This window comes from Aegilops tauschii, chromosome 6 (genome assembly GCF_002575655.3).
Source record: "Aegilops tauschii subsp. strangulata cultivar AL8/78 chromosome 6, Aet v6.0, whole genome shotgun sequence".
Lineage (NCBI taxonomy): Eukaryota > Viridiplantae > Streptophyta > Magnoliopsida > Poales > Poaceae > Aegilops > Aegilops tauschii.
In genome coordinates this window covers 134,064,921-134,137,009 of record NC_053040.3, presented here as the reverse complement: position 1 = coordinate 134,137,009, position 72,089 = coordinate 134,064,921, and the positions used below count along the sequence as shown (strand labels likewise).

Sequence of the window (72,089 nt, the reverse complement as noted above, 5' to 3'; positions counted from 1 at the left end):
ATCCTGACAAAAAAATGATGACCAGTTTTATTACATGCATGGTTGCATATTTAGAACAAGATGCATGGTTGCATATAGAACAAGATGCATGGCTGAGTGTAAGACTGTAAATGATGTCAAGCTCTCAAGTTCCTGATATCTACTTTCAAATCTATTTATTGGTCCGTAATAACAAAGCAACAAGAATCAATGAAGGCTCATAAAGGTGGTCATGGCAAGTCTTCTATTCTCTTTTTGGAGAGGGAAACAAGTTCTTCCGTATCGAGAATTCAGAAATAATTTGTACTATTATTGTTCAAGCCATGAATTAGTGAGTTTCGTGATTATAGAAGGGGCAAAGCGTATACCTCTGCTGCCAAGAAAAGCTATCCATGCATAAGATAAATCACACGCCACATTATCCTCATAAGCAAATTCTACCACAAGAGTTGCTCTTTAATGCCCAGAACTACACTGATAAGAACAGAACAGGCTTACAACAAACTGATTGGATCAAACTTGTTTCCTAGGTTTGGAGTTGGGCCCATGTTTTAGAAACTCATTTTCATCTGGAGCTCTTGACATCACTATCCTATAATTGTCCCACAAGAGCATCACATCACATCAAAGCTTATTCCCTTTGGATCAAACTTGTTTCCTAGGTTTGTAGTTAAGCAAATACTTGACATTGCCAATTGTGATGCATATGAGCATTGACGATTCATTCGTTACTACTCCCCATACTATCGTACGCATCACAATTAACAATTGGCACCACGAGCAACTTGGATGAACTACACAATACTGAGATGAAAATAGATAAAGAAGTTGACATTGCAAAGTTCTCCTTAAGGAGAAACTTGTTTTATGCATCGTCTCCCTGCCTCTCGCTTTACAACAGCAGAAAGATCCACACAAAGCAGGCTAGACTACAGAGCAAAGCGGGGAGGCTTTTCGTCGAACAGCTGACGGAAACCGAACCTTTACAGCCCTGGCGCGGCGCAACTTCTTGATGCCGTCCCATGCCGGTAGCTCGCGATCAGCTGACGGGGACGGACACCGTGGCGCGGCAGACGGGGCACCCCGGCGACAAGAGGAGCCACCGGTCGACGCAGGCGGCGTGGAACGCGTGGCCACAGGCGGGCAGCGCGCGCCACCGCTCCCCGGCGCGTGCAGCGTCGAGGCAGACGGGGCAGATCCGCGGCGAGGAAGGGTCGCCGTCGCCGCCGCCGCCGCCATCGCACGGGCAGGGCACGAAGCTGGGCAGGAGGCGGATTTTGGCGGACGGGAGGCCGACGGCGGGGGGCGGCGGCGGAGCGGAGGAGTCGGGCGGGGCGCGGTGCCGGCGGCGGCCCTGCTGGCGGAAGGCGCGCGCGGCGACGAGGAGCGCAAGCATGAGGATGACCGCGGCGGCGGCGAAGAGTAGGAAGAGCACGAGCGCGGCGACCATCACGGCGCCCCGCACGCCCAAGGAGAGGATGCGCGCCCAAGCGCCGGCGCACGCGGGGGCGCGTCGGCGCTTGGCGGCCTCCCGCAGGGGAGGCTCCGGCGCGGCGGAGGCCGAGGGCCTGCCGGCGGCAGGCGGAGCCATTCGCTGCGGCGCCTTTGCCTCGGCTTGGCTTCCGGGACGGGGTGGAATATCCGGTGGCGGTGGCGGTGGGGAGGATATTTTTGGGAACGGGAATTGGGGAGGCACGGCACGGCACGGCACGGTCCCGTTTTTAGCGCCACCGTTGGGCGTTCTGGTGGCTTTTGTACGCGCACGCGCACGGTGCTTCTTCTGTTTCACATGCCCACACGGCAAAACTGGGCAAGCGAACATGTGAATAAAAAGAAGGAATACGGCCGAGCGCAGCCGACTGATTCCACGCGCAGACCATGAGTCGAACAGAATGTTAGGTTATTATAAACAGTTTTGGGTCAAGCTTAATCTAGATTATCATCATCGCAAATTTACTAGCATGATAAATCACATACGACAGACAAGAAACATCAGCATGTTTGCACACGGACAAAAAAGCACATAACAAGAGAGAGAGGTGTTTAGAACATAAGGAGTAAGGGGCTGTTTGGTTCTATGCCTAGGAATGCCACATTTTGCCACACATTTCTTGCCACACTTGTCTAAGGTTAGTTCTTCAAAATGAGAGCCACAAGTTGGCAAGCCTAAGGGAATCTTGCCATACTTTTTGAGTGTATGTCATATGAGGCCCTAGTGTGGCAAAAAGTATATTGCCTAAGGTAAGGCTTGAACCAAACACCCTCCTAAGTTGGTCAAAGTTGACTAACCTTAGATGTGGCAACATGTGGCAACCATAGTCACAAACCAAACAGCCCCTAAGTACCAGTTTGCCGAAAATTTTGGCACGGCAGTGTCGTCGTTTATGGTGGTGAAGATGAGGTGGTGCTCCACTGTAGAGGAAGCAGACGAGGCGTGGTTAAGGATGTAGTTGACCTTGAGCGAACAGTCGCACCTACGCGCTCCCTTAAAACATTATCGCCTCACACAATGCAGGTTCTCACAAGACAACGGTTTCAAAGACATGGTCTCCCGGCGGTGCACACGGATGGGGTCGCCGTGGAGGCGTCACAACAGAAAAAATTGGTCGGTATGTGTGTTGGTCTGCTACCGTGTGTATTCTGTGTAGCTTCATCTTCACCACCATGCCTAATGATGTGAGTGAGAGAGGAGATAAAACTGACACGTGGTGCAAGAAATCTCTAGAACTAGAAAACGCACCTAAAACGAGATCGAGTGTGTTAAGCCTACACCCAAAGCTGTGTCGTGCACTGCCAAGCAAAAATTACTCCCTCCCTTCCAGTTTAAGACATCTTCCCAATGAATGGGTGCTTAGATGAGGTGTTAAGCGCATTAAAGAGTTTAGCAACAAAAGTTCTCAATGCATAGGTGCTTAAACTTATTGTAGCTAAGTTCTTTTTCACTTAACTAGTATTTAGCAACTAAACTCTTTCATGCATTTTGGGGTCACCAAAGTGTTGCGAACCAACATGTGGTTGGATGGTTAGGTGGACAGTGGTATCCTCAGTCCACTAGGGTTCAAGTCCTGGTACTCGCATTTATTCTGGATTTATTTCAGAATTTCCGACGATGCGCGTTCAGTGGGAGGAGATGTTCCCGTCAACTACGAGGCGCTTACGGTGACTTCGTAAAATCTCAAGATGATATGCCGGTTGAGTCTATCAGAGGTGCTCATAGGGGTAGGGTGTGCGTGTGTGCGTTCATAGGGGTGAGTGTATGCGTGTATCTATGAGCGCTTGCGTGTGTAATGTGTTAAAAAAAGTGCTCCTCTCACCCAGCAAAAAAAAGTAATATATCTCCTCCTTAATTGTTTTGTCATGTCATTTTTTGCTTATACACCATGATTAGCACATGTACATCATCGAACACTAACTAGAGGGGACTAAAGGGCCCAGTTTTAAATCTCCCCAACCAAGGCAAATAGTAAGTGGTGGAATAAATTTTATAGTTTGGGGAAGTACTAAATTAATGCACTTGTTTTAATAAAAAACATGTTTACCAACGCATTAATTGCAGTACATGCACAAGAACTTTTAAATGCATTTGTGAATTTTTTTCTCAGAGCAAGTACAATAAAGTGATGCAGGCAGACTATAAGGTTTAAATATTATATCCTTGCTGATCCGGAAGAGAAAAGATGAGAAAAAAGATAAGAGCAAGTATAATAAGGTGATGTAAGTGAGCTATAAGGATTTAAATAACATATTTTTGCTGAGCTGAAGGAGAAAGAAAAGATAAACATACTATAGATTAATAGTCAAGTGGAGCAGGTACTCCTAAAACTTCATGAGAGTGTAAGGTTGGCCATAGTAATATGTAAATCACTTTTCCCCCATTCCGCCCTTTCCATTGTGCTATGTATCCGCTCCGTTGGTGACCAACGCCCCGTTGTACCACCCTGTTCGTGTCTTCCCGCCTTCGACTACGCCGTTGTTCCACCTCGGATCTGATCGCAGCCCAAGTATCCTCTACTATGTGTCGACGCCATCCATGATGGACACCACACTTGACAAGTGTTCAGTCAAAATTGGCGTTCTTGTTGTTTACTTTGAAGCAAACATGAGGGAGTTCATTGAATCATTTTCATTGGATGAGGAGGAATATTAGAATGAAACGACGATGATGAGGTCGATTCTTGCAAACACAGTGCATGCGGAGGAGCTTGTTATCATCAACAAGGGTCCAATAAAGGGACATCGAGTGTTGAACCGGAATAGGGCACGGGGGCATCTGATGTTGGTCGACAACTACATTGCCCTCGATGCACCCTCTGAGCCCTATTTTCGTGGTCATTTTCGGATGCGGTGGCAAGTGTTTGATCGCCTTTACCATGGTGTCCGGGCCTATGATGATTACTTCACCCTAAAGAAGGATGCCATTAGAACCATTGGGTTCTCTGGTTACCAGAAGTACATCTCTGCAATGAGGATGTTTGCCTATAGTACGACCGCAGATTCACAGGACGAGCACCTCCGGATGTCTGAAAACACATGCCTTGAAGTCATTGTCAAATTTGCTACTGCAGAGGTGAAGGTGTTTGGACTGGAGTACTTGAGAGAACTAACTCCTGCAGACCTGGAGTGCACGCAATGGAAATGGGAGAAGTTTCCATATGCATAAGCAAGGGATTTGGCACAAGGTCATTTCAAACAAATAACATAATTCTTGAAGCAGTTTCATCACATTACCGCTGGATTTGACACTCTTTCTTTGGCATGTTTGAGCCTCATAATGACATAAACATGCTGCAACGCTCACGCTCTACATTGTTTGCAAGATTGTGTGCAGTCCAAGATCCTGAGTGCAGCTATACCATCAATGGTCATAAATACAACATGGGGTATTATCTTTGTGATGATATTTGTCCTTCATGCGCGACTTTTGTCAAGACCATCTCCAAATCAAGGGGTAACAAAAAATTGTCACTTTGCGAAAAAAACAACAAACTGGTAGAAAGGATGTGGAGAGGGCATATGGAGTGCTCCAAGCCCACTTTGCAGTTGCTCACGGACCAGCTAAACTATGGGATCCAGAGACATTATGGGAGGTGATGATAGGTTGTGTGATCATGCACAACATGATTGTGGAGGATGAGAGTGATAGTTCGCCATGATCTGAATTTTCAAAATGTGGGTGATCCTATCCAGCTTCTAGAGCAGAATCTAGTGACATTTGAGAATTTTATCCAAATTCATTATCAAACTCGACATCGAGAAACTCATGAGCAACTTCATGATGATCTGGTTGAGCATCTTTAAACTTTCATAAGGACAAGTAAAACAGTAGAGTGCAAAAGATTAGCAGCTATATATGGTGTTAACATACTAAAGGATGAGCTGGTCGTTCAATAGTATTATACTCATCCAGACTACTATAATTTGTAACCGCGTGATATGGTCGTGGCAAATGCAGAGCATGGATGTAATGAGAGGAGAACACACTCAGAGGACGTAATTATCCTTGGTTCTTGGTAATGAGATGAAGAAAGCAATTATCTTTGAGAGCCTACCCAGTGTACATGTATCTGACTAAGTTGAATTCAAACTTGAATAATTTTATTTCAAAACTTTATGTATGAATTGTAATATGTTGCATTGGAATATTTATCTTACAGTTGCTTAAGAATTGTGCTATTTTATTTTTGATAGTTTTGAGTAGCCCGGATATAGAAAAAAAACTGAAAGTGAACATTTTTTGACTCCAATTAAACGGAGGCCACCCTTGTTTCTGTCCGCGAACACGTCCAAATATTTGGTAATGCCTATTTTGATGGACTGCGTTAAAGTTGCCCTTAGGTGTTCTTGTCCGGTTCTTCTTTTGCTGTCTATCAATGATGTCATGTCTGCTTGCTTGCTGGTTTGGTGGTGCAACGACTTCTTAATAGTACCTGCAAGAACAAAACACGGTGGTGGAAAGAAAAGGACAATCATTCTGTTGACAGAATGCGTTCTTCCGTCTTGCATGTGATTCTCTTCTTCTTGCCTTCTCATGATCCCCCTTCTGATGATCCATCGTGCTATAGCCAGGCTACCCAACACGGAGCTCCGAATCCAGGAATAAAATCAATCAGGCTCCGCTTGGATTATCGCTTGGCCTCTCAATACCCCCGTAAAAACGATACGGACCTCTAGGCGTCATTTTTTCTCCAGGCGGAACTCACGCTGCGGGCGGTATAATACATGTATACTAAATCCGGATGTAATATCTTACACCGATTCCAAGCGGGCCGTGTGAACCGACCTGTGATCGGATGGTTAGAGGTTCTGTAGTATCCCTAGCCCATCAGGGTTCAAATCCTGATGCTCGCATTTATTCCTGAATTTATTTCAAGATTTTCGGCGATGTGCATTCAGTGGGAGGTGATATGCTGGCTCAGAGCAAGTATAATAAGCTTATGTAAGCAGGCTGTAAGGATTAAAATATAATTTTTTACTGACGTGGAGGGAAGAGAAGAGGAGCCGGCTACAGAATAAGAGCCAGCTGCAGCACGTGCTCCTAGGCACTATGTGAGAGTGACAGGTGGGCCATGTTTAATGGAGTAGCACATTTTTGTATCTTACTATTATACTTGAAGGCTACAAGGTTGGCTATAGATGACATGGCAATGTCATATAGCCATGAGCTGGCTGTACTATTAACCATGCTCTCAGTCTTTCAAAGGTGCTCATAGGTGTGCATGTGTGCATTCATAGGGGTGACTGTATGCGCGTGTATATCAGCGCTTGCGTCTGTACTATGTTTAAAAAAAATTCCAAGCGGGCCCTCGGTGGCCACATCCAGCGTGTTGGTCGGATACAATACGCTGGGAGACAGATATATACGTATGTGCATCCAATCGGCAGAGGGATACGTAGGCGCATGCAAATCTACAGAGAGACACGTTTCTCTTACTGGAGTACTCCGTATTATTTTCCTAACGACAAAAAATTGGGGGAAACTGATTTTTTTGTGAGAGATAGCCACGTATTGGAGGGTGCACATGCGAAGAACTGGTGAAAGGGAGAATACACCCTTTTTTAAACGGAGGTAAAAGATTTGCCTCATCTATTAAATAAGAAGAGAATAGAGTTTGTTACAAGGGCACACTTTTACACGGCATAGAAGATTACTCACACAAAATAATGTTCCCTAATTTTTTAGCTCCGGCGGTGATCCAAAGGTTTGCCTCGCAGATGATGTTGTTTATCAAGATTGGTGGTGGAGCACTCTTGTTTCGGAAAACACGGGCATTCCGCTCGTTCCAAATGGTCCATGACACGAGCATGATTAGAGAGGCCATGGCCTTCCTATTGGGGACTCCGGCGCCGGTCCTATTTGTCCACCAGTCCTTGACCGAACTCTCAAGATGCCACATAGAGGTGTCCATATGATGAAGCCCAAATTTTGCAATGACCAAGTTCCATAGCCTAATAGTGAAGCAGCATTTGAAGAAAAGATGTGGTCCACTTTTTTGCTCTCGCTTGCAAAGGGTGCAAAGATCACAATTTGGCCATCCACGTTTTTGTAGTCTATCCGCAGTCCAAATTCTGTCTTGAATAGCCAACCAAGCGAAGAATTTAGCCTTTGGTGGCGTCCAAGTTTTCCAAACCATTTGGTCCATGGGAGAGAGAACCAAGCCAATGAATTGGGCCTTGTGGGCGGAGGCCCCAGTGTAGTGCCTGCTTGGCGTATGCTTCCACACAATAGTATCTTCAGAGAGTTCATCCAGATGCACATCATTCACAAGTGCCCATAGGGTGAAGAATTGTCTGATGTGCTCAACGGAGACAACCGTGGAGGTGTTGATCTTGAGGATCCATGCATTATTTTGTAGGGCCTCCCGCACCTTCCAATTCTTCCTTGAGGAGGCAGCAAAGACGAGCGGGGCAACATCCTTAGGCTTGCACCCATGGAGCCAGGGAGAATCCCAAAAAGGCGTTTTAGCGTTGTTCCCCATGGTGATGGTCGTGGACGCATAGAAGAAGTCATGGTCCTCCTCATTACATGGATTTCCCAAGCCCACCCACAACTTTTGTGGTGCCGTCCATTCAAACCATGGCCATCTCAAGCGTAAGGCCCGCGCGAATTTATCGGTGTTGAGAACCCCCATGCCGCCATATTCGCATGGGCGGCAAACCATCTCCCAGTTTACCTTGCACTTGGCGCCCGTCATCTTATCCAATCCCGACCAAAGGAAAGCCCGCTCAAGTTTGTTGATATTGTGAAGAATGTCCGGCGGTATGACCAATGATGTGATGAAATAGACCGCTTGCGAGGTGGCGACAGACTTAACAAGGGTCGTTCGTCCAATGGTGGTGATGTTTTTCCCCTCATAGGTGACCAACTTGCCCGCATTCTTGTCCTCAAGAAATTGCAAATCCACCTTCTTAAGCTGCCAGACGGACAATGGGAGACCCAAGTATCTTATGGGGAAGGACTCACTGTTAGCCGGCAATCCTTGCAGAATGTGCTCCAGGTTGAGGTGATTGCATCGAATGGGCACAACCGAGCTCTTTTGAAAATTGGTGCATAGTCCGGTGACCTCCCCGAATCCGTGCAAAATGGCTGAGAGGTTCTCAATATCTTTTTTGATTGGAGCCATGAAAACAGTCGCATCGTCTGCATAGAGTGAAGTTCGCACCATATCCCTCTCGCACGAATTTTGTGGAGTAGTCCTTTTCGGGTTGCCAGCTCCAATAGTTATTGAGTGTGTCAATTGCAATGGCAAAAAGGAGCGGGGTTAGGGGGTCCCCCTGCCGAAGGCCCCTACCGTGCTTGGTGGGGTTGCCAGCCACCCCATTCAACAGAATCCTAGAAGATGATGTGCAAAGAAGAGCCGCGATCCAATCCCGAAACTTGGGGGGGGGGCCTCCGCCGAAGGAGGTCGGGGATGTATTCCCATCTAATCGAGTCGAAGGCTTTGCGTATATCTAGTTTGAACAGGAGAGACGGAGTCCTGCATTTGTGTAGCCTACGGGCCAAGTTCCGGACACACATGAAATTATCGTGGATGCTTCTGCTCTTGATGAATGCACTTTGGGCGTTGAAGACCAAGTTTTTCATGTGCGTGGCGAGACGGATGGAAAGAATTTTTGCGATAATCTTGGCGACGGCATGAATGAGACTAATGGGCCTGTAGTCGGCAATCCCCTCCGCGCCCTCTTTCTTGGGCAACAGCGCTACATTTGCGGAGTTGAGCCAATGGAGACTAGATGTATGAACGGAGTCAAACTGGTGTATCACCCTCATCAGGTCGAACTTAATGACATCCCAACACTTCTTAAAAAAAGCTCCCGTGAAGCCATCCGGCCCGGGCGCCTTGTCACTTGGCATGCCATTGATTGCCTCACGTACCTCCTCCACGGTGATGGGTGAGTCGAGGCCGTGCAAGTCATGTACCTCTAAGTTGAGCTCCTCCCAATTTAGATCCTTATTGCATGTGTTCCCTTTTTTCATCACTTCAGAAAAGTGGTCCAAAATGAGCTTCTCCTTAGTGTCATGCTCGGTGATCCACCCTTGGTCATGCTTTAGCCTATGAATGTGATTTTTCCTCCTTCTAGCATTAATCCAGCGATGGAAGAACTTGGTGTTGGCATCATCCTCCTTGAGGTTAGCAATTCTCGCACTTTGCTTTTTCCGAGCTCTCTCAAGCACGGCCAAGCTAATGACCCTCCTTTTAAACCTCGCCCAAAGGTCTCTCTCCTCGGGGGAGAGTTGTCGGGTCTCTTGAGCGATGTCGAGGCGTAGGATCACCAATAGGGCGGCATGTAGGTGAACCTTTGCCTTGGAGAAAAGGCCCCTACTCCATTCGGAAAGGCGGAGAGCCACCTTCTTGAACTTATGGAACAGGACTTGATATGGCTCAACATGCTCGAGCGGCTCGTTTTTTTTAGAAAAGGAGGATGACCCCCGGCCTCTGCATCTGGGCGATGCATACGGCCACTTTATTAATTATTCTCACAAGACCTTACAAAGCCATACAACAGTAAGACTAAAGCCATCGTCTAAGCAACAACGGTCGCTACACCTATCCAATTGATGAAGGGGCGCAGATAGTCTGGGCCTAATACCAAACAGACATCGCAGCCAAACCTAAACATCTAAGACCTGAGGTCCCAACCAGGACGCCTGCCGGGTATGGGGCACCTACCAGTCCGGCGCACTCCTCAACCAGGACGTCTGCCGGGTATGAGGCCGCCGCAGCCACCTGCCACCAATCGATCTTCAGAGCTGTACTGTTGCATGTACCGTGTCAGGTCTCTCTGCCATCGACGCCACCATGACGCCCGACAGCGTCGTCCTCCTGCGCGAGTCCATCCTCCCATAGCGAACTCCGGATCTGCACCGCGCCACGCCGTCAAGATCCGTCGCCATTGTTGGAAATATGCCCTAGAGGCAATAATAAATGGTTATTATTATATTTCTTTGTTCATGGTAATTGTCTATTATTCATGCTATAATTGTATTGTCCGGAAATCGTGATACATGTGTGAATACATAGACCACAACCTGTCCCTAGTAAGCCTCTAGTTGACTAGCTCATTGATCAACAGATAGTCATGGTTTCCTGACTATGGACATTGGATGTCATTGATAACGGGATCACATCATTAGGAGAATGATGTGATGGACAAGACCCAATCCTAAGCATAGCATAAAAGATCGTGTAGTTTCGTTTGCTAGAGCTTTTCCAATGTCAAGTATCTTTTCCTTAGACCATGAGATCGTGCAACTCCCGGATACCGTAGGAGTGCTTTGGGTGTGCCAAACGTCACAACGTAACTGGGTGACTATAAAGGTGCACTACGGGTATCTCCGAAAGTGTCTGTTGGGTTGGCACGGATCGAGACTGGGATTTGTCACTCCGTATGACGGAGAGGTATCTCTGGGCCCACTCGGTAATGCATCATCATAATGAGCTCAATGTGACTAAGGCGTTAGTCACGGGATCATGCATTGCGGTACGAGTAAAGAGACTTGCCGGTAACGAGATTGAACAAGGTATTGGGATACCGACGATCGAATCTCGGGCAAGTAACATACCGATTGACAAAGGGAATTGTATACGGGATTGATTGAATCCTCGACACCGTGGTTCATCCGATGAGATCATCGTGGAACATGTGGGAGCCAACATGGGTATCCAGATCCCGCTGTTGGTTATTGACCGGAGAGGTGTCTCGGTCATGTCTGCATGTCTCCCGAACCCGTAGGGTCTACACACTTAAGGTCCGGTGACGCTAGGGTTGTAGAGATATATGTATGCGGAAACCCGAAAGTTGTTCGGAGTCCCGGATGAGATCCCGGACGTCACGAGAGGTTCCGGAATGGTCCGGAGGTGAAGAATTATATATAGGAAGTCCAGTTTCGGCCACCGGGAAAGTTTCGGGGGTTATCGGTATTGTAACGGGACCACCGGAAGGGTCACGGGGGTCCACCGGGTGGGGCCACCTGTCCCGGAGGGCCCCGTGGGCTGAAAGTGGAAGGGAACCAGCCCCTAGTGGGCTGGGGCGCCCCCCTTGGGCCTCCCCCCATGCGCCTAGGGTTGGGAACCCTAGGGGGAGTTCCCCCTTGCCTTGGGGGGCAAGGCAACCCCTTCCCCCCCTTGTGGCCGCCGCCCCCCTTGAGATCCCATCTCTTGGGGCTGGCGCACCCCCCTAGGGGCCTATATAAAGGGGGGGAGGGCAGCAAACACAACAGCCTTGGGCGCCTCCCTCCTCCCCTGCAACACCTCTCTCTCTCTCGCAGAAGCTCGGCGTAGCCCTGCGGAGACCCGCTACATCCACCACCACGCCGTCGTGCTGCTGGATCTCCATCAACCTCTCCTTCCCCCTTGCTGGATCAAGAAGGAGGAGACGTCGCTGCACCGTACGTGTGTTGAACGCGGAGGTGCCGTCCGTTCGGCACTCGGTCATCGGTGATTTGGATCACGGCGAGTACGACTCCGTCATCCACGTTCATTGGAACGCTTCCGCTCGCGATCTACAAGGGTATGTAGATGCACTCCCTTCCCCTCGTTGCTAGTATACTCCATAGATGCATCTTGGTGAACGTAGGAAAAATTTAAAATTATGCTACGATTCCCAACAGTGGCATCATGAGCCAGGTCTATGCGTAGTTACTATGCACGAGTAGAACACAAAGCAGTTGTGGGCGTTGAGTTTGCCAATTCTTCTTGCCGCTACTAGTCGTTTCTTGTTTCGGCGGCATTGTAGGATGAAGCGGCCCGGACCGACCTTACACGTACGCTTACGTGAGACTGGTTCCACCGACTGACATGCACAAGTTGCATAAGGTGGCTAGCGGGTGTCTGTCTCTCCTACTTTAGTCGGAACGGATTCGATGAAAAGGGTCCTTATGAAGGGTAAATAGAAATTGGCAAATCACGTTGTGGTCATACGTAGGTAAGAAACGTTCTTGCTAGAAACCTACAAACCACGTAAAAACTTGCAACAACAATTAGAGGACGTCTAACTTGTTTTTGCAGCAAGTGCTGTGTGATGTGATATGGCCAGAAGATGTGATGAATGATATATGTGATGTATGAGATTGATCATATTCTTGTAATAGGAATCACGACTTGCATGTCGATGAGTATGACAACCGGCAGGAGCCATAGGAGTTGTCTTTATTATTTTGTATGACCTGCGTGTCATTAAATAAACGCCATGTAAATTACTTTACTTTATTGCTAAACGCGTTAGCCATAGAAGTAGAAGTAATCGTTGGCGTGACGACTTCATGAAGACACAATGATGGAGATCATGATGATGGAGATCATGGTGTCATGCCGGTGACAAAGATGGTCATGGTGCCCCGAAGATGGAGATCAAAGGAGCATGATGATATTGGCCATATCATGTCACTATTTGATTGCATGTGATGTTTATCATGTTTTTGCATCTTATTTGCTTAGAACGACGGTAGCAAGTAGGATGATCCCTTATAATAATTTCAAGAAAGTGTTCACCCTAACTGTGCACCGTTGCGAAGGTTCGTTGTTTCGAAGCACCACGTGATGATCGGGTGTGATAGATTCTAACGTTCGAATACAACGGGTGTTGACGAGCCTAGCATGTACAGACATGGCCTCGGAACACACGCAATACACTTAGGTTCACTTGACGAGCCTAGCATGTACAGATATGGCCTCGGAACACGGAGGACCGAAAGGTCGAGCATGAGTCGTATAGAAGATACGATCAACATGGAGATGTTCACCGATCTTGACTAGTCCGTCTCACGTGATGATCGGACACGGCCTAGTCGAATTTGGATCATGTTTCACTTAGATGACTAGAGGGATGTCTATCTGAGTGGGAGTTCATTAAATAATTTGATTATATGAACTTAATTATCATGAACTTAGTCTAAATCTTTACACTATGTATTGTAGATCAAATGGCCCACGTTGTCCTCAATTTCAACGCGTTCCTAGAGAAAACCAAGCTGAAAGATGATGGCAGCAACTATACGGACTGGGTCCGGAACCTGAGGATCATCCTCATAGCAGCCAAGAAAGATTATGTCTTAGAAGCACCGCTAGGTGAAGCACCAATCCCTGAGAACCAAGACGTTATGAACGCTTGGCAGCAGCGTGCTGATGATTACTCCCTCGTTCAGTGCGGCATGCTTTACAGCTTAGAACCGGGTCTCCAAAAGCGTTTTGAGAAACATGGAGCATATGAGATGTTCGAGGAGCTGAAACTGGTTTTTCAAGCTCATGCCCGGGTCGAGAGATATGATGTCTCCGACAAGTTCTTCAGCTGTAAAATGGAGGAGAACAGTTCTGTTAGTGAGCACATACTCAGAATGTCTGGGTTGCACAACCGCTTGTCTCAGCTGGGAGTTAATCTCCCGGATGACGCGGTCATTGACAGAATCCTCCAGTCGCTTCCACCAAGCTACAAGAGCTTTGTGATGAACTACAATATGCAGGGGATGGAAAAGACCATTCCCGAGGTATATTCAATGCTGAAATCAGCTGAGGTAGAGATCAGAAAAGAACATCAAGTGTTGATGGTGAATAAAACCACTAAGTTCAAGAAGGGCAAGGGTAAGAAGAACTTCAAGAAGGACGGCAAGGGAGTTGCCGCGCCCGGTAAGCCAGTTACCGGGAAGAAGTCAAAGAATGGACCCAAGCCCGAGACTGAGTGCTTTTATTGCAAGGAAAGTGGTCACTGGAAGCGGAACTGCCCCAAATACTTAGCGGACAAGAAGAAGGCCGGCAACACCCAAGGTATATGTGATATACTAGTAATTGATGTGTACCTTACCAGTACTCGTAGTAGCTCCTGGGTATTTGATACCGGTGCGGTTGCTCATATTTGTAACTCAAAACAGGAACTACGGAATAAACGGAGACTGGCGAAGGACGAGGTGACGATGCGCGTCGGGAATGGTTCCAAGGTCGATGTGATCGCCGTCGGCACGCTACCTCTGCATCTCCCTACGGGATTAGTTTTAAACCTCAATAATTGTTATTTAGTGTCAGCTTTGAGCATGAACATTGTATCTGGATCTCGTTTAATTCGAGATGGCTACTCATTTAAATCCGAGAATAATGGTTGTTCTATTTATTTGAGAGATATGTTTTATGGTCATGCCGCGCTGGTCAATGGTTTATTTTTGATGAATCTCGAACGTGATGTTACACATGTTCATAGTGTGAATACCAAAAGATGTAAAGTTGATGACGATAGTCCCACATACTTGTGGCACTACCGCCTTGGTCACATTGGTGTCAAGCGCATGAAGAAGCTCCATGCAGATGGACTTTTGGAGTCTCTTGATTACGAATCATTTGACACGTGCGAACCATGCCTCATGGGTAAGATGACCAAGACTCCGTTCTCCGGAACAATGGAGCGAGCAACCAACTTATTGGAAATCATACATACCGATGTGTGCGGTCCAATGAGTGTTGAGGCTCGCGGAGGATATCGTTATGTTCTCACTCTCACTGATGATTTAAGTAGATATGGATATGTCTACCTAATGAAACACAAGTCTGAAACCTTTGAAAAGTTCAAGGAATTTCAGAGTGAAGTCGAGAATCAACGTCACAGGAAAATAAAATTCTTACGATCAGATCGTGGTGGAGAATATTTAAGTCACGAGTTTGGTGCACACTTAAGGAAATGTGGAATAGTTTCACAACTCACGCCGCCTGGAACACCTCAGAGAAATGGTGTGTCCGAACGTCGTAATCGCACTCTATTGGATATGGTGCGATCTATGATGTCTCTTACCGATTTACCGCTCTCATTTTGGGGCTATGCTTTAGAGACTGCCGCATTCACTTTAAATAGGGCACCGTCTAAATCCGTTGAGACGACACCGTATGAATTATGGTTTGGGAAGAAACCTAAGCTGTCGTTTCTAAAAGTTTGGGGATGCGATGCTTATGTCAAGAAACTTCAACCTGAAAAGCTCGAACCCAAATCGGAAAAATGCGTCTTCATAGGATACCCTAAGGAAACTATTGGGTATACCTTCTACCTCAGATCCGAAGGCAAGATCTTCGTTGCCAAGAACGGGTCCTTTCTAGAGAAGGAGTTTCTCTCGAAAGAATTGAGTGGGAGGAAAGTGGAACTTGATGAGGTGATAGTCACCCCTTCCGAACCGGAAAGTAGCGCAGCGCGGGAAAATGTTCCTGTGGTGCCTACACCGACTGGGGAGGAAGTTAATGATGATGATCATGAAGCTTCAGATCAAGTTGCTGAACTTCGTAGGTCCACAAGGACACGTTCCGCACCAGAGTGGTACGGCAACCCTGTCCTGGAAATCATGTTGTTAGACAACGGTGAACCTTCGAACTATGAAGAAGCGATGGCGGGCCCGGATTCCGACAAATGGCTAGAAGCCATGAAATCCGAGATAGAATCCATGTATGAAAACAAAGTATGGACTTTGACTGACTTGCCCGATGAGCGGCGAGCCATAGAAAACAAATGGATCTTTAAGAAGAAGACGGACGCAGATGGTAATGTGACCATCTACAAAGCTTGACTTGTCGCTAAGGGTTATCGACAAGTTCAAGGGGTTGACTACGATGAGACTTTCTCACCCGTAGCGAAGCTGAAGTCCGTCCGAATCATGTTAGCAATTGCCGCATACTATGATTATGAGATATGGCAGATGGACGTCAAAACGGCATTCCTTAACGGCTTCCTTAAGGAAGAGTTGTATATGATGCAGCCGGAAGGTTTTGTCGATCCTAAGAATGCTAACAAAGTATGCAAGCTCCAACGCTCAATCTATGGGCTGGTGCAAGCATCTCGGAGTTGGAACATTCGCTTTGATGAGATGATCAAAGCGTTTGGGTTCACACAGACTTATGGAGAAGCCTGTGTTTACAAGAAAGTGAGTGGGAGCTCTGTAGCATTTCTCATATTATATGTGGATGACATATTGTTGATGGGAAATGATATAGAATTCTTGGAGAGTATAAAGGCCTATTTGAATAAGTGTTTTTCAATGAAGGACCTTGGAGAAGCTGCTTATATATTAGGCATCAAGATCTATAGAGATAGATCAAGACGCCTCATTGGTCTTTCACAGAGTATATACCTTGACAAGATATTGAAGAAGTTCAGTATGGATCAGTCCAAGAAGGGGTTCTTGCCTGTATTGCAAGGTGTGCAATTGAGCACGGCTCAATGCCCGACCACGGCAGAAGATATAGAACAGATGAGTGTCATCCCCTATGCCTCGGCCATAGGGTCTATTATGTATGCCATGTTGTGTACCAGACCTGATATAAACCTTGCCGTAAGTTTGGTAGGAAGGTACCAAAGTAATCCCGGCAAGGAACACTGGACAGCGGTCAAGAATATCCTGAAGTACCTGAAGAGGACTAAGGATATGTTTCTCGTTTATGGAGGTGACGAAGAGCTCGTCGTAAAGGGTTACGTCGACGCTAGCTTCGACACAGATCTGGATGACTCGAAGTCACAGACCGGATACGTGTATATTTTGAATAGAGGAGCAGTAAGCTGGTGCAGTTGCAAGCAAAGCGTCGTGGCGGGATCTACATGTGAAGCGGAGTACATGGCAGCCTCAGAGTCAGCACAGGAAGCAGTCTGGATGAAGGAGTTCATTACCGACCTAGGGGTGATTCCCAATGCGTCGGGCCCAATGACTCTCTTCTGTGACAACACTGGAGCTATTGCCCTTGCGAAAGAGCCCAGGATTCACATGAAGACCAGGCATATCAAGCGTCGCTTCAACTCCATTCGTGAAAGTGTTCAAAATGGAGACATAGATATTTGTAAAGTACATACGGACCTGAATGTAGCAGATCCGTTGACTAAACCTCTCCCTAGGGCAAAACATGATCAACACCAGGACGCAATGGGTGTTCGATTCATCACAATGTAACTAGATTATTGACTCTAGTGCAAGTGGGAGACTGTTGGAAATATGCCCTAGAGGCAATAATAAATGGTTATTATTATATTTCTTTGTTCATGGTAATTGTTTATTATTCATGCTATAATTGTATTGTCCGGAAATCGTGATACATGTGTGAATACATAGACCACAACCTGTCCCTAGTAAGCCTCTAGTTGACTAGCTCGTTGATCAACAGATAGTCATGGTTTCCTGACTATGGACATTGGATGTCATTGATAACGGGATCACATCATTAGGAGAATGATGTGATGGACAAGACCCAATCCTAAGCATAGCATAAAAGATCGTGTAGTTTCGTTTGCTAGAGCTTTTCCAATGTCAAGTATCTTTTCCTTAGACCATGAGATCGTGCAACTCCCGGATACCGTAGGAGTGCTTTGGGTGTGCCAAACGTCACAACGTAACTGGGTGACTATAAAGGTGCACTACGGGTATCTCCGAAAGTGTCTGTTGGGTTGGCACGGATCGAGACTGGGATTTGTCACTCCGTATGACGGAGAGGTATCTCTGGGCCCACTCGGTAATGCATCATCATAATGAGCTCAATGTGACTAAGGCGTTAGTCACGCGATCATGCATTGCGGTACGAGTAAAGAGACTTGCCGGTAACGAGATTGAACAAGGTATTGGGATACCGACGATCGAATCTCGGGCAAGTAACATACCGATTGACAAAGGGAATTGTATACGGGATTGATTGAATCCTCGACACCGTGGTTCATCCGATGAGATCATCGTGGAACATGTGGGAGCCAACATGGGTATCCAGATCCCGCTGTTGGTTATTGACCGGAGAGGCGTCTCGGTCATGTCTGCATGTCTCCCGAACCCGTAGGGTCTACACACTTAAGGTCCGGTGACGCTAGGGTTGTAGAGATATATGTATGCGGAAACCCGAAAGTTGTTCGGAGTCCCGGATGAGATCCCGGACGTCACGAGAGGTTCCGGAATGGTCCGGAGGTGAAGAATTATATATAGGAAGTCCAGTTTCGGCCACCGGGAAAGTTTCGGGGGTTATCGGTATTGTAACGGGACCACCGGAAGGGTCACGGGGGTCCACCGGGTGGGGCCACCTGTCCCGGAGGGCCCCGTGGGCTGAAAGTGGAAGGGAACCAGCCCCTAGTGGGCTGGGGCGCCCCCCTTGGGCCTCCCCCCATGCGCCTAGGGTTGGGAACCCTAGGGGGGAGTTCCCCCTTGCCTTGGGGGGCAAGGCAACCCCTTCCCCCCTTGTGGCCGCCGCCCCCCTTGAGATCCCATCTCTTGGGGCTGGCGCACCCCCCCCAGGGGCCTATATAAAGGGGGGAGGGCAGCAAACACAACAGCCTTGGGCGCCTCCCTCCTCCCCTGCAACACCTCTCTCTCTCTCTCTCTCTCGTAGAAGCTCGGCGTAGCCCTGCGGAGACCCGCTACATCCACCACCACGCCGTCGTGCTGCTCGATCTCCATCAACCTCTCCTTCCCCCTTGCTGGATCAAGAAGGAGGAGACGTCGCTGCACCGTACGTGTGTTGAACGCGGAGGTGCCGTCCGTTCGGCACTCGGTCATCGGTGATTTGGATCACGGCGAGTACGACTCCGTCATCCACGTTCATTGGAACGCTTCCGCTCGCGATCTACAAGGGTATGTAGATGCACTCCCTTCCCCTCGTTGCTAGTATACTCCATAGATGCATCTTGGTGAACGTAGGAAAATTTTAAAATTATGCTACGATTCCCAACAGCCATCAGTGTGTAGGATGAATCACCGCTCCACCAAAGAATCTGTCCTCTGGTCCCTTGATCACGTGTGTACCTTCAAGAATGACGCCCCCAAGGGAGGAACGACACCAGAGCGTCGCCGTCATCCGATCATCCGATCTAGGGTTTCCCCTCGAGTGGCTTGTTCCAAGCCTTATTGACCACCTCCATAAAGCCGGGCATAGCAATCCAAAAAAATTCAAACTTGAAGGTTCTAGGCCTCCGAGGCCCCTTGTCATCGGCGAGGAGAAGCGGGCAGTGATCGGATAGTGAGGACGAAAGGGCGTGAAGCAGATGACTGCTAAAAGTGGTGTCCCACTCAGCATTGCAGAAAAACGAGTCCAGTTTGCACAGTCGGATTTTCCCTCTCGTTGCTCCAAGTGAACCTCCTATTTTGCAAGTGTATGTCTTTAAGCTCACAACTTTGCAGTGTTGAACCTCCTATACAAGGGAGAATACACCTTGTATAAAAGGAACCGGCTGAGTATTACTTCCTTCGTCTCATAATATAAAAGCGTTTTTTACACTAATGTATTATAAGACGGAGGGAGTATTATGTAAAATGAGGGTGTACATCAAAGATCCCCAGAAACTAACGTCGTCATGGCGATTTTGGTAAGGACAGTCAAAACTTCGATGCAAAAAAAAAAAGGACAGTCAAAACAGTATTTATCCATTTGAAATATTATCTTAACCACGATAGCCGCCGGAGAATTCCTTCCGTTTGAAATATTGGTACGTTGGCTAGACGGCTTGAGACCTTTGAAACGACTAGGATAACACAGAGATATACATCAAAGCGTCGACATCAAATGACCTCACACGACGAATATGTATACCGGTCGGTCAGTCAACACTACCGTTCGTGTCGCCATCGTGAGAAGCACGCGGATCAGAAGAGCATATCCTCTTTCTACACCGAATAGACTGCTATCGCACTGGCTACTCCCACAGAACTATCCTTTCATGCACAGGAATCAAAACTCATCAGATGCGCACCCAAAAACACAACATATACAAATGTTCCAACTATTATTTCACGACTCCTCTGAATCTCTGATCATCTCAGGGCAACAAAAACTACTCTTTTTTCTTTTTTTGAGGAAACAAAACCTACTCTCATATATCTCTTCTATGCAGAAACTATGCCGAGAGCCTGAGATCGATCTATAATAAATCCATAAAAACACACTCGGCCTTGCATCCTTGTAACAATCTCCCCATGCCGATGCTGCTGTCGTCCACAGGTTGCAGCACGACGAGGCGGCCGCGTTGCTGCTACAGTTCTGCCAGGAAAATGGAGATTGATTCGTCTCCCGCGGTCCTAGCGGTCCTAACATCGGGGCATAGCTTTGTCGAATTCTGCATTTATCCTTCTGTCAGGGTCAAGCGTGGGACGACGTTCATCGACTGCAGCTCCTGAAAAGAGCACCAAACAGTACAGGGGGAACCAGGTTAGCCGTGTTGCGCAGGGACAGCCAGCGCTGCTAGTACTTTGACAATACACAGTACCTGAAACAAAAGCTTGCAAGCGTACGGCATCCTCATCTTGGCCATGTTTTCTCCGTTTTTGCACATCGAGCAGAAGGAAGTCTTCAGCTTGTAATTGTAGTAGCCTAACAGACCGCATTTCCTGCAAACCTGTCGAACATGAACAGTGAATAAGAAGGGGCCTCCATGAATTACCAGGACATAAAATGACTAATGGGCCCATGGTAGAGTTCAACTGGACACCTTAGTTCTTTACAGTTCAACTAGATGCGATATCTAGCTAAGTGGGATGTTTAACCATTGAACCATGAGCATGAATTGTGTAATGAAGGCTGACAGGTTTCCATCACACTACTGATGAAAGAATCAACAACATGCGTACTTATGTTCCATGCATGATTGCAACCGCTGAAAGAATCACAAGCTACTTGAAAATTACCTGGACTTGATATGGATCACTGGATAGTAGGAGACGTTCAAAGATTAGCATGCTGGCACCGTATGCAATTAAACAATCACGCTCCATCTCACCAAGACGCAGACCTACCAAAGAACATATTAAAGATGAAGAACAAGGAGCCAACAAGAGAAAGGGCTAGCCTCCAAAGCCACATATTATATGAGATGTAAACCTCCATCACGACTTCGCCCTTCAGTAGGTTGCCTAGTCAGTAGTACTCGTGGTCCACTAGCCCGAGCATGCATCTTATCAAGAACCTGGGGAATCCATAAGCAAATATTTTACAAAATTATACAACAAAAGACTAGAATGACACCTGAAGCAAGCTGAGAAGAAGACATCATAGGAGCCCAGTTAATTTGGATAAACCAATAAGCAACAAGTATGTACTTGCCAAAATATTTCAGAACTTTCTATGTACAGCTTTTAGTTTGAAAAAGCATTGGTCAGTCCTGTCAACATTCATCACCCATCGTACAGAAAACAAAGCCCCAAAAAGACCAAATAAAAGATAACCAGACAAGCAAAACATGCCTACCATGTGCTTTAGTTTCTGGTAATAGATTGGCCCCATGAAGACATATGCCTGCAGAGGATGGCCTAAAATGCCTGAAATGGGGAAAAACATCAGCTTTCAAGACCCACCCCATGAAGAAAGAACATCTCACAAATAAGACAATACTAAATTTGCATTATCAAAATCTAAAACGACATATCTGGTGCCACATAAATCTGGATTACTAGAAGATAAGAACAGAATGTGTAGTCAAGAAATTGGAAGATTGCACAGAATATCTATATTTCTTAACTTTCTATGTGATTAAGAGTGATAATAGTTAACTATTTGTGTTTGTATTTGTATTCAGTTTATAAACACTCTTACCAGCATGCTGTAATCACAGACAAGCGGGGAACGGGTGACAGGGCACAATGTGGATGATAAACTTCATTTGTGGTTATGACTTAGGAGGGTCCACAAATATGTTTTCCACACAAAAAACATTACTTAGCCCGATTTATCACGACTGGAGAAAAAAAAGCAGCTTGTTTTCAATCAATCATCTTGTAAAACAGTAAATATCATTTGAAGCTTCGGACACATCTAATAGGTAATAATATAGGGTTTTAGGAAGCTGATGGTTGTTAGAGAGATGTATTGTACTATGAATCTTAGGTACATAGCATGTACACATTTTCAGGAGACTGGTGATTGTTATAGAAATGTATTGTACTAGGAGCCCTATGTATTTGCTTCCGTATTTGGATCCCTACTTTATCTCCATACCAGTACTTGTACATATATTGGCCTAAGGTTCTTGGAATAGATCTTGCCTCGATCAGAACAATGGTGACCAGTTTGACCACAACGGGCAAAAACTGCCAGATAAAAGTTGCTTGTACCAAGACATCCCTATCCTATTGTCATCTTTACTGAGATTGAACTTACAGTCTGCACTTCTATAAATTACACTGAAAATATTCATGGAGCAGTTGACATCAACTGAACGAGATTGAATCAAGTCCTCGTATGTTTACGAAAAATTGGATTGGATTTTGCAGTTCTTTTTTCTGCAGTGCCTCAACGTGACATGAGCATGATAATTAAGGTGTCCATAAGGCGATGTTTAAGCAGTAAGATGCCCTGGCACTTCTTCACCTTTGGTGCCTAACCGTCCATTAGGTGGTAAGGCAGGGATTGATCTCCTTTAAACGCCTTACCGCCTTAAAACCTTGGACATGAGAGTGAAAGAGGTTCAAGAATCTGTTTTCTTAGTTTATTAGGATATTAGCTGTGGCACTACTACTTTCAGATTCAGTGAATTCAGTCAATACTCAATACTGACTTGTAATAACATAATCAAAGTTTTGTGCCAAAGCAACTTCATACTGAAAACACACCTGAGTATAAGAAATCTTTTCCACTATAGCTGAAGCCGTGCTTGACAAGCGTATGGCTGGTATGCAAAAGAAAAGCAATGTTGATGAATCATTGTAAATGTGTAATTATGATTTGTTGTCAGCAAACTATGGTATTACATGGTATCAGCATACCTTATGTCTTCAACTTTATCAGCATTACCACTTGGTTCACCAAATATACTGCCATAATGGAATCGGCCACAAGAAACACCAGCCTTTCCCCCAAGAAGTTCAATCATTTTACCGATTGTCATACGACTGGTGAGCAGAATAAGAGTCAGTCAGGCTGAAGAAACACCATGAAACAAAATAGTACTCCCTCTGTCACGATACATGTTTCAAAAACATTAACACGTTCGTAAAGGTTACATTTTGATCATGAAAATGTCTCTTCAAATAAAAATAAGCATTACATAATTTCAGTATATTCCAAGATGGACCTAGTCTACATTAACGGTGAAACTTTGAAATGCTTGACCGGTGCAGATTCTAGACATGTACTGGGAATTTGTGACACGGAGGAAGTACCAACTTCAAACAATCAGTATATAACACTGTAGTTGCTATTTAGTACGCACATGACCATCATAAAACCCGGGTTGGTATAGATGAGGTGGACTGGATCACAGGAATCACCCTCTAGTTTAAGTGTCACAATCACAACTTCAATGATGGAGTAATTATCCAATCTATTTATTTTATTAGTTATCACAATAACAAATCACAAGTTGTGATGGTAACCCAGTTTCACTTTTTCATCCTAAATTTTGAATCTAAGCACAATACCCAAAGCAAAACATATGTCGAGTACAGCATGTTTTTTTTTTGAACTGGAGGGGAAGCGATAACAAATTATTCAAATTAAACCTCTAGATATGGATTCCTTGAGACGGCTTAGCATGTGTGTGTGTGTTGAAGCAGAGTTTAAGAGTATAAGACATGAATTAGAATTTCCCAGTTAAGTGGTTCAGTCAGAGACATGCCAAAGATAGAAGCCCGTAGACAGATTATATGAGATCCTAGGTTAAGGAAAACAGCAACAGAGACAAAACAAGTGTAGAATATAACCAAAGCCAATACAAAACCTTGGAAATCCATGGGGATTCATAATTAAATCAGGGCATATTCCTTTCTCAGAGAAGGGGAAGTCTTCCTGCTGAACAATGGTGCCACAAACACCTTTTTGTCCATGTCTGCTACTAAACTTGTCACCAACCTGAGTCACAAACATGAATAGCAAATATAAGTACATATTTCTACAACTGAATTCAAGAGAATTTACCGAATAAACCTACCTCCGGCCTCCTAGTGTGACGGATAATACACTTAATGGTCAATTTGTCATTTGTATCCGAACAAAGCATTACACGATCTACAACGGTAGTCTCACCATCGACACCTTTGTAAACAGCTGGTGAGTCCCTATAGTCCCTGGATAAGTAATATTAAACAATGAAGCACATTTATCATTCTTCAAAAGCAAATACGTGCAGGATGGAACGTATAACAGAATAAATCACGAACATAACAATACTCACCTGTCTGTTAATGCAGTACCAGGAGTTCTATTGGTAACCTTGGGTGTTTGCTTGTTCACATAGATATCATGATTGCGGATTATTTGACCAGGCGCAACAAATCCATCTTCATCCAATGCCTTAAAAAAATGTTTCTTGTTTTAGGAGCTATATTAAAATGTTTGTGAATAACTAAATACACAGATTATAAGATACAAAAAGATGTAGACAGTTCGGGTTTTGGAACTGATGAACCCCTTTTGATCCTACAACTCATAACAACCACACTAAACACGAACAATAAACTGCGGACACCACTGTGGCTCTGTTATACATTCTCTATGCAGTTCTTAGTAAACGCTCGAAGAAAAATGAAATTTGACACTAAAAAGTCAAAAATATCAAGGCTGCAACACAACAACAATATCATCTCGACGAAAGCTCATGAAATTAAATTTGATAAATATATTTAAGCGGATGGGACTGCGATACAACAGACTGAATAAAACATCCTCTATATATCTCTAAATGTGGACAATAGGAGACTTCTGTTTATTTCTATTCCAAAAATCCAAATAGCTCAATAGGAATGGGTTGGACATTCACTGCCTACACAATTCTTACTTTATCCTAGATTTTCAAAATGACTTTTTGTACTGCTCACTTTAAATTTGCTTAATAAGCCATCCTACTGAGAGAAGTGAAGGGTTTAATAGTTCAGGATAAATAGCAATGATCAGTCATTTTTATACCCGCATATTCTGCTTTATCAAGACACCATCTCTATCTCTCTGGGGTTTAGCAATCCTGTCTGATATACCATCTCCATATTTCTCCGATGTTACGGTGTACCTGTAGGATGAGAACCAAAAATAAAATTATAAAAACAAAAACAACAGCATTAAAGAAATGCTCCCCAAGCCCTTCAGTCAGAGCAAATGAAACAGCATCTTTATTTGAAGTGTATCATACTTTTTCATTGCTATGCAACGACCAAAACCACGATCAAGAGATGATTTGTTCATCACAATTGCATCTTCAATATCATATCCACTATAACTCATTACAGCAACAGTCGCATTCTGCCCAGCACCAAGTTTATCGTATCCCACCTGAAAGATTTGCCATGAAGTATTTGTCACGTAAACTATGAGAGGGTGTGCGCGTGTGTGTCTGCACAGGGATAAGAGAGGGGGGGGGGGGGGGGGGACAAACCAACTCAATCGTTTTTGTTGTAAGCAGGGGACGTTGCGCGTACACTAGTAAATAAAGTAGAGAATCTGCTCGAAACAACTACAGAAAATTCCAAATACACATTAGTGCACACCAAGAGGAAAGGAAGAATTGAGCAAGGAAGAACCACAGGATCATAACATAATAGTCAAATATGGTGCAAATGAAACTAATTTTATCCAGGGATGTGATTAGATGCTTTTGACTGATCTAGATGCATGTACTGTCGGCAACAAGACCGCTTTATTTAGCATTCATGGAAAGCAAGAAAATGCAGGATTAAACTGAGAAAAAGGAACTCCAGCTGCTTCTTACCTGATTATATGCAATATTTCCCATCGCTTGCTTACCCATTGCACACTGCAGACAAGAAAACATCAAGTAAGAATATTCCAAAAATAATAGAGATGTATATCAATAATCCACATCCTTGCCTGATAAGTGTTACGTGGAGATTGGTTATGGTGTGGATATGGAATAAGTCCAGCTACAACACCTAATATGGTCATTGGCTCTATTTCAATGTGAGTGATGCTGCTTCTTTGAACACCATCTTGATCCACATGCTCATACAATGCAATCTGTTTGAATCATCTTAATCACTTGATCAGAATATAAATGAACCATGCACGAAAACACAAAAGAATCAAGATATACCAATGCATTATTCTCTTCATTGACGTCAAGATATTCAATCAATCCATCACGCAGAAAATCATCAAATGAACGAATACCATCCTACAGTGAAATCAGTTGTGAGATAAAGATCAAACAAATGACAATAGATCAAGAAGAACAAGTTGCTAACCCTCAGTTCTTTCATATGATGCTCTTTAACCCTTGATCTGCCCTTGTCAGCAATTATAAGTGGACGACAAACGCGGCCACCATCAGAGGCAATATGAATGCAATGCTATAATGACAAACAAGGTTAGTATCTCAAACGCATTCTATTATAAATAAAAGAAAGAAAAGGCAGATCGATGAGTGTTTGTTACACAGTGCAACTACATAAGGTGCATCCACGGAAAGAGAGCAATACATCCTGAATACTGCATAGGCTTTCGGCTCAAATCTTAAAGACTACTAATTGTTTGGCCTCCAAGCCTTATGGCATTGAAACTAAGCTTGCCATAGCAATTGATTAACTGGTAGTTGGTACATAAACCCGCATTGACAGCAAATGCGAATATTATGCTATAGCTTCGAAAAAGCAGAACTGCACAGCAAAACCCTACTTCTGGCTGGCATGTCGCAATATGGTCCTAGCAAAGATTTACTGAACTGGCTGCATTAGACTGAAATCTTTACACCAGCTTGCATTGCAAAATTCAGGTACGATATGAGGATGCTGAAACACAACAGTTATCATACAGTTGGATACAGGACACAATCTGGGGGTATCACCTTTACATAATCAGTCTGGCAGATTTAGTTAGTTGCAGGTGTAAGCAGTGATGGCAGCAGGAACTAATACCTATTGGGTCAATCCTTCATACATAACTAGATTAATATTATATGTAAAATCAGCTAATACAAACTCTAAAGCTATTTCCGAAAAGCTCTGGGTCAGTTGATGCCGCCAAGAGCCCACGGCGACCATTAATCCAGCAGTGAAAGCTTTGAGTAACAAAATTTCGATTAGTACCATCCTACGTAGAGTTTTGAGGTTCTCAAAAACCTTTTTTTGTTATCAGCAGATAGGACCAAAATATTTATTAGCATGGCGTTAAGATCCATTTTAAGCTAGTAGTAATCAAGAGAAGAAACGATACCTGCTTCTCATTTACAAAAACGCTTACAAACTCGCCAATTTTGCCTGATCGGCGGAATGTTCTCATATTATTAGCAAATCTCTGGAAAGCATCATATATAACTTTATGAGAATAAATAAGGGAAATAATTTGAGATGTATGTACTGTTTATAAGAAACTAGACCTGAGGCTGCCTGTGCTTCCCTAGTATTAATCCATTGAACATGACCAGAAATGAACCCGGTGCATGGATTTCTTCTCCGGACAGAAGTGACAGATCTTCCACACCTAGGCTAAAACACTACAACAAAGAATGAACAAAACATAGAATTATATGTCAATGGGTGCAAGACAAGCGAGAGAAAAGTAATAAACAAAATATTGCAACGCATATATTGACTCAAAACATTCAAAGTCTCGAACCACAAGGCTGTGGCAAATGTAACTTTTGATCAGTTCAACTCACTCTCTGGTACGGCAGAGCAACAGGAATTCCCACTTAACCTAGACTTTCTAGGTGCACGCGTAGAAGACTAAGTGAACCTTGACACCCCATTTGGTGTGGAGATGTGAGATGCTGTGAAGTAAAGCACCTGGACCATACAGATTCACAGATGAGCTGGGTACCATTAAGAGCAATGTGGTGGCAGTTTTTTCGGAGTTGCACTCACTTAGAGGGTGTGGTTTTTAGGGCATGAAACAGGCACTACTAATACTATTTTCGAAGTGGCAAGAGGCCATCTTTCTCAGGAAACTACCACTGCATCAGTCTCATCTGTGCCTTCGCCAAGCCAGTGGCAAAGACCTTGGCTACAAGGCTGCCATAGAGATTGAAAATCCTCATGGAGAACTAACGTGCACTGATCAAGAAGCATAACATACATGATTGTTGCGACTCGGACCAAACAAGCTTTTGTTCTCCCTTTCCCCTGCTCTCTAGAAGAGGCAAAGAAAGAAGCGACCATGCTTGGTGGTTTTGTTCTCCGGTCCAAGGACCAAAGAGATTTTCTAAGGAGCTCATCAGCGAAGAGACACCGATGTTTCTCCAATAGCAGGTGGCATGGAGCAAGCTAAAGGATGTTGGCAGCATCTGCCACGACGTGCTTCAACTACGGAGTAGATTGGAGGCAGAAGATTTGGGATAAGTTAGGGAACCCCCCCCCCCCCCCCCCCCACACACACACCAAAAGATCCACAACGGCAAGTGCTCTGCCATTCGCGGGGAGGTCCACAAAGCAACAGGGTGTGATGTGGCTTCCTCCGAGGTTGGGCGAGCAAGCAGCATGTCTGCCTTCTCCCTGGCGGCTCCTCGGGGGCGGTAGAGATCGGATTCGACGGGAGACGGAGAAGATGGCCGCACACCAACTTTGCCAATTGTTTGGTGACCCCCACAGGTTGCTCCGAGGAGAAAGCCGAGGATGTTGCGATGGTGATGGAGTGTGCTAGCGAGGCCTTCGAGAACACTCCAGCAAAGCCTTCAAATACCCCATGATCCCACACACGATTTAAAAACACTCTAGCGAAGCCTTCAAACCCCTCGGAGACTGGATTGTAAAGTGGGTACCTACGTGGAAGGCGCCTATGATGATGAAGGCGAACGGCTTACCCTTGTCAAGGTGGTGCTTGCAGCAATCGTGCTTCATCAGTTTCATCAGCTTCCGATGTTCAGTTTGTAAAAAGTTTCAAAAGCAGTGAAGATCCTTCAGGGATTCCATTGGATAGGCAGAGTGGACACCCAGGGTGGGTGGCACATCCAATTGGGAAAAGGTGTGCCGGCCAATGAAGTATGGTGGCCTTGGTATCCAAGGACTGCGACTAGCCTCTCGTTGTGCACAGTCCCGCTACCTCCTTGGTGGGCGTTCGATATGCAATCTCCTAGAGACGAGCGGAGTATGTTCTGTTGTTGGTGACAGAACAACAACGCTCTTCTAGGAGGATCGATGGTCGAATGGCAGAATCAAGATTGCTCCTGAGCTATAGAAGCTCAGCTCAAGACGCACTAGGAAGCGTCGTGTGCCTTATTGTGCAGGAGGCGCCGGAGGGCAGGCGATAGATCATTAACATCAGGGGGCACTCGGCTCGCTCACCCTGTGGCAATACATCCAAGTCTGGCTCATGGTCTGTGTGCTGCAGCTCACAACACTGCCACACAAGCTGAACATCATCTCAAGGTCCAAGTCTTTGTTACGACCTCTTACAGGGAGCATCATCTCAAGGTCCAAGCTTAGCCTGAAGCTTAACAAGGTCCTGGAAGAGGGTGAAGTTCTTCATTTGATTGGCATGTCAAGACCACTGCTGGACGGCAAGAGGCTCACTGTGCAAGGGTTGCAGCATGCACCGGCTTGTCTCTTGCGTGACCAGTCAGAAGAGACCATGACCCACCTGCTCAGGCTGTCCTTATCAGATCGACTTCCCAGCCTCCGGTTTTCAGGACTTACAGAACTAGTGGCAACGTGCCACCAATTCCACCCCACCGAGATCGCAAAAACGCAACTCATAGGTGCTGCTCATGGCGTGATTGATCTGGAAGCAGCGAAATGCTGCTGTCTTAAAGCACGAGTTATTACAGATAAAAATATTTACGAGGGTCACTACAGAATCTAAGAGAACTGAACCAAGATCTGCCATCTAAAATTGTGGGTGCATGAAAGGAGAGCTCAAGGAAAGAACAAGGAGAAAACCAAATTCAGTAATGAGTCAATAACATTGTTTTCTACTCCCTCCGTTCCGAATTACTTGTCTTGGATTTGTCTAGATACATCCGTATCTAGATTCATTTTAGTGCTAGATACATCCGTATCTAGACAAATCTAAGACAAGTAATTCAGAACGGAGGGAGTATATTGCAACAGTGATCATACACACGCCAACAGTGGACATACAAAGCATTAAAGCCAAGGAAATAAAAATAGCTGAATTAGAGAGAACAAACCAGATTCCTCAGTGGGCCCTCCTCTTGATCTGTTGTAACATGAGTCATTAAAGCTAGATTTTTCGTCAAGCCACAAGCTTCCCCTTCGGGTGTATCACAAGGACAAAGCATACCCCACTGTTACAGAAAAAAAAGACATATTTATGTACCTTTATTAAGTACAACATACTAAACTTTGTCCTCACCTGACTGGGCTGCAAAGCACGTGGACCGCTTGTTTTCCGGGTCTTCTCAAACTGTGGTGTTATGCGTGTCATATAGCCTAAAGACGCCATATAGGATAACCTAGACAGAACCTGCATAGAAGTAGAAAAAAATAAAAACGCCTCAAACTCAGTGAACAGAGAATTGGGACTCATAAGTTGAACGAGTAGATACCTGTGAAACACCTTTTCTATGCATCTTAAATCGTTTAATGTCCCAATTTCCTGTGGAAATAGCTCTCTCCAAACCAGAGGTTATTACATCCTGCTGCATTATCAACTGCGCAAAGGAAGGGAATTACATATCTAAAATACCACATCCGAGCATCTCAAACGACTTGAGTAAATTTCTCCAAACTACACCGTTTGTTTCAGAACTACAAAGGAACTACACCGAATCATTTCATACACCATCACCTCATTCACTATTCTACTGGGTTCCTGATTCGTGGTACAACACTCCAAATAAGATGCATTTCAATATAATGTGCAGAGCAAGACCAAAATGGTAATGAATTTATATACTGAGTTATCGTTTATCAAGTTTGTTATGTAGCCTCATGATACAGAAAGTGGCATTTTCAGCATCCAAACATAACTAGTAAAGTATAAGAGAAAAAGTTCATGCAAAGAGATGGTTACTTTAAGCTGCACATTGTTATGGAACGAGTAAATTGCACTGCCGCCCACATGTTAAGAGTGAATTTGCGGCTTTGGTAAAGAGCGACCACTTGCAGAGTTAAATTAGTCTTTGCTTGTGAGTTGCTAATTTACCTATTATATTAGTATATGTTTAACCAACAGAACTTGTATTTTCAGGACATGCAAAAACAACTAAAGTCCTTCAGAGCTTAACAACCTCCAAATTCCTATTGCAAGAGCAGACAGCAAATTCATTTCGTATTAGAGAAAAAAAAGTACAGATCTGCTGAACAAGCTTGTGGTTTCGAAGACATTTAAAAAAAATACTTGTATTTTTAGAAGTCTCAACAAATTTAAGGGGCAGCTTATTTTTTAAGCCGCCCAAAAGAACTGGCCCATAATTGGATAGAGACTGCAACTCAAGGAAATAGTGCAACAAGAACTGTGTGCAACGTCAAAGTGTGACGCTACAGTAACATTATTGCGGTAAAAGGCAAAAGGAATAACCAGATGAGCATCCATAATATGCAACTGATTTTCATTACCTGGCTAAAATCCAAAGGACTGGAACGGGCCATGTCACTGTTTTTGTTCATACGGTCTACAGCATAGGTATTCATCGTTTTGAACAAATCCTTCACAAAGAAGCACAGTAAGAGACACAATCACATAATGCACAACATCTAATGAAATGATAAAGAAAAATAAATACCTCAAAAAGCAGGGATACTAATTGACCAGACAGCTCAAGCCTCTTGTTTCCCACATAATCCTGAAAAAAAATCAAACATGAAATATCAACAGGGCGGCAAACAGGTAAATTTGATGTATATAAGATAATTCAAACATGCCTAAACAGAGCCTAGTGAGAATAGGCCATGCTTAGTTCTCAACTTCTCATGTAGAAATATCTTTGGTTCCTAGATTATCAGCAGATTGCATGCTTTCATGCTTGCAATCATGCATAAAAAGTAAAAGCAGACTGGATTCAAAATTGAATAATGTCCAAGAAATAAATAAGATAAGCTACTCCTTGGTTTTCTAAGATCAAACTAGTCTAATTTACTGAACTTACTGTGAACAGTAATCAAGTGTACATCATAAAAACATGTCACCATAAACACTCTGTAAACTTGCGATTAGCTGATTTCCATAGAAATCTTGCGACGGTGTGAATAGAAGTTCTTAATTTTCCAGAAAAAAACAGGTTAATTCTTCTTTAGGCCCAGACTGAAACTTACATGGATTCTTATTTTCATTCCACCGAAGCAATAGTGAAGAAAAAAAGGAATGTGTTTTTGGTAGATCTTAGGAGTTATTCACTAAAATGATACATCGGCCAGCTCTGGACTTGCCTTGTCATCGAAGGTGTCAGAATTCAAGATCGCATCCAACATTCGCCTTAACATTACAGCAGTGTATATGCACTTTGGTTGAAAGTTCCCATTGTTAACCTACAGGAGAAACCGCATGCATGAGAGGAAGAATAAAAATATTCTGGCTGAAGAATCTAGGTGAAACATCTATCTCACCGGTACATGCGCAACAAAAACATCACGGAGGATTAATTTTGACCGACCGTCCTGAAAGTGAGAGTGAGAGAGAGCAGCCATCAGATGATTTAAACTGAAGAGTCAGTATATATACCAGTCTGAAAGCATAGATTGACACGTGGAGCTAATGCAGTAACTTAAGCTTTATTACTAATCCAATAATCTATAACGATCAGTTTAGCAACAGAAATATGGGATTCAGTAACTGTATTATATTTTTTTATTACCATCAACTTTTCAAGGAAAGCAACATATGATCTGCAAGTAATAATTACCTTAATATTTCCTGCACCAGCATACGTCACCTGCAAATATAGCACACACTGTATGTTCAGAAGAGATCCAACATTCAATACACGCATGCAACTACATAAGAAATTCAGTTTTTTTATGCTAGGTAAACCATCAACTTCATGTTTCAACAAAATGAAAAATCATCAAATACATTATTTCAGTTGATCTATGGACAAGAGCCCATGGATTCTACAGGTCCTGGTGGTTTTTAATAGTTTGGTAATCAGCAAATACCTTAGTATAATGTACTCCCTCCGTTCCTAAATATAAGTCTTTTTAGACATTTCAAATGGACTACAACATACGGATGTATGTAGACATATTTTAGAGTGTAGATTCACTCATTTTGCTCCGTATATAGTCACTTGTTGGAATCTCTAGAAAGACTTATATTTTGGAACGGAGGGAGTATTAAAAAGTGAAAGTGAAAGAAACACTCTACTCCCCCCCCCCCCCCCCCCCCACAACCACCACCAGCACCACAAACACACACACTCAAATTGAGTATAGATGTAGGGTAATTAAATAATTACGTAATAAGATGACTGAGGCGGTTTCAAAAGAACTAAATACTGCGACTGTAGAAGTAATAAAGAGATCAGAAGTGTCACAGACTACTCTTGGGGAAGTATTAGACATTTCTGGTCAAATGCCTAACACTCTTTCAACAGATGCAGAAGAAAATGCATGAGTTAGAAACAAGGTATGTACTCTTCCAAAGCTTAGATTGCTTCATCGCTATTTAATAATACAACATGAAGTTTCACCTTGTCATCCATGTACTGCAAAGCTTGCTGTTGTGTATATATTCTCTCTGTGGCACATTCCTAATAGAGCAAAAACAACAAAATTCAGACGGCCTGAAAGATTTAACGATTGACAGTCTAAAAGATCAAATAATAATACGGTGAGAGGATCATCGTTATAATATAGCCACAAAAGTAAAGCAACAAAGTAAAAATAATAAGTTACCTGAATAGACAAATATAGGAGGTCACCATATCTTGGATCTCTTCCAACCATTTGTACAACCTCTTGGTCAGTTTCAATTCCCATGGCTTTCATAACCACAATTATAGGAATCTGCAGAAGTTTCAATGCTCGGAAACTACAGTTATGATCAACTTAATAATTATCGGAAAGAAACGTAAGGCCTTGCATGTTTGCAATCGTTAAGGATACATCAAGTGTGATATCAGGGAAGAGAAGACTACTCAGACCATGCTATTCCTATTAGAAGAGATGATTGATCTCTTAAAAGGAGCTGCACACCTAGCTGCCTCATAGAAAACATGTACGGTCCCACACCTATAACTCTTTTTCACCATGTCTATAATCGTAGGAGAAAATGGCATATCCATCAATGAACCATATTACCAACCACCAAGCCATGACCATTAAGTATTTGAAAAGAATTAACGTAGAAGTTGAAGAACTCGTTAAATGTGTGGATCCTATATTGTTAAACAAGGGTCAAGTAGAACGGTCTACTACTATGAAATGGAAGGACTTTTTAATAGAACAACAGTGCATCAGTTGCATACCGGCTTAGTGAACTGATTCAGATGTAGATAAATTTTCTCTTTGTCCATGCAAATCACTGTCTTGCTTTTTACTTCATGTGTGCTGCTAGTAACAGATGCAGTTACCCTAAACAACAGAAAAATGAAGTCATAAGATTCTAAGCAGCCTGTAATGGATTGCAGGGCACCTCAGAAAGGGAATGGAACATACAGAACGGCATTCTTTTCGAAAGAAAACTGTAAGGAGACCCATACAGTATAAATAGGAACACAAATTCGTGTCCATGAGGACATAAACCCAGATGATGGGGTTGCATATCCACTCCCCCAGCCAAAAAGGTCTAGGCTCACTGCCTCATATAGAACCACATCAATGGAATGACATGCACACAAAAAGAAGCAACTTCAATAATGAGTGAACAAGCAACTTAAAGGCTAAAGATTTTAACCAGGATGGTTGGGATTAGAGATGAACTGCTTCCCTGACAGTACTAATCAGAGACAAGGCAATCATGTGAAAAGACCTTGGTCGGGTTTTCTATTTATCAATCAGATATTCAAAAATGCCTTAGCCATGTATATACTTTGCCAAATGGTTTATATAGCTATAATAAGCAGCCTAATCAGTGTTACTTAAAGTATACCAACATGGATCGAATTATACAAGTACCCAAAGATCCCAGCACATCAAGCTATACATAATGCCTGATATCTAATACACGAGAGCGCTATTAAGGAAGAACTGTACAATCAATAGAGGCTTGGTTATTCTTCTTGAACGAAAATATAACACAAGTGTCAAGTATTTGTTAGACAAATAATTTCGCTTCAATGTTCAACAAGACATCAAACCTAGCCCAAATGTGGTGTTTTAGAACAAACGTGACACTGGCCCTGAATAAATCTGAGAAAGCACAGAAGTATGTGCAACACCATAAGACAATGATATACTGTGTAACAATTATAAAATCTCTAACATCAAAGAATTAAACCTTTCACTGCCACATCATACCATGTACATTATAAAGTTACTGCAGGGAGTCAGCAGGTGAACTGGTCTCGTCCCATATTGCCCCCAGGGGACAAAGGGGCAACTCCCAGCTTGCTGCCGCCGCGGTGGCTAAGGTTGCGCGCGGGGGCGGGGCGATTCCTCTACTTCAGTTGGTGCTGCTGGAAGCGCTTGTAGCAAGTGAAGGGCGGAGGCCTCAGAGCTTGGTCCTGGCGGCAGCGCTCGACCTCGGAGGCGCGTATGTGTAGGTGTTGCCGCGGTGGCAATTCAGGGAGCCTGTTGATCTAGCGCCCAGATCCGACCACGGCTGGTGGTCCTGCGTCGTCGGCGGTGGATGCTAGAAGGGCGCGACATTCTTCGTAGCTTGAGGTGTTGCAGTGTGGCGCCATGTGCTGGTTGGGCTGCAGGCGGTGAAGGCTTCCTATGCAGCATGGCCTACTCTAGTGATCTACGCGCTCTCAGGTATTGCCCCCTTATCCCTTTGCGGTTTGACGGGAGAGGAGGAGCTATGGCGAAAGCTTTGCCCCGGCCTCGGTCGGGCCAGCGACGGCGGCATCAACAAGTGTCGTTTTCCCTCTTTGGAGGCGCCGTCATGGAGCTTCTTTTCCTCCCACTTCAAGAAGAGCATGGACTCTCCGGGTGAAGGCATCATTTGGCGCATGGTCATATGGAGTGCACGCATCTTCACCTCTGCGGGAGTGTCCCGGGTCTGCTCCTCCCATAGCTGTTGTAGCTTCTCTTCGGCAATGGTGGGAGGCAAGCTATCACTGTTAGTTTGTGCACATGTTTTTGGCGTGCTTTTGTGATCTTCGACGTGCCATCGGTGAGAGTGGGGTTGTGTCAGGCACTCAGGCTTCGAGTGGGCATGGCCCCGTGATGTCGTTGTTTGAGTGGGCTTGGCCTTGTTTGTATTTGTTTCCGCCAGGTTTTCCGTAATTAACTAGGCAATAATCTTCTTAATTAATGGACCATGACAAAGCTTATGTGTTGGGTTTCAATAAATAAAAATCAAATATCCTTCTTTGTTTACACCATCGGCTCTTAATCTTACTTTGCAGCAAAGCTCCCATGTGTACGGTGGCATATCGATTTATATAGCATGTGTCCATACATATGACTTCAAGTAAATTATCAAACTAGTGCAAAATTGTAAATTCAGGGAATAGTCACAAAGACAAGTAATTCACAAAATAAATGTAATTTCCAACAGTTGTCAAACCTTCAAAATAGAGCAATCAGCTGGATACTGAAATAAATTTCAAAATAGTAGACATAGTACCTTCCTTTATTATCAGTGTCGATAATAATACGATTCTTTGATAGCTGTTCTTGTATTAGGATGACCTGAGAATCAAAACATATTGCACGATAAATAATACTAACATAAGAATCCGCCAGGAGCTTGCGTCGCAAAGAATGAGCACTTAGCATTAGCACTATCACTTTTAGCATGCAGTAGGTAGTGGCTACAGGGAATACTTGTTATCAACACAAAAAAAAGCAGGGAGAGTGGAGAAAACTGCATCAATGTTTCCAGTTACCTTCTCGGTTCCTTTCACAATGAAGTAACCACCAGGATCAAGAGGGCACTCACCTACAGGCACAATAGTGAAACCCAACATAACCAGAAAGGTAGAGTGGCAAATTTATCTAAGAAACGTAAAAATAATATACAGTGATGAACATAAGAAGGCTAACCATATCTTGCTAGTTCAGCTTCGTCCTTCCCATTCAGAACACAAGCATAACTTCTAAGCATAATAGGCATGTACCCAATGGTAAAACTTGGCTAGAGAAGAAAAAAAGGACGAAAGGAGGTCAAGTTTCTTCACAACCAAGCATGTAACAGGTACTTCTGAGTTCATTGGCATACTGCCATACTCCCTTCGTTCCAAATTAATTTTAGTTCTAGGTTTGTCCTGAGTCAAACTTATAAGCCTGACCAATTCTATAGAAAAATATATCAACATGTACAACACCAAATTAGTTTCATTAGATTCTTTATCTAAACTATAGTTAATACTATATATATTCGATGTTGTAGATCTGAGCATATTTTTCTATGGACCTGGTCAAACTAAAGAAGTTTGACTTAGGACAAAGGTATAACTTAAATTAATTTGGAACAAAGGAGTACCATATACGCGTGCAAAATAAGTAAATATTCTTTTGTGGGGTGGAAAGGGGGATGTTTCAGCCAGACATTAGATGTGTTACCTTCCTATGTTTCGCATGCGTCTTTCCTACAGTGTACTCAACATCAACAATCACAGGAGCAGAATATCTGAAGGAACAAAGGAACATCTTAAGCAAGAATAGGTAAAAGGAAGCTTGTGATAGGCAAAAAAAAAAAGGTATGAAACTCAGTGCTACTGCAGTACAATCAAGATGGTCAAGCTTGATGTTAGATGAATCAGCTAGTTAAAAGCACATTCCACAGCTAGTCTGCCCTATGGAATATTGGGCATCAAGGCTCTTGCTTTTCCAACATAGGGACCTTTTGCATTGAGGGGTTTTCAAGAAAACTTTGTAGGGTTTCAATCCATAGTTATTTCTCCTACAGAAGCCTTTCGGATCATAAGAATGAGGTTGTAGGAACCCTAAAGGATTTCTGCCGAATGGCTCAATCCATAGAATTTGTTGAGGAATTCTAACATGAGCTTGGACCTCGTTGAAAAGTATTTGTCTCTTGCATGAAAATTGTCTCTTCAAATCCGTGCTAAACTCGTGCAGAACATACGAAGAGCCAGTTTTGCAAATTTATGTGTTCTGGTTTCTCATAAGATTCTAATGACATCTTAGTCCTAAGTTTTTCCTATTCCTGTATTTTTAGACCCCATGCATTCCAATTTTCAAAGAGACCCTTATAAAATTCTAGCCCGTGAAAAGGAGCAATTCACTCAGAAATCTAAGTTGTCCTCAGTAATATATGCTCAGAAACTCAATTATGTAGGCAGACGAGAAACATCCATACTAATGTTCATTGTACATTTCTACAACAGCAATCTTGCAGTGGCTGGCCTGAATTATATAGGCAATATTCTCTCTTCCCAAGCCCTCTCCCAAATAAAACCCTCGCTTATAGTACTTGATTATTCCAACTATCTACCTATTTATCCAGCCTTTTTGTGCTTAGGATCATGACAAGATACAAGCTTGGGTTGCCTATTAAACCAAACCAGCAGCTATTTGAAGTTATCCTGCTGTTCATGGTAGACAAGAGAGAGATATTCGTCACATATCTCCAGCTCATTGATATGCTCAGTTAATTATCGGCACAGAGTTACATCAGACAGATACAAGTGAGGCAATGTAAAGCTTACGTGCGATCAGTAAGGCGGCAAAAGTGTGGTGTGATAGTCTCAACTCTAAAATCTACTTGCACCGAGGGCTCGCCGATGTATATATTTTTGTACCTACATCAAGGCAAAGAAAAGAACACATACGATAAGAGAACCCTTATTTGACAAAAGAAAACAGTAGCTGTATAACTGAATAACATCATACTCAAGATAAATGCCTGGGTCACTGCGTGCTTCGATTCGGTTGTTTGCCCTGACAATATTCTTGATTCCTTTGGTGATGAAGTAGTTAAAAGAGTCAATGTGCTCCTTCACAAGGCCTCTAACCTAATGATTCCATCAAACAAAGAGAAAGGGGCCAAATCAGATGGATCGACCAAAAGATGCCCAGACCAAATGAGTAGTTGGCACCTCCATCAAAAAAATAAAGACGCAGCAAAGAGAAACTCAAGCCTCTGTAGTGTTGCAGTTGGAATGAAACGAATGCACGTCAGGCACAGATTAAAACTAGGACAGAACAAACCAGAGAGCAGTCAGTCAAAGATAGGTGATGTGAGACATTGTCTAGACCAGACTAGCTATCATGCATGTGCAATACTTTTTTTTTGCGACATATGACTGAATTAGCCAAATACCAGAGTATTGAAACAATAATATAAGGTTAAAAAAATATCTACACCAAAATCATCATTGCTTGTGATTATTACTAGGGAAACAATTTCTCTCAGGCGGCTAATCCCAGACAAATCAGTAGGGCGCACGACCATCAGACGGGATCGTGATCGCACGCTGTAGCCACACTACGTTTTCTCCTGGGCCCCACCAGTTCGCCGCCCTCCAGAAATAATGGTGTGGCCTTATTCTCTCCCTTGCGCGTCCACATAGCTTATCCCCATTCCCCAGTCTCCTACCATGGCGCTCTATCTCTCTCCAATCTCTATGTGCCGGCCGCTGCCTATCCCATCCCCGCCCCTGTCGTCGGTGCTTGAGTGCTGTCAGGTCGCCTGCTGCTGCAAGGGGCGACGATCGGTGCTGCAGAGGAGCTCCTTCCTTTTTTGGTCTTCATTGCCAGTGCTGCAAGGAGCCGCGGGATTGGTGTGCAGCACCTCGACACGAGGGGATTGCATGACAGGGACGACGATGACGGGGCTGATCCAACGGCACGCAGCAACGCAGTCAGACAGTTGGCAAGACGCCTGATCCCCCCACCCCACCCCACCAAACGAAAATACTCCAGAACATGGGTTTAACTAATTGTGTTGTCTTGCAGTGTCGATAATATGTTTGATTAACACTAACTGCAACAAAGATGATAAAGCATAATCCAGAACAGTCCTACTTTTTTTGGCAGACATTGGTCAGGTTTGGGGTGATGGTATCAATTCGTACTTTTATTAGTAGCATAGGCTCTCGACTAAATCGAGGATGACAATAGCTGGTTAACATGAAGCGTGTGGTGCTTCATTAGCTGTTAAACCAACCGAGGACTGAGCTGGTGTGATGTGTGGAGAACAAGAATAAGGCATAACTTCCTATGAAAATAAGTGCGTGAAAAGAAGAAGAAAAAAGGCCTGTGTCGCTAAATTACATCGTCGGAGCCATGAATTTTAGACGAAATTGCATGTGCAGGAGGAGCCGTCCCACGCAGAATCCAGTTCCAGATGGTACCTTGAGGAAGGCAGGGAGGAGCGCGAACTTGTCGACCGGATTGCTGACCGGCGCTGCCAGTGACCGGTAAGTCGGCACCGGCGGCGCCTCCGCATCCCCGTCGGCCACCGGGGCATCGGGGGCGGACGTAGCAGGGGGCATGGGGATTCAGTCGACTGAATCCCCTTGGCTGACGGCGGCGGAGGCGTGCGCCTCGGGTGGAGGGGCTGGCTAGCGGCGAGAGACGGTAGGGGGGGGGGGGGGGGGGGGGGGGGGGGTGCGCGGGTGAGTGGATGTCGGCGGCGCTGTTCTGGTCGAGTGGAGAAGAGAGCCCGAGAGGGGGGGGGGGGGTGGAAAGGGGGTCTCGGCGGCGAGAGACGCCGGAAACGACGAGGCGGCAAGGGTTTAGTTAGGGTTTACGAGGTGTTATATCGATGGCTGCGGATTCACGTCACGTTACAAAGGTATGTAATCGGACAGTCCAGGTTTTTTTAACAGATTTTATTTTAGCATCAAGAATGGTCTTTTATTCCTCAGCATTTAAAGGTACAGATATCCTAAATTCATTAAGCCCCATGTGGATTGGAACCTCCAGAGTCGATTGCGGTCGTCAATTTGGCCGGTTGTCGCCAATTTTGACCGGGTCACGCGCGCGGGGTGGGCTGCCTGGCTAGTGAGCCATTTTGATCAGCGGCAGGGAGAAGGGGCTTTTATTTTTATGTTTATTTTTTAAAAGAGGGAGGGAGGGGCTTTATGGTCAAGCTAGCGCCGCGGCGTCTGCAAGGCGCTCATGTGATAGGTGTCGTGCGGTTACTTCCCCTCGGTTGTCTACAGGGGAGAAAGCGCTGTCTGGGGAGGGTTTTCAACCGACATCGCTGGACCTTGGTATGTTGTTGCGCTGTCTAGGGAGGTATTTCAGCTGGATATTGCTAGAACTGGGTCTGTAGCCGTTGTGCTTGCTGTTCGTGGAGCTTCTCCTTCTGCTTGTTCATCGTCGTCATTGGTTGTCCCTGGCGTTTCTGCTGGCGGTGGCATTGGAGGCACTTTGGTGTGGCCTTGGTTCACCGTCTTCACCGTACATGTGTTGTTGTTTCAAGATGTTGCCTGGGGAAGGGATTCGTCTCCGCTCGTGTCATTCTCTTCTTCCTCTGATGTCTCACTTTGGTGCAGCATGATATTCTTTCCCCTCTACTTATTTTACTTTCTATCCAATTTGCATGGTGATGATGTGGTGTTGACCTTTCAGCGGTGGATTTCAATTTTGTTGTTAGGTTGTGAGGGTGACGGTGACTTTTTTGTTCCTGATTTTCGTGGGTTAGGGATGACTGTGATTGTTGTTGAGTGTTGGCAAGTGGTTGCTGTGGTTCTGCTTGTTTTTCTAGGGGAATCGATGAAGGAAATATGCCCTAGAGGCAATAATAAAGTTGTTATTTTATATTTCCTTATATCATGATAAATGTTTATTATTCATGCTAGAATTGTATTAACCGGAAACTTGATACATGTGTGGATACATAGACAAAACACAGTGTCCCTAGTAAGACTCTACTAGACTAGCTCGTTAATCGAAGATGGTTAAGTTTCCTAACCATAGACATGTGTTGTCATTTGATGAACGGGATCACATCATTAGGAGAATGACGTGATGGACAAGACCCATCCGTTAGCTTAGCATATTGATCGTCCAGTTTTATTGCTATTGCTTTCTTCATGTCATATATATATTCCTTTGACTATGAGATTATGCAACTCCCGGATACCAGAGGAATACCTTGTGTGCTATCAAACATCACCATGTAATTGGGTGATTATGAAGATGCTCTGCGGGTATCTCCGAAGGTGTTTGTTGGGTTGGCATAGATCGAGATTAGGATTTGTCACTCCGAGTATCGGAGAGGTATCTCTAGGCCCTCTCGGTAATGCACATCATAATAAGCCTTGCAAGCAATGTGACTAATGAGTTAGTTGCGGGATGATGTATTATGAAACGAGTAAAGAGACTTGTCGGTAACGAGATTGAACTAGGTATGAAGATACCGACGATCAAATCTCGTGAAAGTAACATACTGATGACAAAAGAATAATGTATGTTGTCATTACGGTACGACCGATAAAGATCTTCGTAGAATATGTGGGAACCAATATGAGCATCCAGGTTTCGCTATTGGTTACTGACCGGAGAGGTGTCTCGGTCATGTCTACATAGTTCTCGAACCCGTAGGGTCCGCACGCTTAACGTTCAATGACGATTTTGTATTATATGAGTTATGTGATTTGGTGACCGAATGTTGTTCGGAGTCCCGGATGAGATCACGGACATAACGAGGAGTCTCGAAATGGTCGAGAGGTAAAGATACATATATAGGACAATAGTATTTGGACACCCGAAGTGTTCCGGGGGTACCGGGTACGTATCGGGTCACCGGAAGGGGTTCCGGACAACCCCCGACAAGCTATATGGGCTTAATGGGCCTAGGGAGGGACAGACCAGCCCACAGGGGGCTGGTGCCCCCTCCACCAGGCCGGCCAGCCCTAGGGAAGGCAAGGGAGGAGGGCTAGCCCCTCTTTCCTTCCCCTTCTCAAGGGAGAAAGGAAAGGGGGGGCACCTCCTCCTTCCTTCTCCTAGTGCCAAAACAAGGAAGGGGGGCCGAATTGGAGTGGGAGCCCAAGTAGGACTCGGCCTACTTGGGCGCCCCCCTGACTGCCTCTTCCCCCCTCCAACCTATATATATGTGGGGAGGGGGGCGCCTAAAGGACACACAAACATCTGTTAGCCGTGTGCGGCGCCCCCCTCCACAGTTTACGCCTCCGGTCATATTGCCGTAGTGCTTAGGCGAAGCCCTGCGCAGATCACTTCACCATCACCATCATCACGCCGTCATGCTGACGAAACTCTCCCTCGACACTTTGCTGGATCAAGAGTTCGAGGGACGTCATCGAGCTGAACGTGTGCAGAACTCGGAGGTGCCACGTTCGGTGCTTGATCAGTCGGAACGAGAAGAAGTTCGACTACATCAACCGTGTTGTCAAACGCTTCCGCTTTCGGTCTACGGGGGTACGTGGACACACTCTCCCCCTCTCGTTGTTATGCATCTCCTAGATAGATCTTGCGTGAGCGTAGGAATTTTTTTGAAATTACATGCTACGTTCCCCAACAGTGGTATCCGAGCCAGGTTTATGCGTAGATGATATGCACGAGTAGAACACAAAGAGTTGTGGGCGGTGATCGTCATACTGCTTACCACCAACGTCTTATTTTGATTCGGCGGTATTGTTGGATGAAGTGGCCCGGACCAACCTTACATGACCACGTCAATGAGACCGGTTCCACCGACAGACATGCAACTAGTTTTGCATAAAGGTGGCTGGCGGGTGTCTGTTTCTCCAACTTTAGTTGAATCGAATTTGACTGCGGCCGATCCTTGTTGAAGGTTAAAACAGCAATCTTGATAAATCACCGTTGTGGTTTTGATGCGTAGGTAAGAACGGTTCTTGCTAGAAGCCCGTAGCAGCCACGTAAAAGTTGCAACAACAAAGTAGAGGACGTCTAACTTGTTTTTGCATGGCATGTTGTGATGTGATATGGTCAAGACATGATGTGATATACGTTATTGTATGAGATGATCATGTTTTGTAAAAGTTACCGGCAACCGGCAGGAGCCTTATGGTTGTCTCTTTATTGTATGAAATGCAAACGCCATGTAATTGCTTTACTTTATCACTATGCGTTAGCGATAGTTGTAGAAGCAATAGTTGGCGAGACGATCACGACGCTACGAGGGAGATCATGATGATGCTTTGGAGATGGAGATCAAAAGCACAAGATGATGATGACCATATCATGTCACATATTTTGATTGCATGTGATGTTTATCTTTTATGCATCTTATTTTGCTTAGTACAGCGGTAGCATTATAAGATGATCCCTTACTAAAATTTCAAGGTATAGGTGTTCTCCCTAAGTATGCACCGTTGCGACAGTTCTTCGTGCTGAGACACCACGTGATGATCGGGTGTGATAGGCTCTACATTCATATACAACGGGTGCAAGACAGTTTTGCACATGCGGAATACTCGGGTTAAACTTGACGAGCCTAGTATGTACAGACATGGCCTCGGAACACTGGAGACTGAAAGGTCGAACATGAATCATATAGTAGATATGATCAACATAGAGATGTTCACCATTGAAGACTACTCAATCTCACGTGATGATCGGACATGGTTTAGTTGATTTGGATCACGTGATCATTTAGATGACTCGAGGGATGTCTATCTATCTAAGTGGGAGTTCTTAAGTAATATGATTAATTGAACTTAATTTATCATGAACTTAGTCCTGATAGTATTTGCATATCTATGTTGTAGTTCAATAGCTCGCGATATAGCTCCTATATATTTTTGATATGTTCCTAGAGAAAAGTTGAAAGATGATAGTAGCAATGATGCGGACTGGGTCCGTGATCTGAGGATTATCCTCGTTGCTGCACAGAAGAATTATGTCCTTGATGCATCGCTAGGTGATAGACCTATTGCAGGAGCTGATGCAGACGTTATGAACGTTTGACAAGCGCGGTATGATGACTACTTGGTAGTTTAGTGCACCATGCTTTATGGCTTAGAACCGGGACTTCAAAAACGTCTTGAACGCCACGGAGCATATGAGATGTTCCAAGAGTTGAAATTGGTATTTCAGACTCATGCCCGTGTTGAGAGGTATGAGACCTCTGACAAGTACTTTGCCTACAAGATGGAGGAGAATGGCTCAGCCAGTGAGCATGTGCTCAGAATGTCTGGGTAGTACAATCGCTTGAATCAAGTGGGAGTTAATCTTCCAGATAAGATAGTGATTGACAGAGTTCTCTAGTCACTATCACCAAGCTACTAGAACTTCGTGATGAACTATAATATGCAAGGAGATGACGAAAATGATTCCCGAGCTCTTCGCGATGCTGAAATCGGCGAAGGTAGAAATCAAGAAAGAGCATCAAGTGTTGATGTTTGACATGACCACTAGTTTCAAGTAAAAGGGCAAGGGAAAGAAAAGGAAACTTCAAGAAGAATGGCAAGCAAGTTGCCACTCCCGTGAAGAAGCCCAAAGCTGGACCCAAACCTGAAACTGAGTGCTTATACTGCAAAGGAAATGGTCACTAGAAGTGGAACTGCTCCAAACATTTGGCGGATAAGAAGGTGGCAAAGTGAACAAAGGTATATTTGATATACAGATTATTGTGTACCTTACTTGTGTTCGTAGTAGCCCCTGGGTATTTGATACTAGTTCAGTTGTTAAGATTAGTAACTTGAAACAGGAGTTACGGAGTGAACAGAGACTAATTAAGGGCGAGGTGACGATGTGTGTTGGAAGTGATTCCAAGGTTGATTAGATCACCATCACACACTCCCTCTACCTTCGGGATCAGTGTTGAACCTAAAATAAATGTTATTTGGTGTTTGCGTTAAGCATGAATATGATTAGATCATGTTTATTGCACTATGGTTATTCATTTAAGTCAGAGAATAATTGTTGTTCTGTTTACATGAATAAAACCTTCTGTGGTCATACACCCAAGGTGAATGGTTTATTGAATCTCGATCGTAGTGATACACATATTCTTAATATTGATGCCAAAAGATGCAAAGTTAATAATGATAGTGCAACGTACTTGTGGCACTGCCGTTTAGGTCATATTGGTGTAAAGCACATGAAGAAACTCCATGCAGATGGATTTTTGGAATTACTTGATTATGAATCATTTGATACTTGCGAACCATGCCTCATGGGCAAGATGACTAAAACTCCGTTCTCCATAACAACGGAGTGAGCCAATGACTTACTGTAAATAATACATACCGATGTATGCGATCCGATGAGTGTTGAGGCACGCGGCGGGTATTGTTAATTTCTAACCTTCACTGATGATTTGAGTAGATATGGGTATATCTACTTAATGAAACACAAGTCTGAAACATTTGAAAAGTTCAAAGAATTTCAGAGTGAAGTGGAGAATCATCGTAACAAGAAAATAAAGTTTTTACGATCTGATCGCAGAGGCGAATATTTGAGTTACGAGTTTGGCCTTCATTTAAAACAATGTGGTATAGTTTCACAACTCACGCAACCTGGAACACCACATCGTAATTGTGTGTCTGAACGTCGTAACCGTACTTTATTAGATATGGTGCATTTTATGATGTCTCTTACTGATTTACCACTATCATTTTGGGGTTATGCATTAGAGACAGCAGCATTCACGTTAAATAGGGCACCATCTAAATTCGTTGAGACGACACCGTATGAACTGTGGTTTGGCAAGAAACCTAAACTGTCGTTTCTTAAAATTTGGGATTGTGATGCTTATGTGAAAAAGCTTCAGCCTGGTAAGCTCGAACCCAAATTGGAGAAGTGCGTCTTCATAGGATACCCAAAAGAAACTGTTGGGTACACCTTCTATCACAGATCCGAAGGCAAGATCTTTGTTGCTAAGAATGGATCATTTCTAGAGAAGGAGTTTCTCTTGAAAGAAGTGAGTGGGAGGAAAGTAGAACTTGGTGAGATAATTGTACCTTCTCTCGAATTGGAAAATAGCTCATCACAGAAAACCGTTCATGTGATGCCTACACCAACTAGAGAGGAAGCTAATGATAATGATCATGAAACTTCGGATCAAGTTACTACCGAACCTCGTAGGTCAACCAGAGCATGTTTGGCACCAGAGTGGTACGATAATCCTGTTCTGGAGGTTATGTTACTAGACCATGACAAACCTACGAACTATGAGGAAGCGATGATGAGCTCAAATTCCGCAAAATGGCTTAAGGCCATGAAATCTGAGATAGGATCCATGTATGAGAACAAAGTATGGACTTTGGTTGACTTGCCCGATGATCAGCAGGCCATAGAGAATAAAATGGATCTTCAAGAAGAAGACTGACGCTGATGGTAATGTTACTGTCTACAAAGCTCGACTTGTTGCAAAAGGTTTTTGACAAGTTCAAGGAAAGTCCGTCCGAACCATGTTAGCAATTGCCACATTATGAAATCTGGCAAATGGATGTCAAAACTGTATTCCTTAATGGATATCTCAAAGAAGAGGTGTATATGATGCAACCAAAAGGTTTTGTCAATCCTAAAGGTGCTAACAAAGTGTGCAAGCTCTAGCGATCCATCTATGGACTGGTGCAAGCATCTCGGAGTTGGAATATACGCTTTGATAAGGTGATCAAAGCATATGGTTTTATACAGACTTATGGTGAAGCTTGTATTTACAAGAAAGTGAGTGGGAGCTCTGTAGCATTTCTAATATTATATGTGGATGACATATTGTTGATTGGAAATGATATAGAATTTCTGGATAGCATAAAAGGATATTGGAATAAGAATTTTTTCAATGAAAGACCTTGGTGAAGCTGCTTAAATATTGGGCATCAAGATCTATAGAGATAGATCAAGACGCTTGATAAGACTTTCAATGAGTGCATACCTTGACAAAATTTTGAAGGAGTTCAAAATGGATCAGCTAAAGAAGGAGTTCTTGCCTGTATTGTAAAGTGTAAAGTTGAGTAATACTCAAAGCCCGACCACGGAAGAAGATAGAAAGAGAGTGAAAGTCATTCCCTATGCCTCAGCCATAGGTTCTATAAAGTATGCCACGCTGTGTACCAGACCTGTTGTGTGCCTTGCTATGAGTTTGGCGAGGGGGTACAATAGTGATCCAGGAGTAGATCACTAGACAACGGTCAAAATTATCCTTAGAGGACTAAGGAAATATTTCCTGGTTATGGAGGTGATAAAGAGTTCGTCGTAAAGAGTTACGTCGATGCAAGCTTTGACACCGATCCGGATGACTCTGAGTCTCGATTTGGATACATATTGAAAGTGGGAGCAATTAGCTAGAGTGTCTCCATGCAGAGCATTGTAGACATAGAAATTTGCAAAATACACACGGATCTGAATGTGTCAGACCCGTTGACTAAACTTCTCTCACAAGCAAAACATGATCACACCTTAGTACTATTGGTGTTAAATCACATGGCGATGTGAACTAGATTATTGACTCTAGTGCAAGTGGGAGACTGAAGGAAATATACCCTAGAGGCAATAATAAAGTTGTTATTTTATATTTCCTTATATCATGATAAATGTTTATTATTCATTCTAGAATTGTATTAACCGGAAACTTGATACATGTGTGGATACATAGACAAAACACAGTGTCCCTAGTAAGCCTCTACTAGACTAGCTCGTTAATCGAAGATGGTTAAGTTTCCTAACCATAGACATGTGTTGTCATTTGATGAACGGGATCACATCATTAGGAGAATGATGTGATGGACAAGACCCATCCATTAGCTTAGCATATTGATCGTTCAGTTTTATTGCTATTGCTTTCTTCATGGCATATACATATTCATTTGACTATGAGATTATGCAACTCCCGGATACCGGAGGAATACCTTGTGTGCTATCAAACGTCACAACGTAACTGGGTGATTATAAAGATGCTCTACAGGTATCTCCGAAGGTGTTTGTTGGGTTGGCATAGATCAAGGTTAGGATTTGTCACTCCGAGTATCGGAGAGGTATCTCTGGGCCCTCTCGGTAATGCACATCATAATAAGCCTTGCAAGCAATGTGACTAATGAGTTAGTTGCAGGATGATGTATTACAGAACGAGTAAAGAGACTTGCCGGTAATGAGATGGAACTAGGTATGAAGATACCGATCATCGAATCTCGCGCAAGTAACATACCGAGGACAAAGGGAATAACGTATGTTGTCATTACGGTACGACCGATAAAGATCTTCGTAGAATATGTGGGAACCAATATGAGCATCCAGGTTCCGCTATTGGTTATTGACCGGAGAGGTGTCTCGGTCATGTCTACATAGTTCTCGAACCCGTAGGGTCCGCACGCTTAACGTTCGATGACAATTTTGTATTATATGAGTTATGTGATTTGGTGACCGAATGTTGCTCGGAGTCCCGGATGAGATCACGGACATGATGAGGAGTCTCGAAATGGTTGAGAGGTAAAGATTCATATATAAGACGATAGTATTTGGATACCGGAAGTGTTCCGTGGGTACCGGGTACGTATCGGGTCACCGGAAGGGGTTTCGGACAACCCCCGACAAGCTATATGGGCTTAATGGGCCCAGGGAGGGACATACCAGCCCACAGGGGGATGGTGGGCCCCTCCACCAGGCTGGCCAGCCCTATGGAAGGCAAGGGAGGAGGGATGGCCCCTCTTTCCTTCCCCTTCTCAAGGGAGAAAGGAAGGGGGACGCCACCTCCTCCTTCCTTCTCCTAGTGCCAGAACAAGGAGGGGGGCGAATTGGGGTGGGAGCCCAAGTAGGAATCGGCCTACTTGGGCGCCCCCTGGCTGCCTCTTCCCCCCTCCAACCTATATGTATGTGGGGAGGGGGCGCCTAGAGGACACACAAACATCTGTTAGCCGTGTGCGGCGCCCCCTCCACAGTTTACGCCTCCGGTCATATTGTCGTAGTGCTTAGGCGAAGCCCTGCGCTGATCACTTCACCATCACAGTCACCGCGCCGTCGTGCTGACGAAACTCTCCCTCGACACTTTGTTGGATCAAGAGTTCGAGGGACGTCATCGAGCGGAACATGTGCAGAACTCGGAGGTGTCGTACGTTCGGTGCTTGATCGGTCGGAACGAGAAGAAGTTCGACTACATCAACCGCGTTGTCAAACGCTTCCGCTTTCGGTCGATGAGGGTACGTGGAGACACTCTCCCCCTCTCGTTGCTATGCATCTCCTAGATAGATCTTGTGTGAGCGTAGGAAATTTTTGGAAATTGCATGCTACGTTCCCTAACAATCAATACTCTTGTGTTGAATTGATGTTTGATTTTAGCATATGACTAGAAGTGCTTGTTGTGGTCTTTGTGGTTTTTATGTGGGGCAAGCACTAGTACAGCACAGTGTTATTCACACGATTCTGACCCCCCATCGTAGATAGTCCCCCAAACCATGTGCTTGGGTGGGTTGGTGATAGGGGGTCCATTGTTGACGTAACGAGAAAATGTATGTGATGCACGTGAGTTCCCAAACGGCCTAGAAATTGTATATCTGTGGGATTCTTTCAATATTTGCACACACTTCCACTACTGGAATCAGGATATTTGCCGTCAGCCAGTTCTTTGTCGTCCGCTAGCTGTCGACAAAGGAAGTCTTTTCCATCAGCATACAGAAAGCTGACGGCAAAGAAAGAGCGGACGACAAAGATGGTGTTTGCCATCAGCCAGTTCTTTGTCGTCCGCTAGCGGACGGCAAAGAGGGAGGGTGGCGTACAAAGCGAGGGCCTCCTAACAGCCACTTTCTTTGCCGTCAGCTAGCGGACGACAAAGAATCTTTGCCGTCGGCTAGCTGACGGCAAAGAAAGTGGCCAACTAACGTCCGTTAGCTAGGCTCTTTGCCGTCCGATACCTAAACTAAATAGCCGCCAGCCCCACGTCCCTCTCTCTCTCCCCTCTCTCTCCCTCCCTCATCACACCCGCGCCGCCGCCCCGTGCCCGAGCCACCCCAGCCGCTCCGCTACCCCGCCTCGCCGCCCCGGCAGCCCCGCCCCGGCGCCCCGCCCCGGCTCGCCCGGCCGCCCCGGCGCCCCGCCCCGCCGAGCCGCCCCGGCCGACCCGGCGTCCCGCCTCGGCCCCCTCCTCCATCCAACACCTCCGACCGCGCCTGAAGGTGAGACATCCCTTTTTCTTTTTTTTAGATTTAGTTTAATTAGGTTTAGTTTAATTTAGGCTTGGTTTAGTTTAGGTTTAGCTTCTGTTTTTTAGGTTTAGATTTAGTTTAGTTTAGGTGAAGTTTATTAGGTTTAGTTTAGGTTAAGAAGAAAGATGAAAGATGAAAAAAGAAGAAGAAGAAGAAGAAGAAGAAGAAGAAGAAGAGGAAGAAGAAGAAGAAAAGGAGGAAGAAGAAGATTAGGGGTGCATCACCGACGAAACCGGGTGGAGCGGGTTAGGGGTTCCTCATTGTTGATGGAACCCTAAATAGCAAGTATCGTCGGTGCGAGATACATGTGGCCATCGGCGTCGAACACTACATCTACGTCCCACAAGTGACGTCGGCGTCCGACGTCCCACAACAATAGTTCTCGGCGTCGATGGTGGTCGAACACCATTGCGAATTTGTCTGGCAGCCTCTGGGATGACGATTAAAAGGCAAGTGTTGAAACTTGAAACACCCAAACTAACTCAAGTCGGTTTGGTTGTTTGAAATTTCAAAACTTGGCTTTAATCCTCATCGCAAAGGCCGCCAGACAAATTCGCCAAGGTGCTCGACCGTCATCGGCCACCAGAACTATTGTTGCGGGACACCGGGCGCCGACTTCACTTGTGGGATGTGGATCTAGTGTTCAATTCCGAGCGCCACATGTATCTCGCACCGATGATACTTGCTATTTAGGGTTCCATCAACGCCAAGGAACCCCCTAACCCACTGGTCCTGTTGTAAATATTTAGTTAGGTCGACGAAAAAAACAAAATTGCTATGATACTCATCTTTCGATTTAAATGTGCAGTTTTTTCGTCGTTGCGAGGGTCTAGTGTTCGACGAGCTCTGCCCCTGCGTTCGTGGGTGAGCACAAATGACATCTCCTCCTCCCCCTTCATTTGCTCTGTCCCGGTCTTCGTGCCGATGAAACTTGCTAGCTATAGGTGTCTTCAATCATCAGTATGCGTGACCACTATGCGTCTCCCATTCGAAAGGGTTACATCTATAAATATGCATGCATTTGCATATTTATAACCGTGATTCTTTCGAATTGTCCAATGTTATCCATGGACAGCCCGAGTATGTGTAGATTGGGTTCATTTTCCCATATGCTCTGCTCCGGATCCGATGCAGAATTTTCGTCAATGCCTCCCTGTTGTTCTCCGGGTACACATCCTCTGTGCTTATTGCCGAGACGTGTATCAGGAGAACAGCGGGGAGGTGCTGCCGATATTTTGCGTCGGATCCGGAGCAGAGCATGGGAAAACGAACCCAATCTACACATACTCGGGTGGGATTAGGACCTATCTTTACCTATTAGTGTCTAGGTTGCATGGACGTAATAAAAGTGACAAACTCCATTAACTGATGAATATATACATGCTGATATATATATATATATATATATATATATATATATATATATATATATATATATATATTTCTTATGTGTCCAGTAGCTAGGCAAGATGACTGATCGTGCGTGAATGTACACCGGTCACAATAGTCAAAAAGACATGACCATTTAATGGTTAACAAAAACCAAGGGGTTTCTGAGAGCCGCATTTGCAAATGGCCAGAGGACAACATGGTGCCCCTGTGCTGGGTGCAACAATTGGCACAAGAGGACAGAGGATGAAATGGCCAAACACCTGTAGAAGTGGGATTTTACGCCAGATTATATGGTGTGGACATTTCATGGCGAGTCTGCCCAACGTGCCAGAGCTGAGGTGCTTCGTCGTCGCACCGACGAGCATGGTACCGGGATGCAAGACATGGTGCTGGACTTTGATGATGCTCGGGACTCGGACGATGAGATGGAGGAATCTGCAAAGGCCTTCAATGAAATATTGGAGTCTTCAAAACGTCCGCTCCACGAGCACACTGAGCTTTGTCAGCTGGATGACATCTCACAAATAATGGCTCTGAAGGCTCAATTCAACTTGGGCAGAGAATGCTGCGACGCAATGATGACAGTATTTGGACGTTTTCTACCCAAAGGCCATGTACTACCTGCAAACCTGTACCAATCAGACAAAATTCTCCATGCTCTTAAGATGCCCTGTGAGAAGATACATGCCTGTGAGAAAGGATGTGCCTTATTTAGGCTTCAGTATGCGGACTTGAACTATTGTCCCATTTGCAAGTCATCCAGGTATGTTGTGGTAGACAACGGTATGGGTGAGAAGACGCAGACCAAAGTCCCCGTTAATGTTCTTCGGTATATGCCAATCGCACCAAGACTTCAACGTCTTTTCATGGTAGAAGAGACGACCAGACAGATGACATGGCACAAAACGGGCAAAAGAACCCAACTAGATGCAAATGGGAAGCTGATGATGGTGCACACATCGGACGGTGAAGCATGGAAGAACTTCGATGCATTACATGATGACAAAGCGGCAGATCCAAGGCATCCTCGAGTCGGCATCAGCACGGATGGGTTCAGTGTGTTTGGTCTGACGGCAGCTGATACGTCTCCAATGTATCTATAATTTATGAAGTATTCATGCTGTTATTTTATCATTCTTGGGTATTTTACAATAATTTTATAGCAACTTTATATCATTTTTTGGGACTAACCTATTGACACAGTGCCCAGTGCCAGTTGCTGTTTTTTGCTTGTTTTTACATCGCAGGAAATCAATATCAAACGGAGTCCAAACACCACGAAACTTTTCGGAGATTTTTTCTGGTCCAGAAGGAACCCAATGGGCTAGAGCTGCACCTGGGGGTGCCCCGAGGAGGGCACAACCCACCAGGGCGCGCCAGGGCCCCCTGGCGCGCCCAGGTGGGTTGTGCCCACCTCGGTGGCCTCCCGCACCCCCTCTTTGCACTATAAATTCCCAAATATTCCGTAACCCTTCGGGGTTAACCTAGATCAGAAGTTCCGCCGCCGTAAGCCTCTGTAGCCACTGAAAACCAATCGGGAGCCCGTTCCGGCACCCTGACGGAGGGGGGAATCATCTTCGGTGGCCATCTTCATCATCCCGGCGGCCACCACGATGAGGAGGGAGTAGTCCACCCTCAGGGCTGAGGGTTTGTACCAGTAGCTATGTGTTTAATCTCTCTCTCTCTCTCTGATGATCTATATCATGGGCTTTGTTAATATAGATGGATCATATGATGTTTCTCCCCTCCATACTCTTGTTGTGATGAATTGAATCTTTACCCTTTGAAGTTTTGTCATGTCGGATTGAATATTCAGATTTGAGAACACATGATGTATGTCTTGCGGTATGAATACTTGAGGTGGCAATCGGGCATCATATTGATTCACTTGATATACGTTATGGCACTCAACTTGCGGATTCCCGCGGTGATATTGGGGTAATCTTTGCATAGGGGTTGATGCACATTTTTATTATCTTTTCTCCGATAGAAACTTTGGGGTCTCCTTGTAGTTCTTTGTGTGGATTGAGTATTATGAATATGAATTTGCTTTGGTGTTATTTTAGTACGAACTCTTGATTAGATCGATCGGAAAGAATAGCTTGCATTATTTTAGTACGAACTCTAGGATAGATCGAACGGAAAGAATAGCTTTGAGGTGGTTTCGTACCCTACAAACAATTTCTATCTTTTGTTCTCCGCTAATAGGAACTCGGGAGTGATTCTTTATTGCACTTTGAGGGATAATCATATGATCCAACTATGTTAGCATTGTTGAGAGGTTGCACTAGTGAAAGTACGGACCCTAGGCCTTGTTTTCAAGCATTGCAACACCGTTTTTATGCCCATTACCTTGCTGTTTTTATTTATTCAGATTATAAAAATATATTTCTACCATCCATATTACACTTTTATCACCATCTCTTCGCCGAACTAGTGCACCTATACAATTTGCCATTGTATTGGGTGTGTTGGGGACACAAGAGATTTCTTGTATTTAGTTGCAGGGTCGTTTGAGAGAGACCATCTTCATCCTACACCTATCACGGATTGATAAACCTTAGGTCATCCACCTGAGGGAAAATTGCTACTGTCCTACAAAACTCTGCGCTTGGAGGCCCAACACGTGTTTACAAGAATAAAGTTGCATAGTAGACATCAAGAGCCCAATACAGTTGTTGGCCCGTATTTGTCTTTCCACTCAATCTCCCCCCGGACAGATTATGCAAAGAAAGAACATTTTCCTGACGTTGATAATTCCAGGGCCCAACTATCCGAGGAAGAATATGAATGTGTACATGCAGCCGCTGAAGGACGAATTGCAAGAAGCCTGGGATAATGGGTTCAAGACATACGACGCCTTTGGCAAACGGAACTTCATAATGCGTGTCTGGTACATGTACTCGATGCATGACTTGTTGGCGTATGCGCTATTCGTTGGCTGGTGTGTGCATGGAAGGTTCCTGTGCCCCACATGCAAGGGAGCTCTTGAGTTTCGTTGGCTTCAGGCCAGGCGCAAGTTTTCTTGCTTTGACATGCATAGACAGTTCCTGGATCCTCGCCATAAGTTCAGGAAAGTCAAGAAGAACTTCTTCAGAGGTAGAGTTGTCAAAAACTCTGCACCACCTGCGTTGACAGGCCAAGAGACTCTGGATCAGTTAAACGCTCTCGAGCCAGATCCAGAGCGTCCAGGGTATTTCAAGGGGTATAATTCAAAACACGCCTGGACTCACAAGACATGCTTGTGGGATCTGCCTTACTTCAAAGACCTCCTTTGCCCACACAACATCGACGTGATGCACACTGAGAAGAATATCACCGAGGCACTTTTTGGTACATTGTTTAGCATAGATGGGAAGTTAAAGGATAATACTAAGGCTAGAGTCGATCTGGAGGCGCTATGTAATAGGTCGTTACAAAACATGAAAGAACCGAAAGGAAAGCAGAACTGGACGAAGCCAAAGGCATGGTTCAATCTTGGAAGACCAGCTATGAGGGAAATTATCTTGTGGGTGCAACAACAGTTGATGTTCCCTGATGGGTATGCAGCGAATCTAAAGAGGGGAGCAAGTCTTGATAAATTGAAGATATTTGGTCTCAAGAGTCATGATTGGCACATATGGATTGAGCGGGTAATGCCGGTGATGTTGCGTGGCTTCATCCCTGAGGATGAATGGCTAGTACTGGCAGAGCTGAGCTATTTCTTCCGTGTTCTTTGTGCGAAAGAACTATCGCCTGGCCTGCTAGAAGAAATGGAAGAGTTGGCGCCAGAGTTGATCTGCAAGTTAGAGAAGATCTTTCCGCCGGGCTTCTTTAATCCAATGCAGCACTTGATTTTGCATCTCCCAACCGAGGCAAGATTGGGGGAGCCCGTGCAAAATCATTGGTGCTACACCACTGAGAGGATGCAGAAGACGCTACGAGCAAAATGTAAAAATAAACGTAGAATTGAAGCATCGATGGCTGAGGCATTCATTACTGAGGAGGCGGCAAACTTCGTGACAGCACACTACGAAGCCAAAAATCGTCATTTGCATAATCCGAAGCCTCATTACAATGCTGACGACCCTAAAAAGGGTGGATCCAACCTCAGCCTATTCAAAGGGGACCTCGCACCAGCCCGTGCTTCTAATTCCTTAACATTGGATTTTGAAGAATGGCAGATCATTTCGTTGTATATCTTCACCAACCTAACATAAGTGCGGCCGTACATCGAGTAAGTTCTCGGTATTGTTTCGCAACTTCTAATTCCTTTGAACTGCTCTTATTCCTGGATAAATTTGATACAGTCGATACATTGCCAAATTCTCGTATGGATCGGTGATCCAAAAGGATTCCGTCGAAGAGTATGAGCTTCTGGCAAAGCATGGAGGCGGCTATCCCGGTTTCATCTCTTGGTTCAAACAAACGGTAATTTCCATTAGACCATTTCATTTCTTCGTCTAATTTGTGTCTAATGCAACAATCCCTTTTGTATTAAACTTGTAGGCTAATTCAGAGTTAATGGACGCCGAATTGAGAAAAGTCGCTAATGGTTTTGACTTTAAGGTCCGTTCATTTGACAAATACGACATCAACGGGTATCGCTTTCGTACCTATGGCAAAGAACTATCTATGGCCGACCGAAAGTCTTCTAATTGTTGTGTCTCTGCTATCGGCGAAGGAGATACCGAGTATTATGGAAGAGTTGAAGCAATTTATGAACTTCAATTCTATGTGCAAACCCACCAAACATCGTAGTCTTCAAATGTTATTGGTTCCAGCCGAAGGAGACTAGAAGGACTCATGAACACTTAGGGCTAGTGGAAATCAAATAAAGCACCCATTTGGATGTTCCAGATGTCTATATTATGGCTCAACAGGCAACCCAAGTATTCTATCTACCGTGGGCCTATCAAAGTGACCCAAATCTCAATGGTTGGGATGTCGTTTATGAAGTGTCGCCACGTGTTAGACCACCTCCCCCCAATGAAGAGGATTATGAACCTCACATTAACCCAAACACATATGAAGGAGAATTCTTCCAAGAAACACGTCTTTCCAAAAAACGTTTCAAGAACCGCTCTACTTCACCCTAGAACATTGAAGTAGACAGCGACAGTGAACCCGACTTCACCCCTGAGCCGGAACAAGAGGAGCCTGAACTAGAAGAGGTTACTGCTGCGGATGACCTATCAATGCTTGACCGATTACGTAAAGGTGGCCTTCCACATGATGATGCATTTATTGATCCCAGAGCATTTATTGAACCCGACGATCCAGATTATTATTAGGTATTCAACCTTTTATGTTGTACTTGATTTATATAGTTACTTGTATGATTGTATGATTTATATAGTTGGTATGTATAATTTTCTTACTTTGTATGATTGTCTCTTATACATAGTGACATGGTCTTGATGTCCGTCCCCGTCGGCCCTCGCCCGCTTTATGATTCGGATGTGGTAAATTCTCTTTCATAACTATTTGTTGCACTTCGCATTTATGACAATTATGGCCATCAAGTTGACATAGAGATATTTTAATCTAGGAGGTATGCGAACCGGAATTTGAAACCGACCCTCTTGTCGAGAAGTTAAATTTAGTTAAAAAGAAAATGAGTATTTGAAATAAAAAATTAAAAGAATTGAAGAAGAGAAGATGACATTGGAGTTGTATGTTGCCGATGTCGTCGATGATCACAAGATGAAGATGAATGCAATGCGCTTGAAGATGGATGCAATGCGCCTGAAGCTTAAGAAGATTAGAAAATATGCCATTGATAATGAGGCTTGGTATCATTATGCCGTTGGATCAATTGTTACCTTAGTTGCGATCTTCATCACATTTGTTGTGATGAGGGTAAGTTTTCTCCAGTGTTTTGCTTTACAAATGGACACTTAGCTTATTTTCCTCCTAAATGGCATAATTACCTAAGTTAGATAAAAAATGAGCTATACTTAGCTTCTTCAGTTCATTTATGACATACTTAGCATACTTAGGTCAAAAATTGCATGATAATCTTTGTTACCTCCAAAATGATATAAACTTAGCTTATTTTCCTCAAAAATGACATAATAACCTTACTAAGCTCCAAAATGACCTATTTACCTAGCTTAGATCTAAAATGACCTACACTTAGCATTTTTACCTAGCTTAGCAATAAAATGGCATTTTTACCTACCTTAGTTAAAAGAAGAAGAAGATAAAGAAGAGGAGAGGAGAAAAAGAAATAGAAGAAAAAAAAATCTTCTTCTTCTTCTAACTTTCTTCTTTCCCAATTTGCAGATTTGCTTTAGATGAGGAAGCTTGCGTTGATGGAGTCTACTCTTCTCTTTATGCTTCCTTCTTGCTTTGATCTTGTAGGATGAACAATGTGAAACTTGCTACCTATATATGTATGTATGGATGAAACCATTATATGCTTGTTGTTGGATATGTTGGCTAGCTATATATGTTGCATATGGACTTTTGATTTGCTATGTATATGTGTTGCATGATCATATCCATATGGCAGGGATATGATTTGGTATGTATATGTGCTGGCATGCTTGTCGAAAGTATTTTCATATGTGTGTGTGTGTGTGTGTGTATATATGTGAAATTGAATGAATTAAAGAAAAATCAGAAAAATAGGGGCTATACAGGCTCTTTGCCATCTGCTGGCAGACGGCAAAGAGCTTTGCCATCAGCCAACAGACGACAAATACGCCACGTGTCAGCTACCTGTGCAACCTGGGGCAATAGGCTGGCCTATTTGGATGCTTTGCCGTCTACCGGCAGACGACAAAGACCATTGCATCTTCACCGTCAGCCAGCGGACGACAAAGAAATCAAATAGGCCAGCCCCCCAGGTGCTACCACGTGGACCGCTATGCCGTCTGCTGGCAGACGATAAATATGCAAAGGTCTTTACCGTCCGCCAGCAGACGACAAAGCACGCTGTTAACCCACTAATGGCCTGTAGCTGACACGTCTGCCGTCCAGGTCCTTTGTCGTCTGCTGGCGGACGACAAAGACCATTTCATCTTTGTCGTCCGCCAGCAGACGACAAATATGCCTTTGCCGTAGCTTGTTCAGCCAGACCTGTTGCCGTCTGCTGGCGGACGGCAAAGGCCTTTGCCATCCGCCAGGCATGCCTTTGCCGTCTGCCATGGCAGATGGCAAAGTTCCTGATTCCTGTAGTGTTCTTTGAAAAAGAATTGTTTGCGAAAGTATGTTCGTCGTAGACAATTATGTAGGAATAAGCGTGGCTGATGATTTGGTTGTATGCAAATAGTTTCTCGTTACTAACGGTTTGTAATGAATTAGATTATAGTAGACGATTTTATAGCAAGGATTGTGTGCGGTGATTTATCCATCACGACCCATTTGCTTAGATGAAGCATGTGGGTTGTTAGAGTTCAATGGTCGCGCCTTTTCGTTAGCAACCGTTTACAATGTTATGTACCAAACTAGAGGTATTAGATTCTATGTAATTTGATTATTACAATGGCTAATTAATATACTAGAAACTTCATTCCAACTTGAATGCAGGCAAAACTGGTCATTTATAACAAACATACAACACATGTTCAAGAATTGCAAGAGCATCATACTGATTGAATTGAAATACAACACTAGCTAGGACCAAGCAACAGTTAGCAAGGACAACTTTAGAGACGATGCAGAGCGAGGCGAAATACATCCAGATCGTTCTCGTTGTTGAAGAAACAGAAGACCCATATCGCGCCTTCCTTCATGTTGAAGGCTTTAACAACTTCAATCTAACCCCTTGTGATGACTGCCCGCCCATCCTTCACAATATTGAGAAAGACATCAAGTTCTTTATCATCATGGTCTTGGTGTGACACTTTAATTTTTGTTGCCTCATGATTACTTCTTTTGGTGATCCGAAAATGGAGCAGAAAATATTCTCGCCTTTTTTCTAGAGGTGACCTGAGTTATCGTATACACGGGAGAACGGTGCCCTTTAAGCTAGGGTCTCAAACAAGCTTTTGCTAAATAATTAATTCCAGCCATGTACCGGATTGTAAATCAAACCGACATAGGTAGAACACTTATAATAAAAATAAGCATGGGTATGAGGTCTTATGCTTATTACCATATATTTGTGACGGGACCAAATGTGATCTTAAATTGTGTTGTGAAAGTCACCCATCAAGATGTGCTTGTTACGTATCGAAGTGGAGAATGTGTCCAAATTACATCTTGACCGACGCGCATCCTGCATCAAGAGTCAGTTGTCCAACCGAAGGCCCTACCTATTCGTCATGCGGGGTTGCCTCGATGATTAAGATTGCAATAATCAGTCAAAAGCATTGATGTTTAATGACTACACCTCTTGAATCCCTAGGGATAGAATCTGTGTTACCGTACTAAACCTTTCACGGTCTTCCTGCCCTTAGCCTCTCCATGGCTCATTCTCTATGATCATGGGTACCTGAAGGGATGAAGAACATGAACGAGACAAGAGACAACTTCTGGAACAATTTTATGTTACACATACGAGACGTTAATTCAAAGTCCTTCCATTGATCCCTCCAACAAATACAACGGGGTGGAAGACTCTTGTCCCAACCCATACCTTACCAGACTACTCACACATGGAGATCAGATCACATGAAGAACACATCATGAAGATAGATAGATTGATAATATATTTTACAATGGATGTCGTGTGTGATACGCTATTACAAGTATGACTAGATTTGATGCGAAGGATCCGACGGTCATCCCCATGGACCTACCTTTGTCACCCATGACACCACATGGACCAGTGACTAGATCTCGAGCAAGGGCTATCGAAGAAAAGGTGAACTCGCTCCTCTCCGAATTTACACATTATTCATGTGAGACATGGCTACTACCTCAAGCAGAAACCCTATGTGTGATCAGGTACTTAGAGGAAAGCCACGGAGCAACTACATCCATTGGACAAGATGGCGAGGATACCGAGTGCAAAGATCAAGAGGATGAGCTGTCAGGAACAGCCACCAGACAACCGGTACAGGTCGAACGTCCGACCCTTGGAAGCTCCACCAGCCAGCGGCCCAGCTCGCGAGTGCTATAGCGGCCGGACAACCAACCCGAACCAACAACCTCCAGCGCCCAGACGACCGGCCTCGTCCGGAAATCTGGCACCACCATCACAAAACCAAAATGATGAAAATCCGAAGTCCTCCGGACGACCGACCGCCTCCGGATATCCGGCGCCACCTGATCAGAGCCGAAGTGTCAGAAGTTCGAGCATTACCAGACGTTCGGACTCTCGCGAGCCACCGGACAGCCGGTAACGGTCGAACGTCCGACGCCTGTCTGCGCACAGTGACTTGGGCCATGATACGTCTCCAACGTATCTATATTTTGATTGTTCCATGCTGTTATATTATCATTCTTGGATGTTTTATAATCATTTTATAGTCATTTTATATCATTTTTTGGTACTAATCTATTGACATAGTGCCAAGTGCTATTTTCTTCATGTTTTTTACATCGCAGGAAATCAATACCAAATGGAGTCCAAATGCAGCGAAACTTTTTGTGGATTTTTTTGGACCAGAAGACATCCAGTGGGCCAAAGAAGTACCAAGGAGGGGCCCGAGGTGAGCACAAGACACCTTGGCCCGCCTGGGGTCCCAGGCACGCCCTGGTGGGTTGTGCCCACCTCGGTGACCTCCCGCACCGCCTCTTTGCTCTATAAATACCCCAATATTCCAGAAACCCTAGGGGAGTCGACGGAAATAAATTCCAGCCGCCACAGAGTCCAGAACCACCAGATCCAATCTAGACACCATCACGGAGGGGTGCATCATGTCCATTGGTGCCTCTCCGATGATGCGTGAGTAGTTCTTTGTAGACCTACGGGTCCATAGTTAGTAGTTAGATGGCTTCCTCTCTCTCGTTTGATTCTCAATACAATGGTCTCTTGGAGATCCATATGATGTAACTCTTTTTGTGGTGTGTTTGTTGGGATCCGATGAACTTTGAGTTTATGATCAGATCTATCTTTTTTATCCATGAAAGTTATTTGAGTCTTCTTTGATCTCTTATATGCATGATTGCTTATAGCCTCGTATTTCTTCTCCGATATTTGGGTTTTGTTTGGCCAACTTGATCTATTTATCTTGCAATGGGAAGAGGTGCTTTGTAGTAGGTTCGATCTTACGGTGCTTGATCCCAGTGACGGAAGGGGAACCGACACGTATGTATCGTTGCTACTAAGGATAAAACGATGGGGTCTATTTCTACGTAAATATATCTTATCTACATCATGTCATTGTTCTTATTGCATTACTCCGTTTCTCCATGAACTTAATACACTAGATGCATGCTGGATAGCGGTCGATGTGTGGAGTAATAGTAGTAGATGTAGGCAGGAGTCGGTCTACTAATCTTGGACGTGATGCCTATATAATGATTATTGCCTGGATATCGTCATGATTATTTGAAGTTCTACCAATTGCCCAACAGTAATTTGTTCACCCACCGTTTGCTATTTTTTTCGAGAGAAGTCACTAGTGAAACCTACGGCCCCCGGGTCTCTTCTTTAATATATTTGCCTTTGCGATCTATTTTCCTTTGCTTTTATTTCCAGATCTATTAAACCAAAAATACAAAAATACCTTGCTGCACTTTATTTTATTTGGCGTTCGATCTATCAATATTTACAACTCTCTCACGTCCGTTTGCCAATTTTTGGCGCCGTTGCCCGAAAGGGATTGACAACCCCTTTAACACGTCGGGTTGCGAGTATTTGTTATTTGTGTGCAGGTGTTGTTTATATAGTGTTGCTTGGTTCTCCTATTGGTTCGATAACCTTGGTCTCATCACTGTGGGAAATACCTACCGTCACTGTGCTGCATCATCCCTTCCTCTTTGGGGAAATACCGACGTAGTCTAGCAGACATCAGGCCAAAGCCCATGTTCCCCTTCGCCCCCTTAGACTATATATACTCCAACTCCGCCCACATTTTAGGGTAGCATTGTGATAGCTCGTTTTGGAGATAGAGCTTTGCTCATCCACTTGATACCTACTCCATTGGAGGCCAAGACCTCCATCTAGGAGAAGATTCCCACAAGTGGATTCAAGACCTCCTCACGGAGAAAAGACCCCATCTCCTCACGGATTGGGAAGAACTATCGACCGTTTGTATCATCCCTTGTTGTGTTTGGATCACGTATCTCCTTGTGTACTTGGATCTAGCACATGTGTAATTGTATCTCGTTGATTTGAGTGTTTCTTCTTGTTTCCTCTCTCGTGTGTTCTTCATGTTCTTCGTGGAATCCCCTCCAAATCGTGAAAGATCGGCCACTAGGGTTCCACCCTACATCATCTTGGTATCATGAGCCATGGTTGATCATGAATTTGGAGTCCCTACCCCTGTTTTCTAGCCTAATTTTGTGTGTTTTTGTCCAATTTCGAAAATTCCCACAAAAATAGCCTCACCAATTTTGTTTGTGATGTGTTGGTTTGATGAAGTTTTGTTGAATTTGATCCATGGGTTTGCTTTGTCATGAGTGGATCTAGCTTTTCCCTATCTTTTGCCTCAATTCCATCCGCAAAATCCGTCCAATTTTGACCAAAATTTTCTTTTCTCCACGAAATCCTCGAGTTCTCCCCGCAGCCCGAAATCGCCCAAGCACCGGACATCCGGTAGTTACCGAGCGTCCGACGTATACCGGCCGTCAGACCTATACCGGACGTCCGACGTTTCTTGATGAAACTGATTTTTTTCACGCGAAACTTTTTAGCCACAACCACTTTCTTCCGCGCCGCCACTCCAATAACCCCACCGCTTTCCGCAACCACCATCCTTACCCGCTACAACCTCCGCCAATTTTGACACACTTTGTTCTTTGAGAATTTGAGTCACAGTTTCCGTTTCCTATCGTGTTTCGGCTACTTAGGGATGGTTCGACACCGACATCACCACCGCTCATCTTCGCCACGAACTCGTCATCGGCAACATCCACTTCACCATTTTGACACCTTCAACCATAAGCAAGGGCGGTAACCTCGACGACACTATAGTATATTCTCCCTTGCCACTGCATTGATAACCCCATAGCCCATTTTTGCTTCACTTTCCAATCGAGACTAGCCTTTGAGTATTGCCGACAATGTTAATTGTGCACATTAGTGATCCTCATTCCCATTGCATAGATACCATATCATCTTGGTACAAGCATCTTAGTATCATCTTATCGTCACTAGTGCAATACCTTGTCTCCGCATACATAGTTGCTATCTTGGTTCGTGAAGTCTTGCATAAGTGGCCAAACAAAGAAAGAAAAAGAGCCAAAAAGATTTTAAGCAAAAGAAAGATAAGCAAAGAGCTTGCGAGAAAGAACCATGGCATCATACTACATTGCACTTAAGATTGTAATACTCGATCATCTTGGATCATATCACCGTTGCATTTTGCTTTGTAGGTTATGCACAAGTCTCGTATCCGCCTATTGAGCAATCGTGCTAGCGTCTCTCTAGCGTTGTGCAACAAGAGCATTTTTTTGTGGATTCCACATTTTAAGCTCATTCCTTGGTTGCACGACCCCATTTATCTATTCGTGCATGTGTTTCCGTGTGCCACATATTGCTATCGGTCTACTTGTTGCATTTGCAAATTTGTGAATCTTTTTCAACATTATTTGAGTCTTACTAACAATTGCATAAATTTTGTGCCACCATCCTCACTAAGCTACTCCATAAGCTTTACTTGTCTAGGTGTGAGAAATTGAAAAGATCCGGTACCAATTGTGCTATTTCCTTGCTACATTATTGAGTGATCATTGATCCATTCTCAACATCGTATAAGGTACATTTGGTATAGTTCTTTCCTTTCTTCCACTTACATATTTGCTTGTGATGATGGATAGGCCAACTACTTCTTCCAACCCACTCTTCATCGAGCAAGATGAGGACCCGAACAACTACATCACCAAACAACATCTATTCGGCGCACAAAGAGCTTTGCATCAAGAGAATGAAGCATTGGGCGACCGCATCGACCTACTCGCTACCGACTTGTGACAATACAAGCAACGTACAAGAGACTACTTTGACACATTGATGGCATCTCTCGAGGAGGACATACGAGCCATGATGGTCAATCACTCTTCTACCACTTCATCCTATTCAAGACGGAGCCACTCAAGTCAACATTCTTCGCAACCTTCTTTGCATGCAAGTCCTCCTCGAGCTCGTTCGCATCATTGCCAAGACCATGAAGATCATCAAGCTCCACAAAACCCATTTCATGGCAATGGTTTACAAGGCCTCATATGGGAACGTGAACGACTACGTCGCCAAGCTAATGATCCTCCAATCCAAGAGCAAGCTCCAACACGCCAAGATCAACATGACCATCAAGATGGCGATGCCCTTCGACAAGAGCAACAACGCCGTGAGGAACAAGCCCTTGAAGCACAACGTGCCCTCAATGAAGCAACCCAAGCCGTCCGTGCATGCAACCGAGAACAAGACGAGGCCATTCGCTGAGAGCGCCAAGAAGAAGCCGCATGTCATGAGGAATGCCAAGAAATGAGGAACCATGCAACAATTCCACGACCTCAACGACAACACAATCAAGAGGAGCACGAGGAGCAAGCGGCTCAAGACCCTCCACCCCGACAAGAGCGCCACCCCCCTCGACAACAACACAATGAGGAGCAACGCTACGGCAAGCTCAAGTTCACCATGCCCAAGTTCTCCGGAAGCTGTGATCCCGAAGATTACCTTTCATGGGCATTGAAGGTTGACAAGATATTCCGTTTGCACAACTATGATGAAGAAAAGAAGATCGCCATGGCATCGCTTGAGTTCCAAGACTATGTCCTCATTTGGTGGGAGCAAGTCATTGAGCGTCGAGAAGCAAAAGTTGACCCACCAATCACAACATGGAATCAAATGAAGGTGTCATGCGAGCGCGCTTTGTGCCTACACACTATAGTTGAGACCTCTTCAAAAAGTTGCAACTCCTCAAGCAAGGCACCAAGTCCGTTGAAGAGTACTACAAGGAAATGGAGATTGCAATGATACGAGCTAATGCCACGAAAGATGAGGAGCAAACCAGGGCACGATTCTTGAATGAACTCAACCATCCTATCAAGAAGATCACTGAATTCAAACCTTACTCCAACCTCCTCGAGCTAGTGCATCAATCTACCAAGGCGGAGCGACAAGTGCAAGACGACTATAAGTATGCCAAGTACTCTTCCAAGACCTACGGCTCCTACAATCAAGCTTCAACGACTATGACACCTTCTACCTCAACCAATCCTTCTACAAGCAATGATGACAAGTCAAGTTACAAGAAGACTTCGACACCTTCAAGTCGTCCTCCTACTACAAGCAACTTCAAGCCAAGAGCTTCATCATCTACAACTCCACCGGATGAGACCGTCAAGACAAGTTCCATCAAATCCTTCACATGTCAAGGCCGAGGCCACAAGACATATGAGTGCCCTACACGGCGCACCTGATGGAAATATGCCCTAGAGGCTATATTTCCTTATTCATGGTAAAGGTTTATTATTCATGCTAGAATTTTATTGACCGGAAACTTAAATACATGTGTGGATACATAAACAAATACCATGTCCCTAGTAAGCCTCTACTAGACTAGCTCGTTGATCAAAAGATGGTTACGGTATCCTAACCATAGACATGAGTTGTCATTTGATAACGGGATCACATCATTAGGAGAATGATGTGATGGACTAGACCCATCCATTAGCTTAGCATATGATCGTTTAGTTTATTGCTACTACTTTCTTAATGTCAAATACATGTGCCTTTGACAATGAGATCATGCAACTCCCGGATACCGGAGGAATGCCTTGTGTGCTATCAAACGTCACAACGTAACTGGGTGATCATAAAGATGCTCTACAGGTATCTCCGAAGGTGTCTGTTGAGTTGGCGTGAATCGAGATTGGGATTTGTCACTCAGTGTATCAGAGAGGTATCTCTCGGCCCTCTCGGTAATACATCATCACAAGAAACCTGCAAGCAAAGTGACTAAGGAGTTAGTTGCAAGATGATGTATTATGGAACGAGTAAAGAGACTTGCCGGTGACGAGATTGAACTAGGTATGGAGATACTGACGATCGAATCTCGGGCAAGTAACATACCGATTGACAAAGGGAATTACGTATGTTGTCATAAAGGTTTGACCGATAAAGATCTTCGTATAATATGTAGGAACCAATATGGGCATCCAGGTCCCGCTATTGGTTATTGACCGGAGAGGCGTATCGATCATGTCTACATCATTCTCGAACCCGTAGGGTCCGCACGCTTAACATTCGTTGACGATATAACATTATATGAGTTATGTGAGTTGGTGACCGAATGTTTTTCGGAGTCCCAGATGAGATCACGGACATGACGAGGAGCTCTGGAATGGTCCAGAGGTAAAGATTGGACAATCGTATTTAGTCACCGGAAAGGTTTCGAAACATACCGGGTATTTATCGGAGTTCCAGAAGGGGTTCCGGGAGGCCACCGGTAAGCGGTGGGCCTTATGGGCCAAGGGGGGAAGCACACCAGCCCACAAGGGGGCTGGCGTGCCCCTCCACCCCTGCCCCATGCACCAAGGCAGGGAGGGAAGGAAGGGGGAGGCGCCCTAAGCTAGGCAGCCAGCCCCCCTTTCCTTCCCCCCATGCCCATATATGGAAGGGGGCCGCGGCTAGGCAGGCCTCTAGGGCAGCCGCCGGCCACTTGGGGGCGCCATAGGGCTGCCTCCTGTCCCCCCTCCACCTATATATATGTGAGGAGGGAGAGGGGCAAGAGAGTCCACGATCCCCAAGCCGTTTGCGGCGCCCCTCTCCCTCTAGTTCATCCTCGGTCATATTTTCGTAGTCCTCAACGAAGCCCTGTAGAGATAGTTGCATCACCACCGTCACCACGTTGTCGTGTTGCCGGAACTCATCTACTACTTCGCTCGTCTTGCTGGATCAAGAAGGTGTGGACGTCATCGAGCTGAACGTGTGCTGAACGCGGAGGCGTTGTACATGCGGTACTTGATCGGGCTGATCATCAAGGTGTACGACTACATCAAGCGCGTTGATAAATTCTTCCACTTAACAGTCTACGAGGGTACGTATACACACTCTCCCCTCTCGTAGCTATGCATCTCCATGGATAGATCTTGCGCGTGCGTAGAAATTTTCTTGTTTTCCATGCAACGTTCCCCAACAGTGGCATCATGAGCCAGGTCTATGCGTAGATGATATGCACGAGTAGAACACAAAGGAGTTGTGGGCGGTGATGTTCATACTGCTTACCACCAACGTCTTACTTTGATTCGGCGGTATTGTGGGATGAAGCGGCCCAGACCAACCTTACATGTCCATTTACATGAGACCGGTTCCACCGACTGACATGCAACTTGTTTTGCATAAAGGTGGCTGGCGGGTGTCTGTTTATCCTACTTTAGTTGAATCGAATTTGACTACGGCCGATCCTTGAAGAAGGCTAAAACAACAAACATAATAAATCACCATTGTGGTTTTTGCGTAGGTAAGAACAGTTCTTGCTAGAATCCCATAGCAGCCACGTAAAACTTACAACAACAAATTAGAGGACGTCTAACTTGCTTTTGCAGGGTATGTTGTGATGTGATATGGTCAAGACGTGATGTGATATACGTTGTTGTATGAGATGATCATGTTTTGTAATATCGACAACCGGCAGGAGCCTTAGGGTTGTCTTTTAATTATTGTATGAAATGCAAGCGCCATGTAATTTCTTTACTTTATCGCTATGCATAGCAATAGTTGTAGAACCAACTGTTCGCGAGACGACCCCAATGCAATGATGGAGATCAAGGTGTCGAGCCGGTGATGATGGAGATCATGCCGATGCTTTGGAAATGGAGATCAAAAGCACAAGATTATGATGGCCATATCATGTCACATATTTTGATTGCATGTGATGTTTATCCTTTATGCACCTTATTTTGCTTAGAATGACGGTAGCATTATAAGATGATCCCTTCACTTAATTTCAAGATAAAAGTGTTCTCCCTGAGTATGCACCGTTGCTAAAGTTCGTCATCTCGAAGCACCTCGTGATGATCGGGTGTGATAAACTCTACGTTCACATACAACGGGTGTAAGCCAGTTTTACACAAGCAGAATACTTGGGTTAAACTTCACGAGCCTAGCATGTACAAACATGGTCTCGGAACACTGGAGACTGAAAGGTCAAACGTGAGTCATATAGTAGATGTGATCAATGATACGTCTCCAACGTATCTATAATTTTTGATTGTTCCATGCTATATTATATTCTGTTTTGGACATTAATGGGCTTTATTATACAATTTTATATTATTCTTGGGACTAACCTATTAACCGGAGGCCCAGCCCAGAATTGCTGTTTTTTGCCTATTTCAGAGTTTCGCAGAAAAAGAATATCAAACGGAGTCCAAACGGAATGAAACCTTCGGGAACGTGATTTTCGGAATGAGCGTGATCCAGAGGACTTGGACCCTACGTCAAGACATCAACCAGGAGGGCACAAGGTAGGGGGGCGCGCCTACCCCCCCGGGCGCGCCCTCCACCATCGTGGGCCCCATGTTGCTCCACCGACGTACTTCTTCCTCCTATATATATACCTACGTACCCCCAAACTACCAGATACGGAGCCAAAAACCTAATTCCACCGCCGCAACCTTCTGTACCCGTGAGATCCCATCTTGGGGCCTTTTCCGGATCTCCGCCGGAGGGGGCATCGATCACGGAGGGCTTCTACATCAACACCATAGCCTCTCTGATGATGTGTGAGTAGTTTACCTCAGACCTTTGGGTCCATAGTTATTAGCTAGATGGCTTCTTCTCTCTTTTTGGATCTCAATACAATGTTCTCCCCCTCTCTTGTGGAGATCTATTCGATGTAATCTTCTTTTGCGGTGTGTTTGTTGAGACCGATGAATTGTGGGTTTATGATCAAGTTTATCTATGAACAATATTTGAATCTTCTCTGAATTCTTTTATGTATGATTGGTTATCTTTGCAAGTCTCTTCGAATTATCAGTTTGGTTTGGCCTACTAGGTTGATCTTTCTTGCAAGGGGAGAAGTGCTTAGCTTTGGGTTCAATCTTGCGGTGTCCTTTCCCAGTGACAGTAGGGGCAGCAAGGCATGTATTGTATTGTTGCCATCGAGGATAACAAGATGGGGTTTATATCATATTGCATGAGTTTACCCCTCTACATCATGTCATCTTACTTAAAGTGTTACTCTGTTCTTATGAACTTAATACTCTGGATGCATGTTGGATAGCGGTCGATGTGTGGAGTAATAGTAGTAGATGCAGGCAGGAGTCGGTCTACTTGTCTCGGACGTGATGCCTATATACATGATCATACCTAGATATTCTCATAACTATGCTCAATTCTGTCAATTGCTCAACAGTAATTTGTTCACCCACCGTAATACTTATGCTCGCGAGAGAAGCCACTAGTGAAACCTATGGCCCCCGGGTCTATCTTCCATCATATTACTCTTCCAACACTTAGCTATTTTTATTGCCTTTTATTTTACTTTGTATCTTTATCATAAAAATACCAAAAATATTATCTTACCATATCAATCAGATCTCACTCTCGTAAGTGACCGTGAAGGGATTGACAACCCCTTTATTGCGTTGGTTGTGAGGATTTATTTGTTTGTGTAGGTACGAGGGACTCGTGCGTGGTCTCCTACTGGATTGATACCTTGGTTCTCAAAAACTGAGGGAAATACTTACGCTGCTTTACTGCATCACCCTTTCCTCTTCAAGGGAAAACCAACGCAGTGCTCAAGAGGTAGCAAGAAGGATTTCTGGCGCCGTTGCTGGGGAGTCTACGCAAAAGTCAACATACCAAGTACCCATCACAAACCCTTATCTCCCGTATTACATTATTTGCCATTTGCCTCTCGTTTTCCTCTCCCCCACTTCACCCTTGCCGTTTTGTTCGCCCTCTCTTTTCCGTTCGTCTCTTTTTTGCTCGCTTCTTGTTTGCTCGTGTGTTGGATTGCTTGCTTGTCACGATGGCTCTACCTAGATTTGGTGATCTTCACCTTAAAAGGTTAGAAGAGATCGAAGGCAACATCAGGAGTTTTATGGTCCTACAGTTTGAGCATAATAATTTCTTTAGAAACAAGCTTAAGGAACAAAAAGCTTTATGGGTTATATGAATAAAGAGCTCGATGATATGTCTAAAGAATTTTATGGTTGGAAATCTCAGATTGCTCATCTTGAGAAGTTAATAGCTGAAGTTTCGGATAAGCAGACCACCTTAGTTAATAAGATGGCTGCTAAGCCGGAATTTATTTGGGAAAATAAAAATGAAGATC

General features: G+C 44.4%; 3 protein-coding genes across 3 annotated transcripts; 1 reads left to right on the top strand and 2 right to left on the bottom strand.

The window, feature by feature from the left end:
• Nucleotides 1-764: 764 nt before the first annotated feature.
• Nucleotides 765-1,767, bottom strand: LOC109752411 (uncharacterized). The gene has a single exon (XM_020311311.3). It carries the CDS (start codon nt 1,568-1,570, stop codon nt 1,019-1,021), a length of 552 nt encoding a protein of 183 aa, XP_020166900.1. The 5' UTR covers nt 1,571-1,767; the 3' UTR covers nt 765-1,018.
• A 2,371-nt stretch (nt 1,768-4,138) lies between these two features.
• LOC109752410 (uncharacterized) lies at nt 4,139-4,639 on the top strand. The gene has a single exon (XM_020311310.1). It carries the CDS (start codon nt 4,139-4,141, stop codon nt 4,637-4,639), a length of 501 nt encoding a protein of 166 aa, XP_020166899.1.
• A 15,475-nt stretch (nt 4,640-20,114) lies between these two features.
• LOC109752400 (DNA-directed RNA polymerase III subunit 2) lies at nt 20,115-41,031 on the bottom strand. The gene is made up of 37 exons (XM_020311303.4): nt 40,654-41,031; nt 39,191-39,312; nt 39,007-39,099; nt 37,901-37,967; nt 37,382-37,472; nt 37,225-37,277; nt 36,963-37,027; nt 34,696-34,801; nt 34,124-34,234; nt 33,919-33,978; nt 33,133-33,162; nt 32,837-32,887; nt 32,660-32,758; nt 32,017-32,076; nt 31,850-31,939; nt 30,838-30,942; nt 30,645-30,755; nt 30,460-30,576; nt 27,712-27,828; nt 27,549-27,629; nt 26,582-26,686; nt 26,431-26,511; nt 26,208-26,354; nt 26,089-26,133; nt 25,756-25,833; nt 25,513-25,652; nt 25,293-25,392; nt 24,562-24,680; nt 24,319-24,454; nt 24,109-24,239; nt 23,156-23,281; nt 23,003-23,058; nt 21,642-21,712; nt 21,276-21,360; nt 21,083-21,186; nt 20,665-20,793; nt 20,115-20,571 (listed from the first exon to the last, which is right to left on the bottom strand). Exons 1-37 carry the CDS (start codon nt 40,792-40,794, stop codon nt 20,521-20,523), a joined length of 3,474 nt encoding a protein of 1,157 aa, XP_020166892.1. The 5' UTR covers nt 40,795-41,031; the 3' UTR covers nt 20,115-20,520.
• Between the last annotated feature and the right edge of the window lie 31,058 nt (nt 41,032-72,089).

Coding starts and splice junctions, on each gene's coding strand:
- LOC109752411 (XM_020311311.3), bottom strand. CDS start 1,570: ATGGCTCCGCCTGCCGCCGGCAGGCCCTCGGCCTCCGCCGCGCCGGAG.
- LOC109752400 (XM_020311303.4), bottom strand. CDS start 40,794: ATGCCCCCTGCTACGTCCGCCCCCGATGCCCCGGTGGCCGACGGGGAT. Junction 33,163..33,918: donor TGCAGTACATGGATGACAAG/GTGAAACTTCAT, acceptor CTATATTTGCAG/GTGACGTATGCTGGTGCAGG. Junction 32,077..32,659: donor CTGACACCTTCGATGACAAG/GCAAGTCCAGAG, acceptor ATTTTTTTTCAG/GATTATGTGGGAAACAAGAG.
- LOC109752410 (XM_020311310.1), top strand. CDS start 4,139: ATGATGAGGTCGATTCTTGCAAACACAGTGCATGCGGAGGAGCTTGTT.